Source organism: Salvia miltiorrhiza, chromosome 5 (genome assembly GCF_028751815.1).
Source record: "Salvia miltiorrhiza cultivar Shanhuang (shh) chromosome 5, IMPLAD_Smil_shh, whole genome shotgun sequence".
In the NCBI taxonomy this organism is placed as follows: Eukaryota; Viridiplantae; Streptophyta; class Magnoliopsida; order Lamiales; family Lamiaceae; genus Salvia; species Salvia miltiorrhiza.
In genome coordinates, this window is record NC_080391.1 from 36,641,447 (window position 1) to 36,713,535 (window position 72,089).

The 72,089-nt window shown below is 39.9% G+C and overlaps 2 protein-coding genes across 2 annotated transcripts; one reads left to right on the forward strand and one right to left on the reverse strand.

Annotated features, from left to right (window-relative positions):
* Positions 1-5,271: 5,271 nt before the first annotated feature.
* LOC130987026 (cyclic nucleotide-gated ion channel 4-like) lies at positions 5,272-17,825 on the forward strand. The gene is made up of 4 exons (XM_057910586.1): positions 5,272-5,866; positions 14,358-14,573; positions 16,369-16,682; positions 16,765-17,825. The coding sequence occupies exons 1-4, from the start codon at positions 5,273-5,275 to the stop codon at positions 17,711-17,713; spliced, it is 2,073 nt and encodes a 690-aa protein (XP_057766569.1). The 5' UTR covers position 5,272; the 3' UTR covers positions 17,714-17,825.
* Positions 17,826-35,782: 17,957 nt separating this feature from the next.
* Positions 35,783-37,014, reverse strand: LOC130987037 (uncharacterized). Its single transcript, XM_057910605.1, has 3 exons — positions 36,604-37,014; positions 36,385-36,525; positions 35,783-36,281 (listed from the first exon to the last, which is right to left on the reverse strand). Exons 1-3 carry the CDS (start codon positions 36,907-36,909, stop codon positions 36,075-36,077), a joined length of 654 nt encoding a protein of 217 aa, XP_057766588.1. The 5' UTR covers positions 36,910-37,014; the 3' UTR covers positions 35,783-36,074.
* Between the last annotated feature and the right edge of the window lie 35,075 nt (positions 37,015-72,089).

The following is a 72,089-nucleotide window of genomic DNA, read 5'->3' on the forward strand; positions in this document are numbered from 1 at the left end:
AGCTTATACAAAAAAATAAAATAAGAGATGCAATTAGTTTTGTTAATTAAAACTTTAAATTATTTTATTTTTGATAAAAAAAAAAGAATACAATTCAATTTCGATAAAACAGAGGGAGCAATATAAAATAATTTTTCGGTCGAAATTTGAAGCCTTACAAAGTAGTACGGACGTAAATGTACACGACCATATGTATTAATTTTGAGGGGAATAATTAAACAATTAATCTATGTATACATATTATGTATATACATAATACCCCTATAAATTAAACCGGTTTGGTCCGATTTTATATACCCCGGTTCGATTTTTTATATTATAATAATAATGCATTCCTTCTATGCCCTTATTCAAATTTATGGTAACTTAATATTTCCATCCAAAATCAAATTCTATATCCACATTTTCGAGGCATCTATACTATATTAAAAAGGGAGTTTCCAATTTGAAATCAATTTCAAATTGATTTCAATGACAATTTTGTAATTTATTGAAAAAATAATGGCTTATTGTATATATTCAAAAATTAAGTAAACTAACTTAATTAAAATTACGTGTCCCACGTGGGGCACCAAAAAAACTGCTTTAATTCATGCAATAGATTGATAAATTGCATTTGGATTTAAGAAAGTGGAAATATAACATAATTTTGTGCATAAAAAATTGTTTTTTATTTATTTTCTTTAATTTCATTATTTTTAAAAATCCCCGTTCAAGAAATTATATGCAATATGGATCTTGAATTAAAGATCATGATACAAGCTTTAATTTGATATATGATATTTAAAAAATGAATTTAAAATAAACACATTATAATCATTTAAAATTCCATAATGAATTATATGTTTATATGTTTATATATATATGTGTGTACACAATTTATAGGCATTCGTTGTAAATAATTTACAAATTTATATTTGCATAATACTAATTTATAATATATTAAGAAGGTAATTTTTAATTTCAAATTAATAAATGACAATTTTGTAGTTATAATAAAATTGAAGGTTTATTTGTCAAGTATAATTTTTATTTATTCATTTTTCTTTATGTTCTTATTTTTTTATTTTATTTCTTTCTAAAATTGTGAAATTCAACTATTTATAAAATATTTAATATGCATATCAAATCTAATATCACAATAAGAGCTTTAATTTAATATGTTTTATGTTAATATTTGATTTAAAATGTAAGAGTTACATTTATTTAAAGATTAATTTTTTAAAAAAATTCTCTCTCATCTCTCCTCTTTTTGTAAAAAAATCTTTTTTTTTTGTTTTGTTCTTTTTACTCATGTTATAACTTTTCATAAAATTATTTTTTTGTTATATTTATAAGTATAAAAATTAAGTTGATATCAATTTTATATAAATATAAAAATATAAAAATATTTTCCGTGCATTGCACGGGGTGCAAATGCTAGTTCACATTAAATCATAAATGGCGAGTCTTCTCCAAAACTGTAGACTTTCCTCTTCTCTTCTCCAAAATTGTAGACTTTCAGAGAGAAGATGGGTTATCTGAAACTCGCAAGAACTACGATTCTTCAAGAAAATTTGTGGCGATTCCGATCAATTTCTACAAGGAAAAGAAATTCTGGGAAAAAAAAAGTTTCATCAACAAGCATCAATGAAAATACAAAGTAAAAAAGAGAAGATAGGTGGTAAATATGAACTTTTCAAATGAGCAGTATAGGATTCGAACTTGGGTGAAAGACTATAGGTATAATAAACTTTGCCACCTTGTCCGGTAATGGCATCCGCAACAATCTATCGTTGGAAAATTTCATCGTTTTTGTTATTATTTTTTTGTGGAACATTTCATCGAGCATTTGGCAGGTGCTTGTTTTCAGTATTATTTTTTCGTTTTTTTTTTCTTCTTCGCTTAGTATCAATATTGTATTGCTAATTAGATATATTCGTTGATACAAACTTATCTTTTCTCCCTCAAACTTATCGTTAATTAGACAAAAAACAAAAACAAAAATGTACATTTATAATGTATTGCTATACCCAAATATAAATTGTATTGCTTTTTTTTTTGGGTTTCAAAAGCAAAGCTTAAAACTTTATCTTTATATTTATATATATTTTTAAATCATTATATAATAATTTTTAGGACTTAATTATCATATATTTTAAAAAAATATATATATCACTATATGGATAAGTTACAATGTCACTAATTAGGGGTGTTCACAATTTGGTTTAAACCGTAGATCAAATTAAATCAAACGGTTTTTGTGCGGTTTGGTTTGGTTTATAATTTAAAAAAAAATATGATTTACGGTTTAGATTTGGCTACCGTAAACCATTTATTATTATTATTATTATTATTATTATTATTATTATTATTATTATTATTATTATTATTATTATTATTTGTTGCACACTTATATATGTAGTTATGTTTTTCTATGTTAAAAATGAAAGATGCAAGGAATGGTGTACATAACTAGATATTACTCATTATATGCTATTAATTATTGTCATATTTTTTGTTCATACAATGTTCATGTTGGATTTTGGATTCTATCACATAAGTTGAAGATGTGAAGTTTATACAACTTCTTGATTTTTTGCAAAAGGTGTTATTTTATTCTAATTCTTAAAATACACATAAAGTCATTTCATTTATGTATTAGAATAGTTTCTAGTAGGGGTGAGCATCGGTCGGTTTGGCCGGCCGACCGACTAGTATTTATCAAACCGACCGACCGATCGGTTCAAAAGAAAATGAACCGATCCGACCGATAATTAGATTTCAAACCGGCCGAAAACCGAACCGATAAAATTTTGGTTTACGACCGACCGAACCAACCCGACCGAATATGTGGAGACGAGACGAAATCAGTCCACCAAATCCCTCACCATGCAACACCAATTCCCTCACGAAATCAGTCCAACACCAAATCCCTCACCTTCCAACACTAAATCCCTCACGAAATCAGCCCCAACACGAAATTCCTCACCTTCCTCTACCTCTTCGAAGAAGGAATCGAAAGGGTGGCGTGGCGAAAGGAGTGGCTGCGGGCTGGCGCGGCGGAAGGAGCGGCTGTGGGCTGGTGCGGTCTGGAGTCGTCGCTATGGGCTGCAGCGCGGCGGAAGGGTGGCGTCAGCGGCAGACTTTGATGGGAGGGAGTGGCGACTCTGGACTGGTCTCGCGACTGGGAGGGAGCGGCAGACTGGGTGGGTGGGTGTGGGGGGGACCGGGGGAGGCTGTCTGGACTGGTGTCGCCGGAGAAATTGGAGTTAGGGGTGGCCGCCGACGAGAGAGGATTCAGAGGAGAGAAATGCGATGTGGCGTGAGCGTGAGAGAAATGAGAAAAAAAAATAGAATAGAGAGATGACTGTAGCCTTTAGGTTAGGGTTAGGAAAATAAAAAATAATATACATATACATTATCGGTCGGTTCGGTTTTCGACCGACCAGATTTGGGAAAACCGAACCGACCGACAAAACCGATTTTTCTAATAAAAATGGGCCGAACCGACCGACCAGATAAAAAAACCGACCGATAACCGATCGGTTCGGCTTATTTTCGGTCGATTTTTTTGGTCGGCTCGGTTTTTGCACACCCCTAGTTTCTAGTGTGTTTGGGCTATATATTCAATAGTATTTTATTTTTATTATTTTTGAAGGTTATTTGATTACTTTGAAACAAGAAAGTAAAAAAATATAAAACAAATTGAAGACCAAATCACATTAATACAGTTTGGTCTGAAATTGTTTTGATACTAATATAGTTTGGTTTGAATTAAAAAAAAAATATCAAACCTTATTTTACGGTTTGGTTTGGTTTCGATGTCAACCCGCACCAAACCAAATCGCGAACACCCATGTTCCTAATATTTTATAATTTAATTTTTTTTATAGTTATATTTTTTTCTTTTCAACTATAATTTTGTATTTTGTATCTCTACGATTAGAATAATGTTATTATTATTATTATTATTATTATTATTATTATTATTATTATTATTTTTATTATTATTATTATTATTATTATTATTATTATTATTATTATTTTTAATTGATAAATTAATAAATTTATGAAAATTTTTAAATAATACTCCCTCCGTCCCTGAAATAAGTTCCTCTTTGGAGACGGCACGAGTTTTAAAGAAAAGTGGTAAAGTGTATTGATAGTGGAGAAAAATGTGTTATAATTAGTATTGAGAGTTGTGAAAAGGTGAAAAAGTGTTATAATTAGTATTGAGAGTGGTGAAAAAGTGAAAAGTAAGAATAAATAAAGTATTATTAGTGGTGGTGTAGTTGTCCAAAAATGAAAAGAAAGAAATAGGAACTTATTTGGGGGACGTCCCAAAAAGAAAAAAGATGAACTTATTTCAGGGACGGAGGTAGTATTAAAAATCTTGAATTAAAAATAGTTAAATATAGATGATAATGACATTAAGTAAGTTTTTATTAATAATTCGAACATAATATGTCTTACATAAAATTATATATTTTATATGAATAAACTATTATTTATAGGTGAAAAAAATAAATAAATCAAGATTATTGATTAAATTGTTGGAAACATTTATAATGAAATCTTTTGATTTATTATTTAAGATAAAAAATATATCAAAATTATTTTGGCTTTAGGACCAAAACCAACATAGAAGCTCGTAGAAGAAGAAAATAGATTAATCATATACGATTAAATTAGTTTAATTTTTTTTCCAACACTGTCATTACTTTATTTTTTTCCTTAACTTTTAACTTTAGTCATTTATTGTGGTTTTTGCCAGGTTTTATCTTTCTTTTATTTTTATTCATTTTTTAATCAAATAAATGTAACTAAAAAATTGAAATAATCAAAATAAGTAAAATTAATTTTCTGATCGAAATCTTTCAATCAAAAGGAAAAAATGAAACTGAAATAATTAGTAAAACATAATTTAACTTTGTGAGTTAGTTAATTAATTAGTACAGTATATTTATGGTAAAAAGTTCTTTAATTATTGTGTAAAGATACAACTTTGACTTTACTCATTTTTACCTAAACTATCGATTAGGGTATATATGTAAAACACTATATCAGGTAATTAGCATTAATTAAGTAAAGAAAATGACTAAAATGTCCTATTATGTATGAATAGCACTACTCATAATTAAAATAGAAAATTCTCAACCATAAAATAATAGCTGGAACATGTAAAAGGCAGGAGCAAATAAATCCAAAGAGGCCGTGAATTGACGTGTAACTGCAGGGGCATTAAAGTAATTACACATCCCCATCTTCTCCATTCCATATATGCAATCAAATGAGTTCAGACACAACGCACTTTGTCTCACCACTCACCAACCAGCCTAGTATTAATTCCTTTTCCCTAATCCCAACAGATTCAATTAACGAAATTCTCCCAAGGAGAAAATCAATTATCATGCCGAATTGCGAGCAAGAAGGCCTCCGCTACAACTACAGCAATGACGACAGTGATTCCGACGAGGCGGAGGGGGAGGAGGAGGTAACTAATCCGGCGAGGTCCGAGGGCGGTTGCGGATTCCGGCGGCGCTGGTGGCGGCTCTGGGGTAAGGTTTTGGACCCTAGAGCGACGTGGGTGCAGGAATGGAACAGATTGTTCCTCTTAGTTTGCGCGGTGGGGCTGTTTGTGGACCCCTTGTTCTTCTACACCCTGTCGATAAGCGAGAGCTGCATGTGCCTCTTCGTGGACGGGTGGTTCGCCGTCACCGTCACGGTGCTCCGCTGCATGATCGACGCCTTGCACCTCTGGAACGTATGGCTGCAGTTGAAGATGAACCGCCGAATGCATGACGCCGCCACCGTCGCCTTCAAATACTTCAAATCGCGCAAGGGCTTCACTTTTGATCTCTTCGTCATCCTGCCCTTGCCTCAGGTACTTAATTATCCATCCTTTTAATCATCCTTCATTAATACACTAATTAATTACTTCATTCAAATTATATATATATATATATATATATATATATATATCTATCTGCCTCAAATTCTTTTGGTCAAATATGCACCAATTAATCTTTAGTGGTCACGAGAAAAACGATACATACATCTGTTGGTATATAGAATATGGTATGCTACCAAACTTTGCAAGGGTTTTGTTTTGGAATTATCGAAGGTGTAGTTTGATGAAGCAATGGGACAAAATAGGATGTGTAAAATCATGTTGGTGCTTATGCGGTAATGACTGATGGGTTAGCCTCACATCGCTTGCTTCTTACAAGCACATGTGAGCGTGTGTGTCCTTACATGGCTGATGGGTCACAGGACCGCCCCGCCTCCTTAAATTACCCACACACACTTTTCAATAAGTTACTCTACGTATCTATAATTTATCTTACTTTACTAATAATATATTATACTCAGCATATTAATTCATCTTCACCTTCCGTGCTCCATATATATATATATATATATATATATATATATATATATATATATATATATATTTATCCTGATTAATTCACTTATTACAACTTTAACTGAAGAATTTTAAATACAAAAGATTTTTTTATATGTTATTTCTCTTGTATACCAAACCTATGTAACTTAATAACTAAACTATTCTTTTTTTTTTGAGGAGAATAACTAAACTATTCTTAAAAATTAAAATAAATAAAGATACAAAAGGTAAATATAATATATATATATCATATTTTACTACCATTGCCCTTAAATTTAATATATAATGTTGGGTTGCGGGCTAGCATCCGTGTTTGTAAGAGACATACTCGAACTCGTGACGCTATATGGTTAATTATGAGTAACTTAATAGCTAGTAATTACTTTAAGTAGTGCAATAGTAAGCGCTTGATGTCCAACGTTAAAAAGTAGTATCAGAGTATGTGAGGAGTTCGGTCCACGATTAAGGTATGTTGTTGTTGATACTAAGGGTCTATATGGTCAAGAGTAGCTCTAACATTATTATCTTTTGATATAGCAACAAGAGGTTGAGATCTAACATATAATATATGGACATATTATAAGTAAATCAAAATTTATTCAATAAGAGTCTTTATAATATAGTAGAGAGAATTATGAATATGTAAGATAATCCTCATGAGTTTAAAGTTTTACGGTATAATTAAACTGAACAGAAAATTAAAGGGGGAAAGTGTATTCATGCTTCACTAAATTTCTTCACATGAACTTCGGTAGCTAAAACAAACAAGTAAAAAGAAGAAGAATAAGAATGTAAACTGTTTCCATGTAGATAACTACAATCACCACATTATGAATTTTTGATATATTAATTAGGAGTTGCTATCCGCTATATATGCTGTTTTTTGGTCTCATTTCTTTTCAACTTTCAATATTTTTACTTTTTCTTCAAATTTCAATTTCTTCCGTTTGAGTTAAAAACAATTATTTATTGATTACGCGCGGCTGATTGTACCCCAATTATAGTCAATACCATGTGCAATGCACAAGTTCGCTCAAAAAAAGAAAAAAGAAGATTTTTAAAATTTTAATTTATATATAAAATATAAATAGTTTCAGAATTTATGATTTTTAACAAAAAGTTAATAAAGTAATATTGATTTAGTTATTAAAATATTATTTTAATTGTCCTCATATATATGAACCAATATACTAGTACTATAAATTTATCATTTTTAACTTGATAAAATATTATTTTAGAACTACTTCATCAACTTTATATAAAACGAATGGGATTTAAATTTATATTCCTTAAATGGTAAAAATATTGTTAAAAATAATAATTATTTCATTGCAAGAAGAACACACAAAAATGTAATATGATTCCAAGTTTAACAACATACATAAATAATTTCCTATCCCCCCCCCCCAACTCGAGTCTAAACCATGTATATCGATGTATTTTTGTGTGCAAACTTATGCATGACAAATATCATCTTCAAAAATTTAAAAGAAAAAAAAAATAAAAAAAAATTTATAACTAATGTCCAAAAAATTTATTCTGATTTTACCTTTATGTGTATTTTGCCTTATAAATGCATCCGAAGCTCTCTTCTAAGTGTCGTGTTCTTAGCGCCATATGTATAAAATGTGTGGTTTAGATTTGATACGACACACTACCTAAGGACATGACCCAACCTATCTCTGTGTGTGTGTGTGTGTGTTGGATAGGTTGAAAATACACTGTATTTTAATAAATGAGATGACTTATAGATCCTAAGATAGTTATATCTACAATCTAGATCTAAGATCTACGAAAAAATATATGTAAAGAATATAGTTAATAAAATTTATGAATAAACCAATAAAAAATTATAAATAAATTAATTATAATGCAGGAACAACCGTATTAAATTAATGTGGTAAAATTTCACCCCGTCCATGATTTGAATCCATGATCAAGTGTTGTTTATGTGTATTATTAACTTGTTCATTAATTAATCTCAATTCATATGGATTAATCTCAATCGTACGATTTAAAATGTCTGACATTTCAAATTTATTCTCATTTCTCATTCTAAGGAACACTCTCATTTGATCCATTCTCCATTTCTCTCTCTCTCTCTCTCTCTCTCTCTCTCTCTCCCTCTCTCTCTCTCTCATATAAGGCAATATATAGAATTGAATAGCTATATTAAAAAAATTAGTAAAATTTTCGCTCCTTCCAAGAATCGAACTCAGGTAAAAAAATTCTCCCTGAAGATAAATATCAGTCATAGGATACATTAAATCAACACCTACAAAACAATCTAAGATCCCATTATTTATGAGAGATCTCATTGGACCATTCCCTATATATATATATGGGCTACCATGAAAACACTTTTAAGTGTATAAAATAGGAACAAATCATGTCCATTAGATCATAGTGAATTAATAGCCCAGAACAAATTATATGGAGATTCTGAATTCGTAATTGTTTCCCTTGCAATTCATACGTTTTTCTTATTATGGATTGAAAGTACTTTTGCTACGAATTATATATATGATGGCTAAGCTAAAAACAACTCTTAGAGAATAAAAATATGAATAGATTTACGCCCCATAATCTAACGGTTGAGATTTAATCTTAGAGAAATTGTACATAAATGTATGAATTCTCTATGTAAATGTTTGAATTGTGAAAATTAAAATTTTGGCTACATATGAAATTCGAACTCAGGATCATGAATTCATCAAATAAAGTGACGAATCAACCGTAGATCTTGATGATCTAAAGACTAAAAAATGGTTCCTATTTTATATTTTAAAGTGTGTTATTTTGTAGCGTCTCTCTCTCTCTCTCTCTCTCTCTCTCTCTATATATATATATATATATATATATATATATAGGGGTTGACTAAAATAAAAATATATTTTAAAATATAAAATATGAACTATTTTTAGTCTTTAGATCATCAAGATCTACGGTTAATTCATCACCTTGTTGGATGAATTCATGGTCTCGAGTTCGAATTTCAAAGATAACAAAAAAAATTCATTTTGTAATTTATACATTTACACAGCAAATTCATACGTGTTCTACTTAAAATTCATACATTTTAGCTAGTTCGTATTTTATATGTTAAGAAGTATTTATACCGTAAACCTTCCACACACACACACACACACACACACACACACATATATATATATATATATATATATATATATATAGGGTGTGGTTCTAGAGAGAACTACATTATTTGTGAGAACGAGAGAACCATCAAATCTAATGCATTCACTGTAAAAATTAATGCATTTGCTGTTAAAATTAATGCACTCAAAAAAATAAAAAAAAATTGCTCCCTTCAGGATTCGAACCCAGGATCTGCATTCATCCAACAAGATGATGCATCCACCGTAGATCTTGATGATCGAATGGCTGAAAATGGTTCTCCGTTCTTTTTTTATTTATGGTTCTTTCCTGAACCTCTCCCTATATATATATATATATATATATATATATATATATATATGGTTGAGTTCCAATACAAACCTATTTAACATAAAAATTTAAAAACCTTGCATTTAAGCTATAAAGTTACTGCACTTAACATATAAAGTATCTGGATTTCCGTGGTAATAAATTGCACAATAATTTTGATCCCTTTGGGATTCGAACCCCAAACCACTAAAATGCAGATACTTTATAAATGAAGTGCAATTATTTTACTATAAACTAAGTGCAAGTGGTTTGTAGTTTGTACGTTAAGAGAAGTTTTTATTTGATCTAATCCCTACATATATATGTAGGGTGTGGTTCTAGAGAGAACTACATTATTTGTGAGAACGGGAGAACCATCAAATCTAATGCATTCACTGTAAAAATTAATGCATTCGCTGTTAAAATTAATGCACTAAAAAAATTTAAAAAAAATGCTCTCTTCAGGATTCGAACCCAGATTCTATATTCATCCAACAAGATAATGCATCCACCGTAGATCTTGATGATCGAATGGCTGAAAATAGTTCTCCGTTCTTTTTTTATTTATGGTTCTTTCTTGAACCTCTCCCTATATATGTATATATATATATATATATATATATATATATATATATATATGAATAAGAGGGCTAAAATAAATACACTTCTTAATATATAAAATAAGAATCATTTTCAGCCCTTAGATCATCAAGATCTACGGTTGATTCATCGTCCTGTTGGATAAATTCATGGTCCTGAGTTTGAATCTCGAAGGTAGCAAAAATTTATTTTTCGCAATTCATACCTTTATACAGCGAATTCATAGTGTTCTACATAAAATTCATACGTTTTTCCTAATTTTTATTTCTTATTTTAAGAGGTGCTCTCACGGTAGCCCTCCCCTATATATATACATACATACATACATACATACATACATACATATATATATATATATATAGTGGTGGGCTAAAATAAAAACACCTCTTACAATATAAAATATGAACTATTTTCAGCCCTTATATCATCAAGATCTACGATTGATTCATCACCTTATTTGATAAATTCATGGTCCCGGGTTCAAAGCTCATAGATAGCAAAAAATTTAGTTTTCGCAATTGATACATTTATAAAACGAATTCATACGTGTTTATATATATATATATATATATATATATAGGTAAAGGATTATGTGAGAACCATATCTTTTCGTGAGAACTGTCAATCATGAACAAACACATTAAATACATGTTCAACAAATGGTCAGATCGTGAACAATTAAATACAACACATATACATAATCTGACCATCGCTTGTTCATTTTTATGTGAACAATATGACTAAATATTATAACTCACGAATAGCCACATATAGTTAATATGGTGAAAATATCGCCTTATCCAAAATTTAAACCCAGACTAGAATGCCTATTATGGGTTATATATATTGATTTATTCATAGAAATTATTGGCTTATTTGGGTGTGTCCGCACGAATTCTCAATTCTAAATACATTTAGCATTCTCAATATAACTTTTCTATAATATATATATATATATATATATATATATATACTCACACACACACACACACACATACATATATATATATATATATATATATATATATATATATATATATATATATGGAGTGGTTAGGTTGTAAACCACTATTAAAGTAAAAAAATATAAACAAATTTACACCATTAATTTACCCGTTATCTAACGATTGAGATTTCTGAATCCCATGTAGAATACATCTGAATTTGGTGTGTAAATATCTGAATTTTGAAAATTAAATTTTTGACCCCCATGTGATTCGAACCTATTACGGTAGTACCTTGAATTCATCCAACCAAGTGAAGAATCAGTCATAGATCTTGATGATCTAGGGGCTAAGGGTGAAAATGGTTCTTATTTTATATTTTAAAAAAGAGTTTTTATTTTAGCACATATATATATACACACAACATGTATATATATATATATAGAGAGAGAGAGAGAGAGAGAAAGGTTAATAGAGTATTGTTTCCAAATTTCGCCTCCTACTTAGGAAAAACTCTTCCTAATTTTCCTTTTTAGTCTATTCACAAAAAAAAAATTCTACTCTACTTTTGGAAATAATCTCACTAACTTTATCACCCTTAAAATTCTTACATATTTACACATATTTTCATTAATGGACCCACATAAACCTAAAACTATCACCATTTTTCTAATTTATGGGACAATTTTCCACTTATCAAATACACAATTAAATTTCTTGGACGTAGGAAGTACACTATTAATAGGTTTGCATGAAGTTATAATATGAAATGAATTTTATGAACGGAGAATGTACATTAATTATTAATAGAATACATTATAAGATTAATAGAATACATTATAAGATTATATTATGAACGGAGTATAGTTTTAATTTTTGAATTAACATAGTTTATACTTCCCTCGTCCACGAAATTTGTAGTCTTTTACTATTTTCATCCGTCTATAAAAATTGTAGACTTTCCTTTTTTGAAAACTATCTCTTATATTTTAAACCTTGTTTACATTCAATATTTACAAAAACTAACCATTTAACACATTAAATTTGATGGGTCTCTTTCTCTACTCAATATTGGTGGATCACTGTCTTTATTTTATCCATATCTCCCAATCATTGATTAAAGGGGTTATGGCAAAAAAATACACGAACTTTGAAAAAAATTACAATTTTCACCTGAACTTTCAATTAAGCCAAAATATACATGAATTTATATTTTTGTTGCAATTTTCACCCAAGTTTGACTTTCAATGAAATTAGAGCTTAATTGACAATCGAAACTTCACCTGATTTTGGTCTAATTTATGATGATGATGAGTATTTAGAAGCTCGGAGTCTAAGAAAATAAAATTTAATATATTTGACTTGATTTCGACTGTCAATTAAGCTTCAATTTTGTTGAAAGTCAAGCTTAGGTGAAAATTGCAACAAAAATATAAATTCATGTGTTTTTTGGCTTAATTGAAAGTTCAGGTGAAAATTGCAACTTTTTTTAAAGTTCATGTAGTTTTTTGCCATAACCCCTTGATTAAAACTCGTGCTCTACAAACTACATTATAATTTTAGTGGGCGAGGGGAGTAACTCAAGATATATTTAGTGTTAGTTATGAAAATAAAATGTTTATAATTAAGTCTATAAAAATCACAATAACACATGCATATATTAAAGTATGTTTGTAGCCTTTAGTAATACTCTCTTTATTATATAAGAGTGCATTTTTTTATCTTTTTGATATGTTTCATAAAAGTGTGCATTTTTTATTTTTGGACAATAGTCCACTATAAACCCCTTATTTTTTTTATCCTCACCTATCAACTTATTCACAATTTTACTATATATAATTCACCATAAACTCTTTATTTTTATTTTTTTTATCTTATTATTATAATACTATAATAAAAGTGGATCTCTCCCTCAAAAGGTAGGCTATTCTAACATTTATTAACATTCGTACCACTAAAAGTAATCCAAACTCTTAGATGAGAGAAAGTAATTAATTCGTATGATTCGAAGCGCAATTCAGCCTGATCTACTTAAAGTGGGCCGTTCTTGGCTTCGAGTGGGCAATCACAAGCTTGGGCTAGGTTGGGCTGGCCCAACCTACTTGACATATCAGATCCATTATTTTATTATTTGTTTTATCTCTTGTCTCACTTTTAAAATTTACGCGGGTTTAGTAAGCTAAAATTTTGTCCTAGTATGGTGGATTAATAGTAAGTAATCGTGGTATGAATGACAATTATTTATCCTCCAACTCAAAAAATAAAAATTAAAACATCTAAGCTAATTTCAAGAAAAGAAAAAAAGAAATTCTTAGCTAAAAGTTTGGATCCTAGCATATATGTAGACTCACACGGCCGTATTAAATACTCCTTTCGTCTATGAAGATTGTATATTTATTATTATTTTCGTCTGTCAATAAAAATGGTATGTTTTCTCTAAAATCTCTACGTGAATAGATGAGAACTCTCAAAATCTTCTTTCATTGAATTAAATGATGAGGTCTATTTTGACAAAAGAAACCAAAATGAGATATATTTAACAAATTAATTAATACCCTAAAACGACCTATAATTAAAATGGGAAGGAGTAATAATTAGAGTTAATTATATAATAAAGTTTTTTATTTTTATGAAATTAACATAAATAAGGGTGGGCCGAGTTAAACGGTGGGACATAGGATTAAATTTGAAAAGTACAAAGAAAATGCAGTTTCATACATGTGTACGTTTTGGAACGATCCAAAGAATAAGTGTTTGCTAACTATGTTGCGTTTTTTTTTCCCTCTCTCTCTCTCATTTTGATTATAATGTTGAGGATTTATTCATAAGATCATATTTTGTCAGCAGTTATGGCCATTTAGCACTACTTATATACAAATAATAAATTTGAAATGTCCCTCTTAAGCAATCGTTACTATCGGATTAAAATATTAAAAGTAAAATCGTGATTAATTAATAGATACATGTAATTTGTGCAGATTGTAATTTGGGTTATAATCCCAAGGCTTCTTGAAAGAGGATGGACGACGGTGGTGATGACGGTGTTGTTGGTAATGTTCGTGTTTCAATACTTGCCCAAAATTTACCATTCAGTATGTCTGCTCCGCCGTATGCAAAATTTCTCTGGTTACATTTTTGGCACTGTTTGGTGGGGCATTGCTCTCAACATGATCGCCTACTTTGTCGCATCTCACGTAAGTACTCTAACAACACAACAACATTCATTCTTTAAAAAATTACGACTTAAGTGTAGTAAATGCTTTGGTTATATATAATTTAAAATCTAGATACTTCTCTTTATAATAAACGACACCTTGCAATTAATGGAATGTTCGTTCGAAATCGAATAATGTAGATCTTAATTGGAGAGGCGAGAGGCATTTGATTTGAGATAAAGTGTTCTAAATTTTTAATTTTTAAAATTCATTTTAATTTTTTTCTTTAAATTTTAATTTTCTGAAGTTTAATTTTATACTTATTATTTAGAGTTATTATACTCAATTAGAATATATATAATTAATTTCAATATATATTTATATATATATAATTAATATTTTGTAATTAATTTCAATTTTATTAGTTAATAATTAATTTTTAGGGTTGATAAATAGGGTATAGAAGTTTTAAAAGTTTCAATCTTTTTGTTATAAATGTTACTTATGATCCATTATAGCATAATAAATTTATTTCTAAAATAATTAATTTGATAGAGTGACAGAGTGAAATAAAAAATTTTGAGATGCTAGATCTGAACCAAGAGAGAGGCCAAAGGTATATAACATGTTCTCTATATATTACTCTCTCCGTCCCATTAAAGTTGGCCACATTTCCATTTTGGTTTGTCCCACTAAAGTTTTCTAATTAAACCTAAACCCTTAGACACACACAGACACGTCGCCGCCCTCCTTCCTCTGCGTAACCCTCCGGCGACCACAGCACTACCATGGCCGCCGCCGTCCCAGACCTTAACCACCGATCCCAGCCCCCAAGGTTTCCCCCGATCTGCAGCCGACAAAGAGTTGCTGGAGCCCTAACCATCGGTCGCAATTGGGGGTGGCGAGCCCTAAATCTGAGGGTGGCGCGAGGCAGATAGTCGCCGGGCGACAAAGAGTTGCTGGAGAAACCGGTGCCGTCCGCCGAAGGGGAGGGAGAGAGACGGTAGAGAGTAGAGAGAGAGAACGCAAAAAAAAACCCTTGGCCCCAATTTCTATCTCTATCAGTGGCGCTGCTTGAAAACCCTTGGCCCCAATTTTCAAAAATCGTCCCAGGAATCAGAAATCGTCATATCTTCAGATCTCCACCACCATTGTTATCACCGGCATACTGGTGCACGGCGTGGCTGCAAAGCACGAGAACCGCCGAGGAGAAGAGTGGTGGTCGGCGGAGAAATAAGTTTCTGGGTTTCGATTTTGGGTTCGATTTCTGGTGGCGTAGCATAGGGAAGAAGAAGAGTGATTTTTGGGTCGTCGATGTCGCTGGCGGCGTCGAACTCGCCGGAGAAGAAGGTGAGAAGAAGAAGAAGAAGTGCCCAAAGCAGTGAGAAGAAAGCACCCGATTTCTTACTTTTTTTTTCATTAATTAACTCTTTAGTTTTGGTGGGCCACACTCAATTAAAACATAACACTCAATTTCTTAATCTCATTGCCAAAAAGAATGTGGCCAACAATATTTGGACGGAGGTAGTACACAATACCTTTAAGTCGTCTAATATGAACCCAAAGTTAAAAGTATAAACTAGTTCCTAAAACAATATATATATATATATATATATATATATATATATATATAGATAAATATATAATGACACGGATATTAATTATAAATTGATTTTAAATAAAAAATTTCAAATTATATTGTTATATACTTGAACCTTTTATTTTTATTTATTTTACTGCTAATTATTTTTAGCGAGTTATATATTAATGTGTCCATTCAGTTTCATTATCTAAACTAAAGAAAATATGTGTTAATCAATAAAATATTTGACAGGCCGTAGGAGCATGCTGGTACTTGCTAGGCATCCAACGGGCTGCAAGATGCTTAAAGGAACAATGCATGGCGACCAAGAGTTGCGACATAACAATGATGGCGTGCCAAGATTCCATTTACTATGGAACTAAAGATCTCATCAGTGATAGAACAAGATTCATTTGGGGTGAGAACAGACATGCAAGGTCTTCTTGCCTACAAAATTACGACAATTTCGACTATGGTGCTTATAAGTGGACTGTTCAGCTCATTACCAATAACAATCGTCTCGAGAAAGTATTGTTTCCCATATTTTGGGGACTCATGACTCTAAGGTAACGCACCATTTTTTTTATTGATGAAATTGTGATATATATGGAAATGATGAATTAATTTGTGAATGGAAACAATTAACAGTACTTTCGGGAACCTAGAGAGCACAACTGACTGGTTAGAAGTGGTGTTTATCATTATTGTCCTTACCACTGGACTCCTGCTGGTCACAATGTTGATTGGTAACATCAAGGTTTTCTTGCATGCAACTACGTCGAAGAAGCAAGCAATGCAGTTGAAGATGAGGAACATAGAGTGGTGGATGCGAAAGAGGCGGCTGCCGCAGGCGTTCAGGCAGAGGGTGCGCAACTATGAGCGGCAACGGTGGGCTGCAATGCGCGGAGTTGATGAATGTGAGATGACTCGCAATCTTCCTGAAGGGCTTAGGAGAGATATCAAATATCATCTCTGTTTGGATTTGGTGAGGCAGGTGCCGTTGTTCCAGCACATGGACAATCTCGTGCTCGAGAACATATGCGACCGTGTCAAATCCCTCATTTTTACAAAGGGAGAAACCATAACGAGAGAAGGTGATCCTGTGCAGAGGATGTTGTTCATCGTCAGAGGGCATCTCCAGAGCAGCCAGGTGTTGCGTGACGGGGTGAAGAGCTGCTGCATGCTCGGCCCTGGGAACTTCAGCGGAGATGAGCTGCTGTCGTGGTGTCTCAGAAGACCTTTCGTCGAGAGGCTTCCACCGTCTTCCTCCTCACTTATCACTCTCGAAACCACAGAGGCTTTCGGGCTTGAAGCAGAGGATGTCAAGTATGTCACACAACACTTCCGCTACACATTTGTGAGTGAGAAGGTGAAGAGGAGCGCACGTTACTACTCGCCAGGATGGCGAACGTGGGCGGCTGTTGCCATTCAGCTTGCGTGGAGGAGGTATCGGCACCGTCTCACGCTCACTTCCCTCTCTTTTATAAGGCCGAGGAGGCCATTGTCGAGGTGCTCTTCGCTTGGAGAAGACAGACTTAGGCTTTACACAGCTTTGCTCACCTCCCCCAAGCCTAATCACGATGATTTTGATTTCTGATCATCTTATCAAATTTACATTCATTCTGCTTTTATATGTTTCTTCTATGGATTGTTTCATTACATCATTATTCTTCAACTCATTCGCAACAAATTGTGGTTGTTTACTTAAAGTTTGTATATTCTAGTGAATAAGAGGTAACTACAACTTCCTTTACGAACTTAAAGACAATAAGAATACAGTGAAACAAAATACAACTCTTGGATCCGAGTTAAGATCCATGGTTAAGATTGAGAATATTTAACTTAGAGTACTTTGGACAAAAGGTAATATCACGATAGAGAGAGGTTCACAACTACAAATTTATGCATACATAACAAGCATTTTTAAAAGTGTGAATATATGAATCTAGCCTATTTCATATTGTAAACTTAAAATTTAGCCTATAGGATTAAAATTTAAAATTTTAGCCAGTTTTTGCGTGAAATGTCCGAAATGCCCTTGTATAAATAGTGAATTCTGCCATTTGCCATGTTGCAGCGTGAATTCTTCTTATCTCCTTCAATCCTCTCTCTCTCTCTCTCTCTCTCTCTCTCTCTCTCCATTCGGCTCCCCCTCTCCCTCTCGCTACCCGTCCGCCGCCCGTCCGCAGCGCCGCGCGGCCACTCAATCTCCGGCAGCACCGCACAACCACCACCACCGCGACGCACAACACCTCTTTCTTATCTCCTCCGGCGACCACAACTCCTGCTACAGCCACCGCCCTCAACAACTCTCCATCTCTGCTCGAGCTCCGGCGCCTGAGCCCTAGCTCCCCCAAATCCAGTCGCCCTCACCCCTACCCTTATCTCTCTCTGGCGAAGAGAAGCCAGATCCGCCGGCCATCCAGATTCAGGCAGATCTCTCTCGATCTCTCTCTCAATTCGACAGATCTCTCTCGATTTCTCTCTCCCTCAACAGATTCTTTATAATTTTCTAGTTTCTTTCTGTGTTGGTGGAGGTTTTGGAGCTGGTGGAGGTTTTGGTGGTGGAGGATGACTCATCCAAAAACACCTAACGGATGGACTCGAATTTATACGAGGTCGTCCTAGGGTGGTAAGGTGACTCAAGTCGTCTCACAAGGAAGACTTAGCAGGGCTCTAATCGTATTGCTCACAAGAAACTTAAAAGAAATCTAAACACTCTAATCGGGTAATTGGGTCTGACACTTTCTCTCCGATTAACTAATGCGTAATTAAAATAAAGCATATAAAGTTAACTAGGCAAAAGATAGGAAGCCAATAAGAACGCAAGAAGGAAAACAAAGCTAAGGTTCTAAACTAGCAATCTAGAAAGCAATCATCAATTCAACACCATAAACAACGATTATCTAGGCGAAATAACATATTAACATTTAATCAAATGAATGTTAAGCAAACACACACAATCCAAGAGAATTCCGCAAGCAACTCAACGACGAGCTAACTAGAACATGGTATTTGAACATTAACGAAATCAACAAGAGTTTCCAACTCCAACACTAAACCAAACGATCATAAACTTGTAAACATCAAAGATTAATAACTACCTAGGCAAGAAACTAAATCAAGCATAAGATTCGAATGCAAAGAAAATCTTAATCTCCATAAAAAGAAATCTCTAAACTTTCACCAGCAAGAAGGGAAAAACGTAAGCAATAGCAACGAACTACGAATCACGTAGATTATCTAAACTCAACAACAATCATCTCTAATCATTACATCCATCAAAAGTATAAAACAAAGATTCAATTAACCAAAGAATTCATATAATCAAGATTATCTAAACTCAACAATAATAATCTCCAATCATCCATTCATCAAAGCATAAAACACAAAACTTAATTAACCAAAAGATTCATATAACCAAGAAAATATAGCATCAACAACAATGATCTTCAATCATCATATTCATCAAAGACAAGAAACAAAAACTCAAATAATCAAGGGATTCATAAACAAAGAGAATCAAAGGGAGTTCTTACAAAACATAGCAATCCAAGGAAAACCAATCCGATGAAGTGTTAATTGACATCCAAAGCAATCCAATGAATCCACAATCGAAAGTAATTGATTTGAAACTCTAAAAACCCAAGGAAAAATGTGGAAATCGCCCTTGGAGGCTGCTGGGTTCGAGAGTGATAAAGTGAAACCCTAGAAAGGGGTTTTTAAACGAAAAAGTGTACTGTCGGATCTGCACAGAGGCGGCGGCGCCGTGAGACGGCGGCGCCGTGGACGGCGGCCGCCGTGACACGGCGGCGCCGTGAGCGCCATTCGCAGTTTCCTCCAAAATCAAGCACGGCCCGCGCCGTAGAGCCGCGGCCGCCGTCTCTGCGGCGGCCGCCGTGGCACGGCGGCGGCCGTGGGGTTGTCTTCGAAAATTGCTCCGATCGATGCTAAAAACACTTGACAACTCTCGATTCCTGCACACGACAGTAATATATCCAAAAAGATCATCGAGCACGTGAAATATAAGGCAAAAAGTCATGAATCATGCTCAAATGCACAACAGAAATATACGCAAAAACTGCCCAAATACGAGGTAAACAACCCCCCCACACTTAAATCCTTGCTTGTCCTCAAGCAACATACACAAAATCGAAGGAAAACCCACAAGCGATTCTTCTCACCAAGCAAACACAAATCAATCCAAGTCCTTCAAGAAATCAATGTCCCCCAATCAAGTGTTCAAAGTTAAGATTTTAAAAGTGCAACAACAAGGTGATACAACTCAATCCGATCAGACCCAATTCTCCGCTAAGGGTGAATTTCCTAATGCAATTTCCTTTACAATCATGTCTCATTCCTTTTTCAAATTCTTTCACTTTTTGCATTACACTTGGCATCAAGTTATTTTCGATCTTAATAGATGGGCCAAAATTCACGAGATTGCACTTTTGGAGGTGATCCAAAATGTTCTCGTGTGGTTTCCCATGCTCATAATGAAATCATTAGAGGAGCAGAGACCCAGACTATCAGAACTCAACAACCACACAGACAATTCAAAACAGAGACAGATATTAGGAAATTGCACTGAAAACACTCCCCTTAGTATCTACCGGACAAATCACGTCAAGAGTTGCTCATCAGGGTGTTGCACCAAAATCTTAAACTAATTACACTTCATTGGGAACAAATCAATCAGGAAAAACAAGGACAACAAACCAACAGACACAATCCAGAATCGCCAGTGAATCACCATCAATCATGTGATGAACTTAAGACAGGCAAGAAAACAAGAGAAGGGAACCATTTGCCCCAAGACAAGTAAAATAGGGCACCACACCCAAGCATGCAACGCAAAGATAAGGTATCATTAAAAACTGCATGCGGCACAACCAACAACGCAACTAAGGCAGAACCATAAAACCCCCAAAACTCCCCCAAAACTTAAATCGCGCCCCTCCCCCACCGAGAAAAACATGCACTGTCCTCAGGGCACAAAAAAAGAGAGAGTTTAAGAACATCCCTGGATAGGAGTGCAGCCAACACGGCGACGGCGGTAGAGAGGGCGGCGACCACAACCTGTAAAACGAGCAACCAGAAAAACCCACAAAAGAAGACAGCATAAAACAAGAAAGAAAAGAAAACAAAATAAAAGGAAATAAAACAAAATGTACAAAGGTGGGTAAAAGGAATGCTCAGTTGGGGCCCCGAGGGGGGCCCGGGGGAGGGTGCCAGAACTGGTCCTGGTTCTGCAACGAGAAGGTGGCCCATTGCCTCTCAAGGTCAGCGATGTAGTAGTTGGTGTCCGTGAGTACCTCGTTGGCGTCGGTGAGGCCCTGGTTGTACTGGGCAAACCGAGCATCATATGATGACACCTGTTCACGCAAGCGCGAGACCTCTCCGCCAATGGTGTTGACATGGCCATAGATGTCGCCCAACTGTTGCTGCATGGGCGTCACTTGGCCTCCCAGATGGTCCAGATGACCATAGATGTCGTCGATCCTTGCGTAGATGCCTCCCACCGAGTCCTCCACTGAATCAAAACGGGAGGAGACCTCCTGGCGGAACTGGCCAAAGGACTCGTCAAAGTGGGCCTGAAACTGCTGAAAGGCATTGGAGGGGCCGGCCTCAGGATCATAAACGAAAGGAGGTGGTGGCACAGGTTCCTCGTACTGCTCCTCATCATCGTCCTCATCATTGTCCTCATCATTGTCATCTAAGACATGGCGCGCCGAGGATGACGTGCCCTCGCCCCTATTCAATTGTTGCAAAATGGAACGAACATTGGGGCGTTTGGCCTGTGGAATGATGGTGAAGTCTTTGGCCACAAATGTCTTGAGCTCAGATCGATCAATCAGCCTTGTCTCAGAGGCACGCAGGTATTCGGGGACCTGGGTCGGCATGAAGAGGCCGAAATGGAGGGCTAGGGCGGTAGAGATGGGGCTCAGGGAAGGCTTGAAACCCCCATACCGGGCCATGTTGTGAAGCTGGTTCCAAATGATGGTTGTGGCGTCAATCTTCTTCTGTCGCTTTGCACACCATAGCATATAGAGTTCGGTCTCATTGACTTTGTTTGCCTGCTCCTTGCCCAGAATGCAGAAAGACAGGAATTTGTGGAGCACGCCAATGTCGGCGTCAATGAGTTGGTTGCTCGGGGCACCCTGACCGGTCCAAGTGGACAATCCAGTCAATTCTTTCCAAGCATTAGCCGGCACCCACGTATCCGGGATTCCCTTCAATCGCTTCGGGTGAAACCCAAAGACTTCACTCATGATCCTGTAGGTGACGACGCATGGCGTATTGAGCATGCGGCAATGTAGCTGGGACTTGTCCGCGGTCATGTTGAGGGTGCAAAGGAACTCCAAGTGCAATGGAAGCAACCCCGGCGGCGTGGTTTGTGTAAACTTGAAAAGTTTCAAATTCTGCAAATGTGTCGTGATATCTTGGTCAAGTTTCACCCTTCGGAGCAGTGGCCAATCGAGACAGCGAGGCTGGGTAACCTTCTTCCCTTTAAGGGCCGTCCATCGAGTGCCCTCCCAGTCCTCAAAGATAGCAAAAGGAGCATTATAGACGTGCCGGATGTCCTTCGGTGGCGAGGGAGGGCGGGGGATAGGCGAGGCCGGCTGGCTGCTAGAAGAGGCCGGCTGGCGGCTGGAAGATGCCGGCTGGCGGCTAGAAGAGGCCGGCGGGTTTGGTGGGGACTCGTCCTCGTCTTCGTTGACTATGAGGCGGCGAAGGCGCTTGTAGGTTTTGAGGGGTGCCATGGAATGAAGTAGATGGAAGCAGTTGGTTGCGGCTGTGCTAACGGCGGGGCGGTTCAGACGGCGGCGGCCGTGAAGGAGACGGCGGATGTGAAGCACGGTGGCGGCCGTGTATACGTCGGCGGATGTGAAGCACGGCGGCGGACGTGTATACGTCGGCGGATGTGAAACAGCGGGAAGAGACAGCGGTGGCAGTGGGACACGGCGGCAGGCGTGTATACGGCGGCGGCCGTGTATAGAGGGAGATGACGGTTGTGAGCGGCTCTGCGCCGCCGGCTGGTTGCAGAGATGGCGGTGGCTGCAAGAGTGGTGAGGACGGAGGTTGACGGGCGACGGTGGGTAGTGGTGGTCGGAATTGCGTTGAAGAGAGAGAGAGAGAGAGATGGTGCGGCTGGTGGCATTGGTAGGGGATGGCGGTGGTGGAGGTGGACGGCGGTGGAAAGTGGACGGCGGTGTGGGAGGTGGACGGTGGTGGAAGTGGACGGCGGTGGGCTTGGGAGGGAAAGGGAAGGTTGTGCGGCGCGGGTGGGCTGATGGGGGGGGGAGAAATAGGGTTTAGTTGTTTTTAAAGGGGGAAGGGCGGGCTGGGCTTGCTGTCGGGCTGGGCGGGCTGGGATGGGGGTGACGGCGGCCGCCGTGGCACGGCGCCGCCGTGCACCCCCTACGGGGTTTTGCTTGAATTTGGGAGTTGGGTGGAAACAAATGGGGGGACGGCGCCCGCCGTGATACGGCGGCGCCGTGGACGGCGGCCGCCGTGAGGCGGCGCCGCCGTGACCCTCTTTCGGCTAATGGTGATTTTGGGTTGCGGAGAACATATGGCCGCCGTCGTGGGGCGGCGGCGGGTGTCCCGGGGCGTCCAGCGGCCCCTTATCGCTGTCTTCGAACTCGAAGAGAGTCCGATAAACTGAAAGCCTGCAAAACCATAAAAATACACAAGTGAAAACCCAACTTAAACCGGCAACGAGAGGATAAAACACCTCGAGAACTCACTCTACACAAAACAAAAAGGAAAAGAGAAACGAAAGAAACGTGGGTTGCCTCCCACGAAGCGCTCTAGTTAAGGTCGAGAGCTCGACTATAATAAGCTTGTCAAAACAATGGGTCGTGGAGTGCTTGGGACTCCACTACGGCAGCAACCACTTCATGCTCCAAGTAAGGCTTCACCCTATGCCCATTGACGGTAAACGACTCTTCGTTGTTCTCCTTGCTTAAGACCACGGCGCCATGAGGGAGAATCTCCTTAAGAATGAAAGGGCCACTCCAATGAGACTTGAGTTTGCCCGGGAAGAGTTTCAACCTTGAGTTGAACAAAAGCACCTTCATTCCGGGTTGGAGATTCTTGGGCACAATACGGCTATCGTGCAACCGCTTGACTTTGTCTTTGTAGATCCTTGCATTCTCGTACGCCTCGTTGCGCAATTCATCAAGTTCTTCCATTTGCAAGGCTCTATGCTTCCCTGCAGTTGTAAGGTCGCAATTTGTGGCCTTGATTGCCCAATAAGCTCGGTGCTCAACCTCTACCGGTAAGTGGCATGATTTCCCGTAGACAAGACGGTAGGGACTCATTCCCAGGACTCCTTTGAAAGCGGTGCGATATGCCCACAAGGCATCATTAAGCTTAAGTGACCAATCCTTACGGGAGGGTTGGACCGTCTTTTCCAAGATGCCCTTGATTTGCCGATTACTTGTTTCGGCTTGCCCCGAAGTCTGAGGATGGTAGGGTGTGGCCACCTTGTGAGTGATGCCGTTTTTCCTCATAAGCTTCTCAAAAAGCTTGTTGCAGAAGTGTTTGCCTCCATCACTGATTATGGCCTTGGGAAATCCAAATCTACATAATATGTTCTCCTGCACAAACTTCAAGACGACATTAGCATCACATGTCCTTGTGGGGATGGCTTCAACCCACTTGGACACATAGTCTACAGCAAGCAAGATATACTCAAAACCGTAAGACAAAGGGAAGGGGCCCATGAAATCGATCCCCCACACATCAAAAATCTTAACCACAAGAATGCTCGTGAGAGGCATTTCATTCCTGCGCCCAATGTTACCAACTCTTTGGCACTTATCACAAGCAAGATAAAAAGAATGAGCATCTTTGAAAAGATTTGGCCAAAACAAACCAGATTGGAGGACCTTATGAGCTGTCTTTTGTCCACCAAAATGCCCACCACAATGGGCTTCATGGCAAAGCCTCAACACTTGTTGTTGCTCCACATCCGGGATGCATCTTCGAATCACCTCGTCCTTTCCCAACTTGAAAAGGTAAGGATCTTCCCAATAATATTGCCTGCAAGTAGCCAAAAACCTTTTCCTCTCTTGGGATGTTAGATCGGGTCTTAATTCCCCACAAGCAAGGTAATTGACGATATCAGCAAACCAAGGCACAGAGGCAATTTCATAAGTATGTTCAAATGGAAAGGACTCATGTATGGCATCTTTACTCGACTCAACCACATCATGCTCAAGTCTAGATAAGTGATCGGCAACGGAGTTTTCACTCCCCTTCCTATCCTTAATCTCAAGATCAAACTCTTGCAATAATAAAATCCAACGGATAAGGCGTGGCTTAGCTTGGGACTTAGTCAACAAATACCTTAGTGCCGCATGATCACTATGGACAATTACTTTAGACCCAATAATATAAGCACGAAACTTATCTAAAGCAAAAACCACAGCAAGCAACTCTTTTTCAGTGGTGGTGTAATTCACTTGTGCACTGTTCAAAGTCAAGCTAGCATAGTAAATCACACGCAACATTTTGTCAACACGTTGACCAAGAACGGCCCCTACAGCGGAGTTTGAAGCATCACACATAATCTCAAAAGGTAAAGACCAATTGGGTGCAACAACAACAGGTGCAGTGCTTAATTTGAGCTTCAGCAATTCAAAAGCATGCATACAGGTTTCATTAAAATCAAATTCCACATCTTGAGCAAGTAGACGACATAAAGGTTGGGTAATTTTAGAGAAATCCTTAATGAAACGCCGGTAAAACCCGGCATGACCTAGGAAACTCCGTATACCTTTCACATCAATTGGTGGGGGTAATTTTTCAATCACCTCCACCTTAGCCCTATCAACCTCTATACCATCTTTTGACACCACGTGGCCAAGAACGATGCCACTAGTCACCATGAAGTGACTCTTTTCCCAACTAAGAGTTAGCCCACTCTCTATACACCTTTTCAAAACCAAATTAATTTTACCCAAGCAATCACTAAACGAATTTCCAAACACGGAAAAGTCATCCATGAAAATTTCAACAAAATCACCTATCATTTCCGCGAAGATCGACATCATGCACCGTTGGAAAGTTCCCGGTGCATTACACAGCCCAAATGGCATCCTCTTCCACGCAAAGGTACCAAATGGGGTGGTGAACGCCGTCTTATCCTGGTCCTCCGGTGCGATTGCTATTTGGTAATATCCTGACAAACCATCAAGGAAACAGTAAAAATCATGACCAGATAAACGATCCAACATTTGATCAATAAAAGGGAGAGGAAAATGATCCTTTTTTGCTACGGCATTTAATTTCCTGTAGTCAATACACATACGCCAACCCGTAACCGGACGGGTCGGCACCAACTCCTTGTTGTCATTGAGGATAACTGTAATTCCTCCCTTCTTGGGCACCACATGCACCGGGCTTACCCACTCACTATCGGCGATAGGGTAAATGATTCCTTCGGCTAATAGTTTGAGTATCTCCTTACGTACTACCTCCATAAGGACGGGGTTTAATCGTCGTTGACCATCTCTCTTAGGTGTTGCTCCATCCTCGAGGTAAATCCGATGCATGCACGTAGCGGGGCTAATGCCACAAATGTCGGCAAGACCCCAACCAAATGCTAACTTGTTGCTCCTTAGCACTTCCATCAACGCCATTTCTTGCTCATGCGTGAGCTCGGCGGATATTATCACGGGCTTCTCCTCCCTTTCTTCCAAGTACACATATTTTAGGTGTTTGGGGAGATCCTTGAGTTCCAACTTGGGCTTTTTGCACTTCGTGATATCTTCAAGCACCACAGGCTCATCAATGGGGAGTTTGTCTCTTCGTTCTCTCTCTCTTTCCTCGGCTTCCCGATCAAACTCCTCCATATCCGCCGATCCTGCAAAGACGTCCACTATCTCTTGTTCCTGCATATAAACCATCTCGGCGAGGCTATCAATAGCATCTATATAAGAGCATTCATTATTAAATAAAGATGATGGCAAAGCACCACTATGATGCACAGAAAAAGACACAGACTCTCCTAACACTGTCATTTTTATTGTTCCATTTTTCACATCAATCAACGTGTTAGTGGTAGCCATGAATGGTCTTCCTAGCAGTAAAGTATGCTCCTTGCCATTCTCATGAACTTCTCCTATCTCAAGCACAACAAAATCGACAGGTACTATCAAACCACCCACTCTAACTAGAATATCCTCAATGACCCCGCGAGGATACCTAACTGATCTATCTGCCAATTGCAAGCACATTCGAGTGGGTTTTAAATCGCCTAACTCTAGTTGTTTAAAAATAGAGTACGGCATCAAATTAATCCCTGCCCCTAAATCAAGCATACCCGAGGCCTCCTTACCATTCCCCAACGCAATATTGATAACAAAACTACCTGGATCTCGTTGCTTGGGTGGCAAGGGCTGTTGCATGATGGAATTGGCAACCTCGGATACAAGAATCTTCTCGTTGTCAACAAACTTTCTCTTCTTGAATGCCAGCTCTTTAAAGAACTTCACATAGGCCGGGACGTTTCTTATCACGTCCAGAAGTGGCAAGTTGACATTTACCTTTGCCAACATGTTGTAGAAATCGGTGAATTGTTGGTCTTGCTTCTCATTCCTCAACCGACCTGGGTACGGAATCGGTGGTCTGTATGGCTTTGTGGCCTTGTGAAGCGTCACTGATGGCTCTTCTTGCTGCTCTTCTTCTCTCGGTGGAGGTAATTCTTTCACCATCTCCTCCTCACGAGTTTCTTTAGGGAGCTCGTCAGTGGGGATCTCTACTTTGTTGTCCACCTTCTTCCCACTTCGTAAGACTGTGACAGCTTGAGCTTGATGAGGTTGCAATCCTTGTCCATGGAGTTTCCCTGGCTGTTGCTGCTGTTGCATCTGGTTCAAAGTCCCTGAGAGTTGTCCAACGGTTGTCTCAAGACGCTTGATTGTAGCAGACTGTGACTCCATGTTCTGTTTGGTCATCTCCATAAAGGATTGCATGGTGTCCTCGAGAGACGACTTCTGCGGTTGAGCTGGCTTCTGAAATTGCTGGGGCGCATTCTGGTATTGCTGCTGCTGCTGAAAATTCCCTTGCTGCATAGGGAACTGTTGATACTGCTGATACTGCGGTGGCTACTGCTGCTGCTGCTGCTGATAAGCTTGCGGGTAGTTCTGCTGCTGAGGAAAGGGAAACTGCTGTTGAGGTGGGTAAAATTGCTGTTGGTTCTGATACCCATATTGCTGAGGAGGACGGCGGAATTGATTTCCCTGATTTGATCCCGACCCTTGGCCAGGAGCTTGATTCCTCCATCCAGAATTCTGCTGAGCTCTCCAACCAGAGTTGGAATTCTGTTGCCCTTGATTAAACATGGGCCTATGCTCAAACTGAGGCCTCCCTGGGTATCCCTGAGCAGCATAGACCTCTGCCTCCCCTTCGGGTGTAAACTCCCCCATTCGATGGCACTCGTTGGTTCCGTGGCCAAAATCGCCACATATTCCACATCCTTCTGATGGCGGTGACTGCGCTAGGGGTGCTTGAGCTGGCGGTGCTTGAACGGATTGAGGCTCCACCTGGTTCATTCTTAAATGCTGAACTTGCCTCATCAGGTCCGCTACTTGCTTCTGCAGTTCATTATTTGGGACTACAGCATTGGCTTCGACCCTCCTTCCTCTGACTGATTTATGTTGAGAACTCGCGGCAAGAGTGTTGAAGATCTCTTTGAGCTCATCCGCTGTCTTTCGGGCAATGTTACCCCCAGCGGTACTGTCCACCATAAACTGTGCTGTGTGAATCAATCCGTCATAGAAGAACTGCATCAACATAACAGGTGCTAACTGGTGCTGTGGACACTGGCGAAGAAGCTCTTGGAATCTCTCCCAAGCCTCGTGGAGAGGCTCGTCAGCTCCTTGCATGAAGTTCATTATTTGTGTCCTAATCTCCTGCGTCTTGTGATTAGGGTAGTATTTGAGCATGAACTTCTCACTCGCCTCTGCCCATGTGGTAATGGAGTTTGGCGGCAACGACAGTAACCACGTTCTAGCTCGGTCCTTGAGTGCATAAGGTAAGCACTTGAGTCTCAATTGATCCTCGGTGAGTTCCAGTAGTGGGAAGGTCTGCACTTGAGTGCAGAAGTCGCGAATGAATTGTAAGGCATCCTCACTCGGCATCCCATAAAAGAGCGGCAGCAGGTTTGAATCGTTGGGCTTCAGATTGTAATTTCGAACCGCCGTGGGAAGCACTATAGCTGACGTGCTAGTGGTCCCAATAACTGGCCTGGAAAAATCTCCCATGTACTGAACATTCTGCTCCGCCATTGCTTCTTGGTCAGGATTGGGCCAAGCTTCTTCTTCTTTTTCAGAATGCACTGAAAGTGTCTCCTTAAAAGCTTCTAGAATGGGATTGGAAGCAATTCTCTCTTCACAATTTTTCTCTCGAAACTGTGATTCCACAAAACTTCTCGAACTGGACTCGGACTCCTTCTCCAGGCTTGAAAGAACCTCCCGAGGTCGATGAATGTTGTCGTAGTTAGGTGCAAGCTTTCTCTTCAAGCTTCTACGTCCTTGCATACACAACACGAACAAACAAATCAAACGCACCGGAGGGAAAAAATAACCGAGTCAAAAGAAATAAACAAAAGAAAACACGGAAAACAATGCAACACAATCAAATGCCTAAAGCCTTCCCCGGCAACGGCGCCAAAATTTGACTCATCCAAAAACACCTAACGGATGGACTCGAATTTATACGAGGTCGTCCTAGGGTGGTAAGGTGACTCAAGTCGTCTCACAAGGAAGACTTAGCAGGGCTCTAATCGTATTGCTCACAAGAAACTTAAAAGAAATCTAAACACTCTAATCGGGTAATTGGGTCTGACACTTTCTCTCCGATTAACTAATGCGTAATTAAAATAAAGCATATAAAGTTAACTAGGCAAAAGATAGGAAGCCAATAAGAACGCAAGAAGGAAAACAAAGCTAAGGTTCTAAACTAGCAATCTAGAAAGCAATCATCAATTCAACACCATAAACAACGATTATCTAGGCGAAATAACATATTAACATTTAATCAAATGAATGTTAAGCAAACACACACAATCCAAGAGAATTCCGCAAGCAACTCAACGACGAGCTAACTAGAACATGGTATTTGAACATTAACGAAATCAACAAGAGTTTCCAACTCCAACACTAAACCAAACGATCATAAACTTGTAAACATCAAAGATTAATAACTACCTAGGCAAGAAACTAAATCAAGCATAAGATTCGAATGCAAAGAAAATCTTAATCTCCATAAAAAGAAATCTCTAAACTTTCACCAGCAAGAAGGGAAAAACGTAAGCAATAGCAACGAACTACGAATCACGTAGATTATCTAAACTCAACAACAATCATCTCTAATCATTACATCCATCAAAAGTATAAAACAAAGATTCAATTAACCAAAGAATTCATATAATCAAGATTATCTAAACTCAACAATAATAATCTCCAATCATCCATTCATCAAAGCATAAAACACAAAACTTAATTAACCAAAAGATTCATATAACCAAGAAAATATAGCATCAACAACAATGATCTTCAATCATCATATTCATCAAAGACAAGAAACAAAAACTCAAATAATCAAGGGATTCATAAACAAAGAGAATCAAAGGGAGTTCTTACAAAACATAGCAATCCAAGGAAAACCAATCCGATGAAGTGTTAATTGACATCCAAAGCAATCCAATGAATCCACAATCGAAAGTAATTGATTTGAAACTCTAAAAACCCAAGGAAAAATGTGGAAATCGCCCTTGGAGGCTGCTGGGTTCGATAGTGATAAAGTGAAACCCTAGAAAGGGGTTTTTAAACGAAAAAGTGTACTGTCGGATCTGCACAGAGGCGGCGGCGCCGTGAGACGGCGGCGCCGTGGACGGCGGCCGCCGTGACACGGCGGCGCCGTGAGCGCCATTCGCAGTTTCCTCCAAAATCAAGCACGGCCCGCGCCGTAGAGCCGCGGCCGCCGTGGGGTTGTCTTCGAAAATTGCTCCGATCGATGCTAAAAACACTTGACAACTCTCGATTCCTGCACACGACAGTAATATATCCAAAAAGATCATCGAGCACGTGAAATATAAGGCAAAAAGTCATGAATCATGCTCGAATGCACAACAGAAATATACGCAAAAACTGCCCAAATACGAGGTAAACAGAGGAGGCAGGTTGGGATCTGTTGCCTCTTCTGCAGATCTGTTGGGGGACGACGATCCCTCCGCCGCGGGATGGATGATACCGGCAATGAGATCCGACTGCAGGGGGACCATCGCCGAGTGCCTGTCCGGCGGAGACGATGAGTTTGAGCTCGAAAGGCGCAGTGCAGCAGCGAGCGGAGGAGCGGCGAGCGCGCGGAAAGGCGCAGTGCAGCGGCGCCGCTCAGAGGCGACGCGTTTTCCCAGGCAAAAAAACCCTAGTTCCATATCTGAATAATTTTGGGGATTTTTGTCTTAATTCCCTGAAAAAAAAACTTTAGATCTGAGACGTATGTGAATGATTTTCATTCTCAGATCTGTTGAGATTGTTGATTCAGAGATTGAATGCTGAGATTGTCGATTCGAAGGAATTGTTGTATTTTGATCGTAGATTGAATTGATTCAGATAATATTTTGTTGTATTTTGATTGTTGATTTAGAGGAATTGATGTATTTTGATGGTAGATTGAATTGTTGTATTTTGGTGTTGTACACAGTTTGATTGAGCTGTATAATTATTTTTTTTAATGTTCTTAAATTCACAACCAAATTTATGAATTCACAGCTTAATGTTTTTGAATTCACGACCAAATCTATGAATTCACAACTTAATATTCTTGAATTCACAACCTGATCTATTAATTCAAAACTAAAACTCGAATTCACAATCAAAATAAATTCTAGTTTTAGTTGTGAATTCAAACTTTAAAAACTCAAATTCACAACTACTTGAATTCACAACCAAAATAAATCCTAGTTGTGAATTAAATTCAGGTTGTGAATTCGACTGATTGTGAATTCACAACCAACATAAATCTGGTTGTGAATTAAATTTTGGTTGTGAATTCGTTTGTTGTGAATTCACAACCAAAAAATTCTAGTTGTGAATTAATTTTTGGTTGTGAATTCGACTGGTTGTGAATTAAATTTTGGCTGTGAATTCGACTAGTTGTGAATTCACAAACAAAAAATTCTGGTTGAGAATTCGACTGGTTCTCAATTCACAACCAGTGTGAATTCACAACCAAAAATTTTTGGTTGTGAATTCTCACTGGTTGTGAATTGCGGGATTTTTTAAAGGGGTGATGTAAAGTGGCCATTTTTTTAATTTTTAATGTGGAAGGGTATTTTGGTAACAGTGGCCATTTTTTTATGTTTTTATTTTAGTGGACAATTTTTAAGTTTACTATTTCAAAGTGGCCATTTTAAAAATCCAGTCTTTTTAAAATGCATTATGTATGAGCGCATTTTCATAAAGATAACATGCATTTATAAAATATTTGGTACGTATGTAATGTTATTTATATACATGTATAACAATGTCAAGTCATATATATAACGGTATAATGCAACTGTTAAGCCATACATTATGTATGAGTACATTTATATTAATTAATTAATAATAATAATAATAATAATAATATAAAAATTGTACTAGCCATAGGATTACACAATACCATGGGAATACACATATTATTATTATTATTATTATTATTATTATTATTATTATTATTATTATTATTATTATTATTATTATTTTATCACATTTAATAATTTAATATTAATAATAATAATAATAGTAAAAATAATATAATAAAATTAATAAATAATAATAATAATGGTAAAGTAATTTAATATTATTAATATGATAAATAATACTCCCTCCATCCCACTTAAATTGGAACACTTGCCTTTTTTGTTTGTCCAACTTAAATTGGCATTTTCCTAAAATAGTATGTGGTCTCTACTTTCTCTACACACATAAAATAAGTGGATCTTACCTACTTTACACTCTTAACCCTTTATTCTTAATCTCCGTGCCCAATTCAAAAGTGTCAATTTAAGTGGGACGGAGGGAGTAATTAATAATAATAATAATAATAATAATAATAATAATAATAATTATTATTATTATTATTATTATTATTATTGTTATTGTTATTTATCATTATTTTATTATTATTATTATTATTATTATTATTATTATTATTATTATTATTATTATTATTATTATTATTATTATTATTATTATTATTATTATTATGTTAATTTTATTTCATTCTTATCGATCCATTCATTCTTTAGCTGTCCTCGGTTGCTGTTGACAGGCGTGGTCGTACTGGCTGCTTCCAGCTGCTAATTGGGTCAACTTCTACCTTCTTCTGGATTCTTCACTTGCCATATTCTGCTGTAATCTTCCAGGGAATCTCCTCCACGCGGGTTTCCTTATTTAGCTTCATCTTCAGGCTGCTGTTGACAGGCGTGGTATTACTGGCTGCTTCTCTCGCTTGGCCTCACACCAGGTGGTATACATCTGAGACCCTCGCTGCTTAGAGGTGTTCTGAGTGGTATGCCACCGAATTCTCTTGCTGGTGGTTTTGTTATTATGCAGCTAGGCTGATTTGTCTTTGGTAATGCCCATTCCGATCATCTTTTGTGCATATGCCCTAGACTAGACCTTATTTCTTTTGAATATCTGTTTTCTCCCCAATATGACCAATACGGACACAAAGAAGAGAAAAAATAGGGCAAAATATCCCAAAAGTCGAAGACGTATCACACCTATACACTTAAACCATACTTGCCCTCAAGTATGCAGGTGGATTCACAGAAGACACCGACGAAAAGAGATGAAAGAAAAGAAATAAAAACTCAAGACACGAAACTGCACAGTCATTGGTTCAGATCATACATGCATGCATTACCCATAAGATCATTCCACAAACCATTGAGCAATGAAATCACAGATAGCATACACTTGAGTGTGTGAGGAAAACTGCTATCTCTATGTGTTGATATGTAAGATATTCAAGAGGCTGTTGTGCGCTCGGTTGAGTCTAGTGATTCCGAAAGGATCTAAGCAGATATCGTGTACAGTTCGGGCCAAGCGGGTGATCGCCACCCGGTAAGGGATGTACCGCGCCAAGCAAAGGTCAGAGCATACCAGGCAGTAAATGTCCAGTATACCCATGACTGAGTAGCTGAGCAACATCACTCAAGGTGAGGAGCAAGGCCACAACAGACGAGGATGCACGTCGTCGCTAGCGTTGGACTTGAATGTGCCAGTGGATGAGAACGAGGATGTCGAACATGTATCTCTTACCATTTATGCTATATGTGAAGTTCAGTCATTTTATATTTGTTAAATTAAATACAAAATTTATGTATACAATTATTTTAATACTACTAGAAGAAAGAACGTACGTTGTACGTATAATTAATGTTATTTTAATTGGTAATCTATTATTTAAAAATCTATTAATTCATTACTTTTATTTGATAATGTATTGGATGGATATATTTATTTATAAGCCTTATCAATAGCTATAGATTTGAGTGACAAATAAATGTATATCAAAATAGATTTATATTTTATCAATATAACATTAAATATATAACATGGGTAAAATAGACAATCCACAAGTTGTACTTTTTCTACGAGTATAGATGATTTATATAGACGAAACGCATACTTTCATTTTCATTATTCGTGCAATATTGCAATTTGATCTTTAAAGAAAAATAGATATGGAACATCTATATATATATGAAAAGTAGTTTAGGCTATGCACAGAAGACAGTTGAAGGGCCAATAAGAAAATAGGCTAAAAAGAGCCTTTCTCTCACAGCTTTATTGGTTTTACTCAGAGTCTTGTGTACAAATCTATACTCATTACACAACTTGTACTTCATGCTGCAGCAGCCTTTGGCCGTACCCTTCCCTCACCTCTCTCTTCTCACACTATAACTACTTGCTCACTCTCTCTCTCTCTATCACGCACACCTTCCCCTTTAAGGGGTTTGTTTGTTTACTTCCAGTTAGAGAAAGTTATCAGAGATAATCCCTGTGTTTCAGCACTTACGATGCAGAAATAAACTGCGCTGAGGCAATGCCTCTCTTAAATTGGTTCTGACAAAACAACTTCTAGGGTTTCGGTACCTATATATATTAATGTTGAAATCAATACTTCGTGCATTAAGAAATTAAGGAGAGATCCAAGTTATTAATGTTTTAATTAATTTCATAAGTATTGTCATGATCAGCATAGGTAAAGTTGAGTTTTGTTTTGTTTGAAATTATCTCTAGTCTTGGAAAGTAAGACAAACTTTAGAGACGACACAAAATATTAATTTCCGCAAATCAATTGATATATATATTCCACTTTGGTCTTCCAGAAAGTTGTATTTCAAGAATGGACAATACTATAATCAAAATTTTACACATGTTCCCTTTTAGAGGGAAAAGCCAGTATCATTATTTAGCTATATGTAATATGAGAAGAAAGCCCTATTTAGATATATAGACATGCATATATAGTCATATCCTAAAGTAGCGACTTTAGATATTGCAGCAACATATCCTAAAAAGAGTGGTGAAAAGAGCTCTCACCTCACACGCATATATATGTATAATAAATTAATTAAATAGGAGTATAATAAATTAATGAACCATCTTAGCGAAGACTAAATTAATGCATGGCTCACAATAGAATCTTCATTGCTAGTAAAACAAGAGATCCCAGTGAAAGCTACCAGTAAGATCACAGTAATAATTAGAGAGAGAGAGAGAGTGTGAGAGAGAGGGACGGTGGAGCCTAAAATATCAGAAAATGTATTGCCCGTTGTGGAGATGAAAGTAGTTTAACAACCAAAAAAATAAAGAAAATGCTGTGTTTTGGAGGTGCAGACAAATGCATTCCACATAAAAGGTTTATGAGAAGAAAGGCATGTATTTTTCCTAGTAAGAGAGCTTGAGAGACAGATCAACACAACTGGAGGCATCAAATCCAGGCATTGAAGAATTCCCCAAAACCCCAACCAATTCGCCCTCCTCATTTGATTTCACCGACGGCGGAAAGAACTCATACTCCATTACCACACCGTTGTTCCCACCATCCCAATTGCTAGATGATCCTATTTTCCTGTGAACTGCCACTACCTCCACCTACAAGAATATATATATTTATTTATTTCCTTTAAGTTTGGAAGATAAATATATATATCATCTCATAAATGTTCCAAGTAAGAGGAAAAAACAGAAGAAAAACCTTGTGGCCATAATTCCCAAGAGGCTGCGGTGGTTTTGCCCCTCGATGATCTTGATTTAAGACATTCTGAGTGTCGCCGAAATCTAGCCCCAGAAAGCGGCGATACATCGGTGGTCTGGCGCCACCATTAATCTTCTTTTTCTGCACGAAATCAAACAGAAATTTGTAGATGGGCTAAGGTTTGAGATGGATGAATTGAAATGGGGGTTTATTTAATACCTTGTGACAAGCATTACAGTTTAGAGAGTAGCACTTGAGGACATTCCCATCAGGATTCTTAAGAAGAAAAGGCGAGTCCTGCGGACTGAGGCCGTAGAAAGCGAGGGGGCTCCAGGCAGAAGAAGCATTCATCTCCAGAAATGGTGGATCGATCTCACCCTGCTCCCTCAGCCGCTCCAGCTTCGCCACTCCCATTCCTCTCCGCGGCTGCTTGTTCTTCTTCTCGTCGCCGCCGCCCTTGGCCTTTCTTCTCCCGGAACTACGTCGTATTGGCTGCTGCTCAACGTTGCTGGTTTCATGCTCCATGAGTGTTGAAGAGTAATGGAACAGTCACTGGCGGTGTACTACTTATGTGAAAACTGAAATCGGAGAGAGAGAGAGAGAGACAAGTACAAGTACAGCTAGGAAATGCGAAATGTGTCCATATGAGCACACACGAAGATTTATGTAGAGTTTTTTGGAATTTGTCTTTACTCATTTCCAGGTTTTTTTCTTTAACCTATATTTTTCTTGGGGTCTTCTTTCAATGGCTGAGATTAATTTCACTCCTACGTGGGAATTATCTAGAAATGGTTTAAGCGAATGTTGTTGCCGATTGCCACTTTGATTTATATGACCAGTACTCGAAAAAACAGAAAATAGGATTTATTTAAAAATTTAATTTTTGAAACCCTAATTATAACCAAAAGAAGTATATTAGCTTTTCCAGAATTTTAACTTTAGGTAATTGTGTAAATATTTCAGTTTAAACATGATTTTACCAACTTATTGTAATAATTTTGTCCATTTTGTGAAGTAGCTTGTTAAGTCCCCATAATATCTAATGTATCCTATTTTACCCACCTGAACAAAACTCTAATTTACACTTGATTAACAAAAGATATCTAATTTGTTACGGCATTTACAATGGGGCTCGTTGCGCGGGATTGAGCAGCGTGCCAATGAGCTTCTCCCTAATGCTGAGTCGACGAGCTCGAGGGCAAGCGCGAGGGGCGAGGCAGGCTCAGGGAAGGAAATGTCGGGCGCGTTCCCAACCTTCGCCTTTTTAAAACAAAAAAATAAGAGTGAATTTTTAAAATGGCCACTTCATATTGTAAAAATAAAAAATGTCCACTAAAATAAAAAAACTTAAAAAATGTCCACTGTTACCAAAATACCCTTCACATTAAAAATTAAAAAAATGTCCACTTTACATCATCCCTATAAAAAATCCCGCAATTCACAACCAATCGAATTCACAACCAGAATTTTTTGTTTGTGAATTCACAACCAGTCGAATTCACAATCAAAATTTAATTCACAACCAGATTTTTTTGGTTGTGAATTCACAACCTAAATTTAATTCACAATAAGAATTTTTTGGTTGTGAATTCAAAACCAGTCAAATTCACAACGAAAATTTAATTCACAACCGTATACCCTAAATCCTAAACCCTAAACTCACTCTAAATCATAAACCCTAAACCCTGAACCTTAAACAGTCGAACTCACAACAAGAATTTTTTGATTGTGAATTCATAAGCCTAAGCCCACTCTAAATTCTAAACTCTAAACCCTAAACCCTAAACCGTAAACTCACTCTAAATCCTAAACCCTAAAACCTAAACCCTAAATCCTAAACCCTATCTAAACCCTAAACCCTAAACTCACTCTAAATCATAAACCCTAAACCCTGAACCTTAAACAGTCGAACTCACAACAAGAATTTTTTGATTGTGAATTCACAACTGAACTGAAACACTAAACCCTAAACCTAAACCCTAGTTGTGAATTATTACGATTGTGAATTCACAACTGAACTGAACTGAAACCCTAAACCCTAGTTGTGAATTATTACGATTGTGAATTCACAACTGAACTGAAACAGTAAATTCACAACTGAACTGAACTGAAACCCTAAACCCTAGTTGTGAATTATTACGATTGTGAATTCACAAATCACAACTGAACTGAAATAGTAAATTCACAACTGAACTGAACTGAAACCCTAAAGCCTAGTTGTGAATTATTACGATTGTGAATTCACAACTGAACTGAAACAATAAATTCACAACTGAACTGAACTGAAACCCTAAACCCTAGTTGTGAATTATTACGATTGTGAATTCACAACTGAACTGAAACAGTAAATTCACAACTGAACTGAATTTGAGTTTTTAAAGTTTGAATTCAGAACTAAAACTAGAATTTATTTTTGATTGTGAATTCGAGTTTTAATTGCGAATTCATAGATCTGGTTGTGAATTCATGAATATTATGTTGTGAATTTATTGAGTTGGTTGTGAATTCAAGAACATTAAGTTGTGAATTCATAGATTTGATTGTGAATTCAAAAATATTAAGTTATGAATTCATCGAGCTAGTTGTGAATTCAAGAACATTAAGTTGTGAATTCATAGATTTGATTGTGAATTCAAGAATATTAAGTTGTGAATTCGTCGAGCTAGTTGTGAATTCAAGAACAATAAGTTGTGAATTCATAGATCTGGTTGTGAATTCGAGAATTTTAAGTTGTGAATTCATCGAGCTAGTTGTGATTTTAAGAACATTAAGTTGTGAATTCAACGAGTTAGTTGTGAATTTAAAAATATTAAGTAGTAAATTCATAAATCTGATTGTGAATTTAAAAAAAATAAGTTGTGAATTATTGTGAATTCAAGATAATTAATCAATTATCCAAAATCTATTTTTCTCTTTCAATCAATTAAAATAAAATTCGTAAATCATCCACTTAATTGCTTTCTACATAATGGAATCAACTCTGATAATCAATTATCCTTAATTGCTTTCTACACCGTGAAAGAAGCTTCTGTTGTGCCTTCGCATATTTCAATTTGGTTGACAACAAATCTGGATAGGCTTTGTCCAAATTGGCAACCAGATTAAGGATTAAAATTTGAGATTTCATGAATATAATATATACACTTGGTGTGCATTATTTTTTAGCACTGCTTTATGTAGACCCATATTACTGTGGCGTTGATTTTCTTCATATGAAATGAAGTATCATTTGATTTCAAAATAGATAGTAGCAACAATCTCAATGAATTTCTACAATTGAAAAGACAGCAGCAACAACTAGACTCAGAAAATCACGAAACCATACTCCTAGGGATGGCAGTGGATCTTGGACCCGGTCCAGATCCGTGGATCCAGATCCGTTTTTATGGATCTGGATCTCAATTTTTTGGACCCGACGGATCTGGATCTGGATCTCAGTTTTGAAAACGGATCTGGATCTGGATCTTGAAATTTTAGATCCGGATCCGGCCCAGATCCGACCCGTGGATCCGTTTTATTTTATATATATTTTTTATATTTTATATTTAGTTTACTAATAATATTAACTAAATTAAAAATAATAAATAAATTACATTTAAAAGAATAAAAACTAAAAGTAATTAGATAAAAGTATTTTGTGTTATATTTTTCATGATGGAAATTAGATGTTGTTGATTTTGTGAATTTTTTTTAATTTAATTTAAAAATAGTAGATCCATGGATCTGGACCCGTGGACCCGCGGATCTAACGGATCTGGATCCAAAATTTTCAGATCCACGGATCTGGATCTGGATCTGGATCTAGTATATGAAAACGGATCTGGATCTGGTATTGGCCAGACCCGGTCCAGATCCGGCCCGTTGCCATCCCTACATACTCCCATATCACAACTCACAATTGACAATACTGAAGAGCAAAATCTCATATCATAACTCTCAATTGACAATAGGGAAGTGCAAAATCTCCAATCAGTTATGCAAAGTGCCCAATATATCTTCATCTTTGTACCCGCTCCGCCAGAAAAATGAGAATTAATCCAGAAAATCAAATATTAAAATCCTCAATCCAGGATCTGCATCATACCCGCTCCGCCAACATTCTGCCTCTGAATCGCGCTCCGTCTTTGCGGCGCTCATCCAGGAGCTGCTACCGATGATGAAGTTCTCTGATTTGGTAGCGGGGGCTGGAGAAATCTGCAATTTGCTTGGACGAATTCCACGACGAGGATAAGATCCGACAACTGGCGAATTGTCGGCACATATTCTACTGGAGCTACCTTAGGGCTGACGGAGGGCTGGAGCCGACATACAGCGAGGAATTTGCGGGGAGAATGGCGGAGTGAGCGCCGCAGGAGGAGATGCTAGGGCACACCGCGCCGGCGTGCTTCACAACACACTGCAGGGAAGAAGATCAACGGTTGGGGGAGATCGACAGCGGAGTTCTGGCTGGAATGAGCGGCGGCCATAGCGAAGACAGATCGACGACAGAGAGAGGGGATCGATCTATTTTTCATCAGAGAGAGAGAGAGAGAGGGGGAAGGGAATGTACTGTGAGGGAGAAGAGAGAGAAAGAGAGTGGAGAGAGAGAGAGAGAGTACATATTTTTAAAGGAGGGTATTTCTGTCTTTTCAATCAAAAAGTGGACAGTTTTTATTATTTTTATCTAAGTGGACAATTTTTATCTTTACAATATGAAAGTGGATAGTTTTATATATTAACTCAAAAAATAAATCATTTTTTGATTAAATTTCGATCTTTTGGTTGCTATTTTCTTTTTTAAAAATTAATAGAAACAATCGTTAGAATATTTTTTTTTTATTTTATTTTATTTTTTATCTTTTTTTAAACCTTACATCTCTTTATAAATATCCACTCATTTCATTAATTTTTCACACCAAATTCATTCTATCATCTTCTCCTAGACCATATTTCTTAAAAATACGTCATCTTCTTTTAACTTTTCTACTTATGAAGCTCCGGACATTGATTCCGACGAATAAATATTCGAGCTTATGAGCACGTCTACGTTGGTCGTGAGTCATTTAATATTGGAGAGTCCATAAAGAAAAAAAGCGAAGAAGAGAACATATAGTCATCGCGATCGTGACGCTGCAGGAGAACACCTTTTCGTATGAGAAGATACTTATTTTTGCGTGTCATGAATGCACTGGAGTCGAACACTTACTTCCAACAACGAGGAGACGCTCTTGGGAGAGCCTGGTGCACCCCGTTGTAGAAATGTACGTTGCAATTCGACAACTTGCCAATGAGGGGTGTCGCAATAAATACGACGAGTACCTGTGTGTTGCCGAGTCAACGAGCTTAGAGGCGATGAAGAATTTTTTTTAGATGCGTCATTCGCTTATCTGAGGCCAACTAGTGCCCACTGCCGAAGGTTGCTAGTTGTGCACGAGGTAAAACATGGCTTTCCCGGAATGCTAGAGCCTCGATTACATGCACTGAAATTGGAAGAATTGTTCGACGATGTGGAAATGAGCTTAAACCCGAGGTGGTCACGGTGACCTGACAATTATCCACGAGGCGGTGACGAAGCCGTCATTTGAGCTTCGCGCAAATAAAATATCCTGTGCCCACAACTAGACTAGCTAGTGGTAAGTCCAGAGTCGAATCCACAGGGAAGTGAGCAGTAACTCCTCCTGCAAGGGTGTCACTAAAAAGGGATTGTATTCTGCAGTGTTCTGCCCACAACGAGCTTATGGGCAGAACGGGGTTTCCAACTTAAACTGAAATAACAAAGGTAAATAAATCAAATAACAAAACAATTCTGACTTGGGTTCGAATCACTAAACATGAATTAACACTCGATCATTGGTGCAAAGATTAATCACTATATTTGCATACCAGTGGTTATAGGCAAAAGAATTGTTGTGCCCCTATTGTCACTTGTCACGCACACAAAAACCCCTTGCCCAATCTATCCTTTCAGTTTATGATCCCTTAGAAGGGTCAGCTAATGGAAATCAACTACCCCGGGCAACATCTACGCTCTCTGCGATGGTCTATCGCTAGTTGTGCTTTGCCCAGAATGCTTTAAGATCTAGATAGACCCACTTGACTCTTACGCTGATATTTCACAGCAGTCACGGCTCCAACACCAGTTGTACTATTTTGGAGGTCGATGGCAACTCGCCTTATGCCCAAAGTATTACTTGTGGTCAGAACTCCCTAGTTAACTAGTGACCAATTAATTAACCAAGTTGTTTCAACCTTTTTGGAATCAAACCTAGTGTATCGGGAATATGCTCATACAGTTATTATGCCCAAATTAGACCTCTCGAGTTTATTCATTCATGCTTAGATCATCTTCCCCAAATCAGAATATAAACTTAGCCAAACATAAAGTAAATAACACAAGCAAAAGATATAAAGGAAAACATAAAGTAAAAACTGAAATAGAAACTTACTGAAGACAGAAGGGTACTTACGGCCAAAAGTGCCGCAGAAAACATGAACAGAAAATTAAACAGCTATACCCATAAGGGGCGACTACTCCTACCTAACTATGGAAAGTAAAACTACAGCGACGGTCTCTCAAAATTCGTGCTCCCTCTCTCTTCTCTCCTGCGTGCTCCCGAATGGTTCACAGCTATGTGGTATTTATAGGCATGAGTTAGGGCTACTCAGGCTGGGCCCAAAAGGAGTGGGCTGGAATTAGGGCTCCTCCTGCACGAGATTGTATCCTGATCTGGAGGCTGATTTGTTCTTATCCAAACCTCAAGAGATAAGGTTTTGGATATCTTTTCTTATCTACATCCTCTGCACTCTTCTTCTCTGCCCTGTCTGTACCTTCTGCCCAGCTGATTCCGCTGCTCGGATGACTCCTCTGTTCGGAGGATCCCTCTGGTCGAAGCTGACTCCTCTGCCCTGGCACTTTGATTCCTCTGGCAGCTTGACTTCTCTGCCCTGGCAGACTCCTCTACCCTGGCACCTTGATTCCTCTGGCAGCTTGACTTCTCTGCCCTGGCAGACTCCTCTGCCCTGGCACCTTGATTCCTCTGGCAGCTTGACTTCTCTGCCCTGGCACCTTGATTCCTCTGGCAGCTTGACTTCTCTGCCCTGGCAGACTCCTCTGCCCTGGCACCTTGATTCCTCTGGCAGCTTGACTTCTCTGCCCTGGCCGACTCCTCTGCCTTGGCACCTTGATTCCTCTGGCAGCTTGACTTCTCTGCCCTGGCAGACTCCTCTGCCCTGGCACCTTGATTCCTCTGGCAGCTTGACTTCTCTGGCCAAGCCGACTCCTCTGGTCAAGCCGACTCCTCTGCCCAAGCCGACTCCTCTGCTCTGTCTGTACCTTCTGCCCAGAACCCTCTTCCGATGTAACTGGATCCCACGCGGTACTTATGGGCAAAAGGGTCGGTTTGCCCAACATCCTGCTTCTCGGACTTTTGGTCTCCAAAACAGGTTTCTGAGTGTCCCAAACTCCTCTGCTTCAAACTTATGCCTCTTTCGCGGAATGCAGCAGCATTATGCCTTGAAAGCACCTTCTGCCCAAAGAACGGGCCTGCCCTGGAACAACGCCCTCCCAGGCGACAAACTCTAGCAAAACAAAGAAAAAAGACTCTATCTAGACCTAAAACACACAAGAAAAATGAGCACAAACATGGGCTCATCACACGCACACACTTTAAACAAGATTGTCCTCAAGCGTGCACATGCAATTATGCCCAAAAGACAGACACAAACAAAACGGACAAGACTCGATACAAGGGTTAGCACAACCGAAACGTAATACAAAAATGCAAGAGAATATCTAAGCAAAAACATGCAAGCAATAAGAGACAAAAAAAAAATCATGCAGTGCCATCAATTGAGTCAAGAAGGGGTCTGTGGGCGTAAGGATGTTCCTCCCCATCACTCATTCTCTCAAGTGTTTTTGGGACGTGTGCACGCTCGTGACACCATGCTAGGTTTTGCCATAGGCTTGCCTATCTTCTATTGTTTCCCCCTTTAGTCAAAGTTCTAGGTGTATCTCATTAGGTCTTTCATGGGTTGTAATGTGGCTTAAGGCATAAGGTAGGAAATTTTGGTACGAGGCTAAGGTCATTCTGAACTTCATTCTGGGCAACAGACTTCCCAGATTTTTAAGATTCCTGCCTATTCTTGCGGGCATAAGCACATACTGACCAATACATTAACACCCTTTTTTTTTCATTTTCTTTTCTTTTCTTTCTCTTTCTATTCTGGACTTTTCTTTACTTTGGGATTAGATGTCCCATTTTGCAATTTTTGCACTAGTCCTGCCCATAGCATCCACTACACTATCTTCCCTTCTTTTGCCCTTAAGTTCAGTTTGACCAGGACGGCTCAAATTTGGGCAAATTTTATCAGTGAATTCAAATGAATTATTAAGCTCAAAAGGGTTCACAAGTGATAGATGTAGGGTTGGTCAGTTTGGCTTTGTGGGCTAAAGAAAGAATTGCCTAAATCATTTAACACACCTAGACTATGTACACAGGGTTCGACTAAGAATCAAGGCAAGTTCTAGCATTACCCTAGTCAAGATGTCAATTTTCACACAAGAAAGAAAAAGTTGTTATGGGCATAAGACAACGTATATCAAAGCTCAAAACCTCACAAGGTATGCCCACATCTCTATCCATCGTCCTCAACTACATACGACATGCATTGAAATTCAAATCTCAAACTACTTGCACAACAAACTCAGAATATAATCATGCATAATTGATTGCAAATCGAAAGGCTAACCACAGGACAAAGAAACGACGCTCGGCCAACCCCACACACACACTTTGCCTTGGGCAAAGTAGGTGTGTAGAGGGGGTCGAAAAACAGACTCAAAACGAAAACAAAAAGAAACTAAGACCAAGGGAGGGTTATGCCCAGAACAGAGTTCAGGTGGGCACCTGAATCCACTGCTCGCAAAGTAGGCAAAGAGTGCTTTTCTGATCTCTATCATCATGGCTTCTGTTATGCCCATACGGGTATCATTACTTGCTCTCAAAGGGGCAGGGCTCTCTGACTTTTCCTTGTTCTTACTTGCTGGGGCAGATGGCTGAAAGCTTGCTTGTGGGCGTAACCTCTTCAGGGGTGGTGAATCTAACTCTCTTGCCCTTGATGCGCACGTCCTTCGGGAGAACCATGCTGAAACACAAACAAAACACATAAAAAACAGGTATTCCTCCCCACTCACACACTTTGCCTTAGGCAAAGGGTGTTAGAAGGAGGAATACCAACAACAAATGAAAACAAAAAGGGTGACCCTCCCCACACACACACTTTGCTTTGGGCAAAGTGGGTGCGTAGAGGAGGTCGAAGAACAGACACTACGAAAATAAAAACAAAAACAAGAAAGAAGGTAGAGACGAAACGGACTCAAAACAAAACAAAACAAAACCATAGGAGGGTTATGTCCAAGAGGGGGTTTCAAGGGTCTCTTCATTACCACATCTTTCACGGCTGGATTGAGCTTTCGTTCACGAACTGGAGCGTCATCCTCCTCCATGAGAATATGATGCATGCACACAGTCTGGCTTATGCCCTTGATGTTCGCTAGGGTCCAACCGATTATCTCCTCATATGTGCCCAAAATCTCTCGGACTTGCTCCTCCCCTGTTGGGCTTAACTCCAAACTGATGATCTGGGGCAAAGTCTCATTCTCGCCCAGACAGATGTACTTCAGGTGCTTGGGCAGATTCTTCAATTCGAGCTTGGGTGCTTTCTCGGGTGATGACACCAACTTGTCCTTTGGTCCCATGGTGAGAATATTAAGGGCTTCTGTGTATCCCACTTCCTCTTTTAGGGTATCCATCATTCCAGCAGCTTCCTCCATATCCTCGTTCTGGGCATAGTCCTCTGTCAGGCTTTCTTGGGTCATAACATCCATTTGGTCGAGAAGTGCTTTCTGGGGCAGGATATCTTCCCCATCCATCAGCATCACAGCATTCACCTCTTTAACCTCCATCTGGGCAGGAAGCTTGCCCTGCTTCTTTTCCATCTGAGCGATCGTTTGGGCAAGATGGGATAATTGGGCATTGATATTCTGCATTCCTCCCCTTGTCTCCATCATGAACTTTTCGGTTTCTTGCTGGAATTTCATGCTTTCTTGTGCCATCGTGTGCACAAGTTCTGCCAAGGAAGCCCCTCTTGCCTGTGAAGGCTGTTGTGGGCACTGCTATCTGTAGGGCTCAAAGAGCTTCTGGCCATATCCTCCATTGTTGCTTCCCAGCTGTCCCAAAGCATAGACTTCTTCCACATCCTCAAAGAGTTGAGGGCATTCGTCCGTTGCATGGGTGTATGCCATACAAAGTTGGCATGCTTCAACCGGCTTCTTGGTCAAAGGAATTTGGTTGCTCATGAACTTCTCCCAGGCACTGCATAGCTTGTCAATCTTATCGTCTTGGGCAGACGATGGTTCTGGTGGTGGCATTCTCTCTATTGTGCCTTCTTCATCCCTTGAGTCCTCCGCCATATTAGCTATAAGTTCGAATGCCTCTGCCGCCGATTTGTTCAAAATGGATCCTCCACAAGCAGCATGCAGCCATTGCCTTTCTTGCCCTCGAAGTCCTCCCACAAAGTATCGAACAGATCGTGGGCTGGTATTTGATGTTGTGGGCATTTGGCTAGCATTCGTTTGAATCTTCCCCAGTAGTCATATAAGATCTCTCCATCCCCCATCTTGATGTTGCTTATTCTGGTCCTTAGGCTTTGGATCCGGCTGACTGGGAAGAACCTTTCGAGAAACTTCTGCTGCAACTGCTGCCAGGTCGTAATGCTGCTTTTGGGCAAAACGTACAACCAATCCCTCGCTCCCTCTTGAAGAGAGAATAGAAAAGTAAGGAGTCGGATGTACTCAGCAAGGGCAGGAGATGCGGTGCGGATGGTTCCACAAGCCATCTCGAAATCTTGCAAGTGCCGTATAGGGTCCTCTCCAGGCATATCACTGTATTTGGGCAATATCTGGATCAGGGTGTGCTTCAACTCCCAATTCCCAGTGATATTGGGCAACACTATGCCCATAGGTCGGAGGTTCAGATTGTTTGGGAACATCATCTCCCGAAGGGTCCTATCGGCTGGATTGTCTTCTCCGGCCATATCACCCTCTTGGTTCCTGTTCAGCTGTGTCTCTTGTTCTGCCCAACGTCGTTCTCCATTATTTCGGTGTGCGGTCCTTTCGATCTCGGGATCAAACAATAATAGCTCCTTGTGACCTGCACTCCTAGTACAACTCATACACAAACGTTAAGGCAAAACTCACACAAAATTTTGCAAAAGAAATTACTAGCGCACTCAGTTCCCCGGCAACGTCGCCAATTTGACGAAGCTGTCGTTTGAGCTTCGCGCAAATAAAATATCCTGTGCCCACAACTAGACTAGCTAGTGGTAAGTCCAGAGTCGAATCCACAGGGAAGTGAGCAGTAACTCCTCCTGCAAGGGTGTCACTAAAAAGGGTTTGTATTCTGCAGTGTTCTGCCCACAACGAGCTTATGGGCAGAACGGGGTTTCCAACTTAAACTGAAATAACAAAGGTAAATAAATCAAATAACAAAACAATTCTGACTTGGGTTCGAATCATTAAACATGAATTAACACTCGATCATTGGTGCAAAGATTAATCACTATATTTGCATACCAGTGGTTATAGGCAAAAGAATTGTTGTGCCCCTATTGTCACTTGTCACGCACACAAAAACCCCTTGCCCAATCTATCCTTTCAGTTTATGATCCCTTCAAAGGGTCAGCTAATGGAAATCAACTACCCCGGGCAACATCTACGCTCTCTGCGATGGTCTATCGCTAGTTGTGCTTTGCCCAGAATGCTTTAAGATCTAGATAGACCCACTTGACTCTTACACCGATATTTCACAGCAGTCACGGCTCCAACACCAGTTGTACTATTTTGGAGGTCGATGGCAACTTGCCTTATGCCCAAAGTATTACTTGTGGTCAAAACTCCCTAGTTAACTAGTGACCAATTAATTAACCAAGTTGTTTCAACCTTTTTGGAATCAAACCTAGTGTATCGGGAATATGCTCATACAGTTATTATGCCCAAATTAGACCTCTCGAGTTTATTCATTCATGCTTAGATCATCTTCCCCAAATCAGAATATAAACTTAGCCAAACATAAAGTAAATAACACAAGCAAAAGATATAAAGGAAAACATAAAGTAAAAACTGAAATAGAAACTTACTGAAGACAGAAGGGTACTTACGGCCAAAAGTGCCGCAGAAAACATGAACAGAAAATTAAACAGCTATACCCATAAGGGGCGACTACTCCTACCTAACTATGGAAAGTAAAACTACAGTGACGGTCTCTCAAAATTCGTGCTCCCTCTCTCTTCTCTCCTGCGCGCTCCCGAATGGTTCACAGCTATGTGGTATTTATAGGCATGAGTTAGGGCTACTCAGGCTGGGCCCAAAAGGAGTGGGCTGGAATTAGGGCTCCTCCTGCACGAGATTGTATCCTGATCTGGAGGCTGATTTGTTCTTATCCAAACCTCAAGAGATAAGGTTTTGGATATCTTTCCTTATCTACATCCTCTGCACTCTTCTTCTCTGCCCCGTCTGTACCTTCTGCCCAGCTGATTCCGCTGCTCGGATGACTCCTCTGTTCGGAGGATCCCTCTGGTCGAAGCTGACTCCTCTGCCCTGGCACTTTGATTCCTCTGGCAGCTTGACTTCTCTGCCCTGGCAGACTCCTCTGCCCTGGCACCTTGATTTCTCTGGCAGCTTGACTTCTCTGCCCTGGCACCTTGATTCCTCTGGCAGCTTGACTTCTCTGCCCTGGCACCTTGATTCCTCTGGCAGCTTGACTTCTCTGCCCTGGCACCTTGATTCCTCTGGCAGCTTGACTTCTCTGCCCTGGCCGACTCCTCTACCTTGGCACCTTGATTCCTCTGGCAGCTTGACTTCTCTGCCCTGGCACCTTGATTCCTCTGGCCAAGCCGACTCCTCTGGTCAAGCCGACTCCTCTGGCCAAGCAGACTCCTCTGCTCTGTCTGTACCTTCTGCCCAGAACCCTCTTTCGATGCAACTGGATCCCACGCGGTACTTATGGGCAAAAGGGTCGGTTTGCCCAACATCCTGCTTCTCGGACTTTTGGTCTCCAAAACAGGTTTCTGAGTGTCCCAAACTCCTCTGCTTCAAACTTATGCCTCTTTCGCGGAATGCAGCAGCATTATGCCTTGAAAGCACCTTCTGCCCAAAGAACGGGCCTGCCCTGGAACAACGCCCTCCCAGGCGACAAACTCTAGCAAAACAAAGAAAAAGGACTCTATCTAGACCTAAAACACACAAGACAAACGAGCACAAACATGGGCTCATCAGGCGGTAGCATCACAAGATATGTGGGTCAGACATGCTTATTTTAGGGTCCTCGGTTCAAACAACGATATCAATGTACTCAACCAGTCATCGTTGTTTAACAATGTTTTTGTTGGAAAGGCTTCGTCGGTGCAATTCGAGGCCAACAACTCTCACTACATAATGAGATATTCCCTCCGTCCCACTCTAAATGTCCCATTTTCTATTTTGGGTTGTCCCACTTCAAATGTCTCATTTCCTTTTTTGGCAATACACTATCTCTCTATACTTATTATTTAAATAATTTTTACCAACCCACTTTATCTACTTTATACCCACTTTATATGCTTTATACACATTTTCTTAATCTCCGTGCCCAAAAGAAAGGAGACATTTGGAGCGGGACAGAGGGAGTACTAATTAACTTATGGCATCTACCCAATTGACCAACATTCGTGAAGAGTCATCCATTCCTAATTGACAAGAAGAAAAAGAGGTTCAAAGTCATGGGCTTTTAGCGTTTTTCAATCACACAAGCTACTATCAAAGGTCCTGCTCGGCTGTAGACAAAGTAGCAACTCAATGATGTTATGTTTGCGTACATTATTTTGCACAACAGGATAATCGAGGGTGAAAGGGACAATGCTACAGTATCGGGAGATGAAGGAAACAACAAGGCATTGAGCAGCACTCATGAAATTACGCAAGGAGCTTAATCAAAATTTCAAGCATATTTGGCTTGAGATACAAGCATCTACAATAAATAAGTCCACCACCACCTCCAGCAAGATTTAATCGAGCATATTTGGGCACAATTCGGTCCTATCCATCAGTAATTTAAATTAGAATTTTTATTACTGTAAATTTAATTATTGTGATTTTTAAATTTAATTATTGTAATTTAGTATTTTAATTATTGTAAAAATCGATTTTTATTTTATTTAGAGTTCGACTTTTGTAAAATGGGAGAAAAATCTACAAGTCCCCCATTGTGGAGGGGGTGGCTTTATAGAGCTCCAAAGGAGCTCTCTTGCATTGTGATTGCTCTGACATGGTGTTATAGTCACTTATTTTTGTTTAGGTTCACAAACTAGCAAAAGTTGCATCTGGTTGTAAGAATTATTGTTAAAATGACTAAAATAGCAAATTGTCGTTAGTAAAGAGGCCATGTTTAGTATAAACCTATTATAGTGTACTTACAAGCTCACTATAAGAAAAGGTCGAATTCGCTAAAAAAAACTTATTTTAAAAACTACCCGACACAGGCCATTTCCTATTCTTTTAGATGGCGTTTACTTTGCATGATTGAGTATTTTTATCCTCAAGAGTAGGATTTCTCCAATCTCACTATTTCAATAGGATAAGAATCAAACAAACTAGCTTAAATGATAGAATTAACAAAGGGCCTTAGAATATCTCAAAGTTTTCCGTCCATCTAAGTAAAGAAGGGATTAGCCTTATTATTTTCATCTATCAAGGCTAATCCTTTAAATTAAATAACCCGTTAGGGATTTTGTTATCCTTTCTTGGTTCTGTGTCACTCTTGTGAGTTTGTCCTCTATAATTTCTAGGCCCTCTTCATCACTTATATCGACAACGTTGTTTTGTCCTCTTCTTTTCTCTATTTCATTTGTTACTTTCTTCGCCATCTTCCTCTAGTTCTGGGTGTGTTAGGGATATCTTATTTTTGTACTCTTGTACAAATATTGTTTTGTGGTTCTAGCTTTCTTTTATTTGGTTGTTATAAGTTGTTTCATAGGCATAGATCGCAGATGGGTTCATGAGTTATTTAGTAGGCTTACCACATTTAGCCCACCCCTATATATATATAAGAAAACTTCCATAGCCTTCATGAGTCATTTAGTAGGCTTGCCATTTTTAGATTATTAAGATTACTTACATATTTTTAATAATTTTACATGTATCATAACTTTAGTGTATTTTATTATTTTATGATCATTATCTTATTTGGTATATATATCCATATATAGAATTTATATTAGGACTTGTTTTCTATGCATGATAAGGGGAGATTTATACATTTAACATCCTAATATGTTGTTTGCTTAAAAAATTAAAACGCTTTATATATTAATGGCATGTTAACTACTACCCATATTTTTTTGATTCTGTATCACATCTGAGAGGTGTGATAGTCTAATACCCTTTTTATATATCTTACTGAACATAATATTGCTGAATTGAAAATTTTATTAAAAAAGAAGGAGAAAACAAAAATACAGAAGACACGAGCTGAGCCTCATTAAAACCTCCTAAAGGAAACCAACCTTAGGGAGGAAAAAGAGTACTCGCCCAAGACCAAAAGAGTGAAACGATGGAGAGAGAGCTGAGTTGAGGCGACTTCAGGAGCTCCGGCCAAACCATCGCCCCCAAGTCATCCCGACCCTCATCCACCATCTGAAGACAGACCGAGCAATGAAACCGAAGAACACAAAAAGCAGCAGCAAAAAGGCCCAGCAAGAGAGAAACACTTTCTTGCTAAAACAGGAGAAGTGAAGAACAAGCAAAAACCAACGGAGCCCGACCGGATTGAGGTCAGATTCCAGCGCACCGGAGCTCTTAAAAACCCCAACCTGACGCTCCAGAACCCATGACCAAGAAAGAAGCGAGCAAACCAGCATAAACATGGTCTAATGCAAAACAACACTAACCCACCTAACGAACCACACGCACAAAAGATGGAGTATGAACATACTAAAAAACAAGCTAAGATATCTCGGGAATAAAATGAAGCCAGAAACCCTCCCAAGACAAATTAGAGGCAAGGTAATCAAACACCCTATTGCCTTCCTGGTAAATATGCGAGCGACAAATATTGTAAAGCGCCATACCCTTGAGTGCAACGAGCCAACGGCTTCGAAAATGCCACGGAACCACTGCTGCCAACCTACTATTGACAGCATTAACCACAAAGGTGGAGTCTGACTCCACCCAAAGGTTGGACCAATGATTAACCGCAACCCTCTTAAGCATAACAATAAGCACAAATAACTCTGCCTCAAAGGCAAAACCGGCCCCAGCAGAGAAATGAAAACATGCAACAACAGTATTGAAAGCATTCCTAACCACACCGCCGACATGAATAAGCGCGGGCTCACCCCTCGGCGAACCATCAATGTTCGCCTTAAGCCAAAGCGGCGGAGGAAGAAACCACGAGACCTCCATTGTGACCGGGATAGGGCGAGGGTTTCCTGGAACCTCAAAACGATGGAGAACACAAAGTTCATGCACCTAGTTGGCCATACTGCTCATTTGGAAATTTCCCGCTGCCTCCGTGAAAGTGAGCTTGAGCAAACGAACCATAATATGAGAAGAAGCCGGGATGCTATTGAAAACCAATTGATTACGGGCAAACCAAATGCCCTAAAGAAGAGTAACAACCCCAAGTCTCCAAATACATGATGATGCAGCTCAAAGCAGAGCTCAGGATGCAGAGCAGAGCCGAGTTTCAGAGGCTGCACAGAGTGAAGATCCGGTACACGTGCCAGTTGGTCCGGTGACGAGAGCTAGAGCTAAGACGTTCAAAGCTAATTTAATGACGTTGGTGGAAGAAATCTGGAGGCAAGAGCTGAAAAGACCAATTGGAGAAGGACCGCCAGATCAGAGCTCAAAAGTAGTAAATCTTATTACTTACAAAGCAGAGCCCAACAGCAGAGCAGACGCACCAAGCAGAGCAGAGTGGAGCTGCAGAGCAGAGTGGAGCTACAGAGCAGAGCTAATCTGCAGAGCAGAGCTAACCTGCAGAGTACAACTAATCTATAGAGCAGAGCTAACCTGCAGAGCAGAGCAGATCTGCAGAGCAGAGCAGATCAGCAGAGCAGAGCTGAACGTCAGAGCTGAGCGTCAAAGCTGAGCGTCAGAGCTGGAGTTCAGAGCTAAACGTCAGAGCTGGAGTTCAGAGCTAAACGTTAGAGCTGAAATTCAGAGCTGAAGTTCAGAGTTGAAGTTTCAGAGCTGAAGACCAGAGCGCGCAACATTTTCAGAGCTGAAGCATGTCAGCTCTGCAGCTAGCAGAGCTAATTTTCTCGCTAGGGTTTCAGCTTGTAGAGCAAGTTTCGTATTTCCTTAGTTTTAGTTTGTTTCCTTCTTTGAACTAGGGTTTTTGTTACCTATATATATGAATGTTATGTGATGAACAACGGTTAGACGAATTTTGATAATAATATTGTGAGTTATTTCTCCTCAAGTTTCGAATTCTTCTTGAGTTTGTTAAACAATAATTCATCCTATCGGCGAATCGACGAGTTCATCATCCCTCATCGTGTGTCACTCAACGTCTCCGAGTTGCTGCATCGATCACATCGTTGGGGTCTAGAGATCCGTTCTCTAGGAATCTTCGTAGATTAGGTCAGGGGTTTTGGGACACAATTCCATACTTTCGCTTGTTCCGTTTGGGGTGTTATTGTTCCGGTGCGTGATCTGTTCAGTCCGGTGGAGTCCTATCAATTACCGGCACCGATCACATCATTTGGTATCAGTTTTTCCAGGTTTCGTAAGGGCTGCATTTTTAGGGTTTTGTTATCTTTGAAGTTTTTACGCTTCTTTTACCATATTCACATGTTTCATCCCTATCGCATATATCATTTTTTTTCCATCGTCCATAATACATCAATCCATCCCTTTTACCATTATTTGCTTTACGGAAATCTGTATTTCATAAGTCAAAAAAAAAAAAGAGAACAACAGTTCGAAAATAGAAGCAGTCAGCAGCCATAATTTTTTTTTTAGTTGTCTTCTTTCTGCAATTTTCTCGTTATTCCTTTGGAGTAACATAGTAGTTGGGACGCTTGCTTGTTCTGCGCAGCATTGACTTTGGGTTCCATTATGCGTCTAGGAGTCTTTCGTTTGTTGTCGAGTCATCTCAATTCTGTGTGGTTGCGGTGGTTCCTTGTGAGGCGTTTCATCGAGTGCTCTCGTCGAGTGCGCTTGTTGTCCTCGTTGTGCAGTTGATAGTTGGATTCAACGTAGTAGCTCGAGGGAGTTTGCTTCTTGAGACGAGAAATCGAGTGGAAAAAGGCAAGAGTGGTGAGATCAATAGAGGGTAAAAGCCGAGCTTTGTGTGATACACGAGCGTTGAGTGGTGATCTATCATTGTGCGATATACACGAGTGCTTGTGAGGCGGTGAGGTTTTAATTTTTTTTCCTTTTACTACTAACCTTTTATTTCAGGTTACAATGTCTAAGCACGATGAACAGGAGTCACCATAGGCGGAGCACCCTACCTTGGATCCGAACACAAAGTTTATCATGGAAGCATTACGTTCGGAGTTTGGCAGGATCATGTGATCTAAATTCGAAGGCATGCATGAACAGATGGACCAATTTGAGCAAGCTCATTCCAATCCCAATCGCGGTGAGTTTGGTGGACGTAGAGGCCAAGGAGGTGGCCGTGGTTCGGGAAGTTGGCGCATGCCAATTCGTAATGTGTACCATCGTGAAGAGCAAGCCGATGAGTCCAAATATGAGGAAGATGGAGAGGGGCGTTGGAGTCGAGTAAATGGCCCACACCACCAAGATGATAACATCAACAATATTAAGATGAATATCCCATCGTTCCAAGGGAAGAATGATCCAGAGCTGTACCTTGAATGGGAGAAGAAGGTGGAGTTCTTGTTCGATTGCCACAATTATTCAGAGATCAAAAAGGTCAAACTCGCAGCCATCGAATTTTCAGAGTACGCGCTCGTATGGTGGGATCAAACGGTGACTAGTCGGAGAAGGCATGGCGAGCCACCTATCTAGACTTGGCATGAGATGAAAGCAGTGATGAGAAAGCGGTTTGTACCAAACCATTATTACCGGGAGCTTTTCAACAAGTTACAAATGTTGAAGCAGGGAAGTAGGAGTGTCGACGAGTACTTCAAAGAGATGGAGATGGATATGATACGAGCTAATGTTGTGGAAGAGAGGGAGGCTACCATGGCTCGATTCTTGGCTGGATTGCAGTGGGATATTCGAGATAAAGTGGAACTCCAACACTATGTTGAGTTGGAAGACATGGTTCATATGGCGATCAAGATTTAGAATCAAATCAAGCGGAGAAGTAGTTATGGCGGTCGTCAGCGGAGTACCTTCAGCACTGGCAAGCAACAACGGGGTGCCTTCAGCCCTGGCGGAGGTCAGATCAGCAGTAGCAGCGCTGGCAGCCACCAGCGTAACAATTACAGCGCTGGCGGCAGCGCAGAGCAGAGCAGGCGTAGAGCAGAGCAGAGCCCGCGACAGAGCACCTTCACCTCTGGCGGTAGTCAGAGCCACGGTCAGCGCACTTTCATCTCTGCCACCCAGCCTTGATAGAGTCAGAATGGCGGAGGTCCGAGGGCCACAAATTCCAGCTCTGCCACCGCGTCCGAGGGAAGATACCGTGACAAGAAATCTTTCCGTTGTTAGAGATTCGGCCACATCATGAGCGAGTGTCCGAATCAGCGCATTATGATCCTCCGAGACAATGGAGAAGTTGTCACCGATGGAGAAGAAACAGACCCCGAGATGCCTAAATTGGAAGAACCCGATGAGGAGGAGGAGCTGGATGCACCCACGGGACACTTCCTCGTAGCCCGGCGAGCCTTGGCCATGCAACCGCAAACGGATGAACTGGAGCAGCGGGTAAACCTTTTTCACACGCGGTGTTTGGTCCGTGACAAGCTCTGCAGCATGATTATCGACGGCGAGAGTTGCACGAACGTGGCGAGTAAGCATATGGTTGAGAAACTAGGGTTGACCGCAGTGAAACATCCAAAACCATATCGCTTGCAATGGTTGAGTGACGCCGGCAATGTCAGAGTTACCAGACAAGTCCATGTGCCTATTCAACTTGGCAGGTATGAGGACAAAGTTTTGTGTGATGTGATTCCAATGCAGGCGTGCCACATCTTGTTGGGTCGCCCTTGGCAGTTTGATCGGCGTGTGATCCATGACAGCTTCACAAACAAGTATTCCTTCGAGTTTCAGCACAAGAGAATGTCCCTTGTTCCTCTCAGTCCCCAACAAGTGTACGAGGACCAAGTGCAATTACTCAAGAAAGCAGCCACGACCCAAAACAAAGCACAACAAGTGGAGGCCAAGCCGATGGGTGTGACACACAAATCTTTCCTTGCGAGACCGTGTGATATCAAGCTGTGTGTGAAGAAGAAACGACCGATGGTGTTGTTGAGGTTCCGAGAAACCTTGTTTACTACTAACGAGATCTCCTCCCTACTCCGTTCTATTCACTCGGTTTTGCAGGAATATGCAGATGTCTTTCTCGATGAGACACTGCATGGCCTACCACCACTCAGGGGGATTGAGCACCAGATTGACTTCATGCCCGGCGCTACGCTCCTGAACCGACCAGCCTATCGCACCAACCCGGAGGAGACAAAGGAGTTGGAACGGCAAATCGGTGAGCTTCTAGCTAAGGGATACGTGACGGAGAGCTTGAGCCCTTGTGCGGTACCTGTTCTGCTCGTACCAAAGAAGGACTCAACCATGAGGATGTGCTGCGATTGCCGAGCCATCAATAATATCACGGTAAAGTATCGCCATCCCATCCCTCGCTTAGATGACATGCTTGATGAATTACATGGTGCTTGTGTGTTTTCCAAAATTGATTTACGTAGTGGATATCATCAAATCCGAATTAAGGAAGGTGATGAATGGAAGACTGCGTTCAAAACAAAACTTGGTTTGTATGAGTGGTTAGTTATGCCTTTTGGCTTGACTAATGCTCCGAGTACGTTTATGCGTCTCATGAACCATGTTTTACGTGGTTTCATTGGTCGCTTTGTCGTAGTCTATTTTGATGATATCCTAATTTATAGCAAGCATCCTGACGACCATGTTGAGCACTTAAGATCTGTTATGGACGTACTTCGCAAAGAGAAGCTTTTTGCTAATCTTAAGAAGTGCACGTTCTGTACGGATCGAGTCGTGTTTCTGGGGTTTGTTGTTAGTGCGCAGGTTGTCCAGGTGGATGAAGAGAAGATTCGCGCCATTCAGGAGTGGCCGACTCCAATGAGCATTGGCGAGGTACGAAGTTTCCACGGGCTTGCTAGCTTCTATAGGCGGTTCATACCTCACTTTAGCAGCGTGGCTGCGCCACTCACCGAAGTGATCAAAAAGAACGTGGAGTTCACGTGGAGCAAAGCGCAAGAGAAGGCCTTCGCGCTGTTGAAGCACAAGCTCACTCAAGCCCCGGTATTATCTCTCCCTAACTTTTCAAAAACCTTTGAAATAGAATGTGATGCTTCGGGCCTTGGAATTGGTGCAGTGTTGATGCAAGAGAGGCGCCCCATCGCCTATTTCAGCGAGAAGTTGAGTGGAGCCACGTTGAACTACCCTACATATGACAAGGAGCTCTACGCGCTCGTGAGGGCCTTACAGACGTGGCAGCATTATTTGTGGCCCAATGAGTTCGTCATTCACACCGATCACGAGTAACTGAATAAGCGACATGCACGGTGGATGGAGTTCATTGAGATGTTTCCATACGTCATCAAGTACAAGCAAGGTAAGGAGAATGTGGTCGCCGATGCCCTTTCTCGCAGGTACACTCTAATCTCTACTCTAGATGCCAAGTTACTTGGATTTAAGTGTATCAAGAGTGTTTATGAGCACGATGAGGATTTCGGTGAGATCTATAGAGCTTGTGCACAGTCAGCTAGTGGTGAATACTTTCGACATGATGACTATCTTTTTCGAAAGAATAAGTTATGTGTCCCTAGGTGTTCTCTACGCAATCTGTTGTTACTTGAGTCGCATGGTGGGGGATTAATGGGACATTTTGGTATTGCTAAGACTTTGGCTGTGTTACAAGAGCATTTCTTTTGGCCTCATATGAAATGTGATGTCGAACGCATCTGTGGTCGATGCATTACGTGCAAACAAGCCAAGTCTCGAGTCCATTCTCATGGTTTGTACACACCCCTTCCTATCCCACACACACCTTGGGTAGATCTATCCATGGACTTTGTGCTAGGTTTGCCTAGAACCAAGCTTTGGCGAGATTTGATTTTTGTGGTCGTCGATCACTTTTCTAAAATGGCGCACTTTGTCCCATGTCATAAAACTGATGATGCATCACATGTAGCTAATTTGTTCTTTCGAGAAGTTGTTAGGTTGCATGGTATGCCGAGGACCATTGTTTCTGATAGGGACGCAAAGTTTTTGAGCTATTTTTGGAAGACCTTGTGGTGTAAGTTAGGCACGAAACTTTTATTCTCTACTACTTGTCACCCACAAACTGATGGTCAAACCGAAGTAGTAAATAGGACCTTATCTACGTTGCTTAGGGCCATCATTCAAAAGAATATCAGTCTTGGGAAGAGTGTCTTCCTCATGTTGAGTTTGCTTATAATCGTGCTGTTCACTCTGCCACTAAATACTCTCCTTTTGAAATTGTGTATGGCTTCAATCCCTTGACACCTCTGGACTTGGCACCTTTACCTGAGACCGAGCACGTCAACATGGATGGACAGTGCAGAGCAGACTTTGTGCGGCACATACATGAGAAGGCCAGAGCTATCATAGAGTGCCGCACACGGCAGTATGCAGAGCAGGCTAATCAAGGTCGCCGCAAGGTAGTGTTTGAGCCCGGAGATTGGGTGTCGCTTCACATGCGCAAGGAACGTTTTCCAGAGCAGAGGTGTTCCAAGTTGCTCCCTCAGGGAGATGGTCCATTTCAAGTATTGGAACGGATCAATGATAATGCCTACAAACTCGATTTACCCGGTGAGTATAATGTGAGTGCTACATTCAATGTTATTGATTTAAGTCCCTTTGATGTAGGCAATGCTGTGGATTTGAGGAAAAATCCTTTTCAAGAGAGGGGGAATGATGCAGCTCAGAGCAGAACTCAGGATGCAGAGCAGAGCCGAGTTTCAGAGGCTGCACAGAGTGAAGATCTGGTACACGTGCCAGTTGTTTCGGTGACGAGAGCTAAAGCCAAGATGTTCAAAGCTAATTTAATGACGTTAGTGGAAGAAATCTGGAGGCAAGAGCGGAAAAGACCAATTGGAGAAGGACCGACAGATCAGAGCTCAAAAGTAGTAAATTTTATTACTTACAGAGCAGACGCACCAACAGCAGAGCAGACGCACCAAGCAGAGCAGAGCTGTAGAGTAGAGTGGAGCTGTAGAGCAGAGTGGAGATGCAGAGTAGAGCTAATCTACAGAGCAGAGCTAATCTATAGAGCAGAGCTAACCTGCAGAGCAGAGCTAATCTACAGAGCAGAGCTAACCTGCAGAGCAGAGCAGATCTGCAGAGCAGAACTAACCCGCAGAGCAGAGCAGAGCTGAACGTCAGAGCTGAGCGTCAGAGCTGGAGTTCAGAGCTGAGCGTCAGAGCTGGAGTTCAGAGCTAAACGTCAGAGCTGGAGTTCAGAGCTAAACGTCAGAGCTGAAGTTCAGAGCTGAAGTTCAGAGCTGAAGTTCAGAGTTGAAGTTTCAGAGCTGAAGACCAGAGCGCGCAACATTTTCAGAGCTGAAGCATGTCAGCTCTGCAGCTAGCGGAGCTGATTTTCTCGCTAGGGTTTCAGCTTGTAGAGCAAGTTTCGTATTTCCTTAGTTTTAGTTTGTTTCCTTCTTTGAACTAGGGTTTTTGTTACCTATATATATGAATGTTATGTGATGAACAACGGTTAGACGAATTTTGATAATAATATTGTGAGTTATTTCTCCTCAAGTTTTGAATTCTTCTTTAGTTTGTTAAACAAGAATTCATCCTATCGGCGAATCGACGAGTTCATCATCCCTCGTCGTGTGTCACTCAACGTCTCCGAGTTGCTGCACCGATCACATCGTTGGGGTCTAGAGATCCGTTCTCTAGGAATCTTCGTAGATTAGGTCAGGGGTTTTGGGACACAATTCCATACTTTCGCTTGTTTCCGTTTGGGGTGTTATTATTTCGGTGCGTGATCTGTTCAGTCTAGTTGAGTCCTATCAATTACCGGCACCGATCACATCACATGACACTTGTGCGCTAGCGCTATGATGCATAGCAAAAAATGATCAAACTGCCAATATCATAAACCACCGAAACCTCCGTCCCAAACCAATCAAAGAAATATCTCCAAATATCCTTAGCAAAATCACACTCCCAGAAGACATGGTCAATGGATTCGGCTGCCATGTAGCAAAGAGAACAATAGTTCGGGCCAATGAAACCGCAACGTTGAAGAGCATCCAGAGTAGGAAGACGTCCTAAGATGATACGCCAACAAGTAATAGAAAGGTGAACGGGGATGAACGGAGTCCAAATCCACTTACTCCAATCAACAGTAGGAAAAGACGGAGCGTACCAAAACTAAATAGAATTCCCATTATCGATGATGCAAAACGTATCATTAACAATCTGCTGAATCGTCTCCCTCACCCTGAGCCAAATAGCAGAAGAAAACCAACGGAAGACCGGCCTTAACACCGGTGAAAGATAACGACGTTGGAAAAGCTCAAATCCCATGGACTTCTCTTTAAGAACCAGCCAACACAAACGGAACATAAAACTCTTATTAATATCCGAGAAACTCTTGACGCCGAGACCCCCACGTACCTTAGGCGCACAAACACGGCTCCAAGCCACCGAGAGAGCCTTAGAAGAAATACTACCGATCCAAATAAACGAGCGACACGCCTTATCAAGCTCATGAAGAAACTTAGCCGGCCATTTATACATAAGCATACTATACACAGCCGTACTCTGGATCACCGAGGCAACTAAACAAACCCTCCCTGCCATAGATAAATGCAACCCCTTCCAACGGGGATAATTTAGAGAGAATATAATCCCTGATCTTAGTAAGCTGCGAAGCAGAGGCACGCCCTGGGAAAATCGGCACCCCCAAATAAATGAAAGGGGGGGAGCCGATTGCAAACTGAAGAACTCAGTGAAGACGTCGCTGAACATAAGTAGCAACTCCTTTACCAAAGTATATGGTAGACTTAGCCGTGTTACAATGCTGACCCGAGACCTAAGCCTAGAGTTAATCATAATACACGATCTCTTAGACGTCTGGCAGAAAATAAGAACATCGTCCTCATACAGGAGATGTGAAGCAAAGCTCAGTTGTCGAGACATACGCATCGGAGAGATGAACCCATTAGTAGTCACGTGAAGCAACATCCTACTCAAAACATCCTCAGCCAAACCAAAAATAATAGGATAAAGAGGGTCGCCCTGCCCGACCACCCTACTACAAGAAAAATATCCATGGATCGTACTATTAAACATCGCCAAAATCCGTGCCGAAGAGAAAAATGTTTGAATCCAATTCTGGAAAACACTAGGGAAGTCGAAAGCTTGCAGCACCTCATCAACAAACACCCAATTAAAAGTATTAAAACCTTTCTTCATATCGACCTTTAGAGCCATATTATTACCATGAAGAGATTGGTTGATCACTATTTTTACTAGCGACAAAACTGCAACTAAACAGTGTAATTGTAGCACGAAAACAGCAAGCGGAGTATCGTATCCACAGGGACTATTATAACGAATCACTCTAAGTAATCCTAAGAAAACTCTAGTAACATTCAGGCAAAGCAAAAGATTAAAGGTTTTAATAAACACTAAACTTAGAACACAACAAATAAAATTCAGATAGAAAAATCAAATAATAAATCGACTGATCCTAGGGAAGTAAATTCATTAATCAAATTCACATAATGAATCTATTAATCATATTTACCAGTTTAATCCAATTATGATGGAAGATCACACATTTAATCAAATACTCTCGTCAGAGCAGCAAAGATCGTAGATTAATAAATTATCTATCTCCGACAGGTCTCAAGACAATCTACTAACTCCCAAAAGCGCCTAAGAATAGCTCCCTATGATTCGCCTATCTCCGTCAAGTCTCAAGGTTAAAATTGTATCATACATTCCTGAATCCGCTAAACAGTTATCTCCGTCAGGTCTCAAACCGAATAGCTACACATGCAAATTATTGGCCAGATAATCCACAATAAATCAAGCACCAGGAATTATGAATCATAAACTAGAAGGCAAATAGATATAAACAAATTAATCACATGAATTCAATTAACTATTTACAAACCCTAGAATCAGATGAAGAACTTAGCCAGACATAGCAAAAGAAAACATAAACATAATTAAAAAGATAGCAATTGAAAGAACTGAATTATATAAAACTGAAAGAATGATCTTGAATCTTCAATCCTTGCAGAAATCCAATCCAAACTCTAAAAAATGGAATGCAACAATAATCTAAAGCTATGAAACTGAAAAACTAAAGTTGGAAACCCTAAATAGGTCAAAAGAAGACCTATATATAGTGCCAGGGTAAAACAAAGAGTTTGAAACCCAGAAGAACTCTAAAAATCGGAAAAACTCGCAAAACCGCCCAACTCGGCGACCCGCCGAGTGGATCGCCATTTTTGTGCTAAAAAACCTCCAAAAAACGGCGCTCGCCGAATTTCACGAGCGAAGCATGAAAACGAGATAGAAAAATCGGCGACCAACTCCAGTAGGTCGCCGAATTTCACCTTCGAAACGTCGATTTCGGCGACCAACTCCAATGGGTCGCCGAGTTTGGACTGCTGCGTGCGATGTTTTTATTTTGTCCATATCTTCATCGTCCGAACTCTGATTTACAATCCGTTTATGCTCACAAACTCCTCTCGAGACTAGATATTTCCAAATTTGATCTCAGGATTCCTATAAAATCTATCAAAGTTCGAGCAAGAATCATGTTTCACAAGATAAAGCAATAGAAGCACAAAACAACTATCAAACACTCAATTTCCTATAAAATTAACATCATATGAACATTAAAAACTATGGAAACATGAGTATTATCATTGGTTCATACAATTCACTGCCTCAGAAGCCAGAAGAATAGCTTCTTGAATAGACCGCCCCGCCACAAACCCAAATTAATTCGACGAAACGATGATCGGGGCAATAACATTAAGCCTCATGGCCAAGACCTTGGTGATAATTTTAAAAAGAAAATTCCCAAGAACAATCGGCCTATAATCAGTAATCAACATCACATCTGCCTTCTTAGGGAGCATGGTCAAGATGTTGGAATTATGACCCGAAGGCAAATAATTCCGCGTGAAAAAATGCTGCACCGCAAGAATCACATCAGAACAAATAATCTCCCAAGAAACTTGAAAGAATTTCCCATTGAAACCATCCGGACCAGGGGCCCCATTACTATTCAAAGAGAAAACCGCCGCATGTATCTCATCAACCGAGGGACAACTAATCAGAGACTCGCCCTGATCCTGAGTAACCATAGCCGGAAAGAGATGACTGATCCAAAAACTATCAATAACCATGGGAGTATCAGTAAAGAGATCAACATAAAATTGAATCACGTGCCCAGCCATAACTGCGTGAGTATCAACCACGAAATTGTTAATAAGAAGTTGTTTAATCTTAAGATGATACCTTCTAAACTTCACCATTTTCTGATAAAACCTCGTGTTACGGTCCCCATCGGAGAGCCATTGTATGCGACTTTGTTGTTGAAGAAGAGAAGCTTGACGAAAAAACATGGTGCTGATCTTGACCAAACAAATCGTCAGAGTAGCCCAAAATCTCAATATTCTCCTAGAGCGGGACCAACTTCTCATATAAATTTGACAAGGCGATATTAAAATTGCCAAAGGTATCTCGATTCCAAATCTTAAGATCCTTACGGAGCCTCTTGAGCTTGCGCATCACACACACCATAGGACATCTCACATCCATCTCCAGAGCCAAGATTGCTTAATGAAATCCAAAAAATCTGGGTGAGAGCACCACATATTCAAAAAATGAAAATGCTTATGAGAATGAGCATTAGCATAATCAAAAGTGAAAAAGATGGGTGAATGATCAAAGCTCACACGAGTGAGAACTCTATAATTAACGTTATCCCAGCAGTCCAAAAACGAAGAAGAGATAAGCAACTGGTCTAAAACAGATTCCGTGGTACAAGGAAAACGATGCCTATCCATCCAAGTGAATAACGGATCAGAGGAATCTGGCTTGACAAGCGTGTTGCAATCAATAAACTCACGAAACTCCCGGCAAGCAATAGAACTGGGATTACGCCTACCCCGTCTCTCATGCGCCCCAAGGAGAGCATTGAAATCCCCAATAATAACAAGATTGCCCGAAGCATAAACCGCCGAATCCTCCCAAAGAATGCTGCGAGTAATAGAGGATTCAACCATTATGAATGGTATCCGTGGAGTTCTATCAGATATTGGGGAGAAGTCGCACTTAAGCAATTTGAGAAAAGCTGCTTTGGAAGATTTTTAAAGCTACCAGATTCAATTAACAAATGCAATCAAGCCATTCATCACGTCATATCACACCAAATAATATTTGGTGAGGAAGTAGATAAAACGGTGCTGTGGTTTAGGATAAACAACCAAAATTTGAGGTTCAATTGTTTTGAGTATGCTTTAGTGACGGGACTCCAATTTGGAGAAAGTGCTTTTTATCCCTATGTTGAGCATGAAATACATGAACACTCATTATATCATAGGGAGTTAGATGGAAGGCCAACTACTCCTATATTGTCGAGCATGAGTACATTGAGCATGTCGAGCATGTCTGTTTCGAGAATGTCGAGCATAAGTGTATTTTGCACTAATGCTCGACTTAATCGATATTATATTGTCGAGCATGAGTACATTTGTCGAGCATGTCGAGCATAAGTGCAAAATGCACTTATGCTCGACATGACATTGTCGAGCATGAGCATGAGCATGTCAAGCATGAGCATTAGTGCAAAATGCACTAATGCTCGACATGCTTGATATTATATTGTCGAGCATGAGTACATTGAGCATGTCGAGCGTGTCTGTTTTGAGCATGTCGAGCATAAGTGCATTTTGCACTAATGAGACATGAGACATTATATTGTCGACTAAATATGTCGACCATGTTAGCAAGTCAGAATGAATGTTTGAATATTAAACTCTTTCTATAATATTATTGTTTGTTTGATATTTGGATATATTTGCTAGAGTGGGAATGAAAATGTTGCAGGTGACAATGAAGATCAAAACTCCACTCCAACAGAGAATGCTTGGATTTCTCCTTGCCCAATGCCTTCACAGCTTTCGTCAAGATGGGGTACTCAGTATGAAAGTTATCCTTACTTTGCTCCTACTCAGTTCACACAAGGTGAGGTTAGCCAGAGTTCAATTCCCTCAAAATTAGACCGCTGGGAACCCAGCGTGTTCTGGCTTCCAGCGGCCGCTGGAGCTCCAATTCAGAATGCTCGAATTTTGGGGATTTTACTCAAATCCCAAACAAATACCCCTAATTCATGCTCAATTCCGTGGATTTCATCAAATCCCCAACTAATACGCCCCTAATTATATAATTCATGCTCAATAAAATCAACCAATATCCATTAAAAAAATCTATAAAAATAACGTCAACATCCATAAAACATTCAACATTGAAAAAAAAATATTAATTCAACCACATCCATCAAAACACCGCCTTAAGTATTATATTCGAATAGGTGTATGGGGGGGGGGGATACACCTATAGGCTATTTTCAAATTAATCAACCGACCTCAATCAGAGGGATCCCAGTCAGAGATCAAAACGAAACTTTTCATGCAAACAAAGACACCTGTTTTAATGAAATCGGTTTTGACCAAACAGGGTTGACGACTGATACTGAAAGCTCTTCGGTAAAGAGTTATCAGTTAAGTTGCTGGAACTTAACTGATGCAAGTAAGGGCTTCAGTCGTGTTTGCTAAAACAGAGATGATAACACTCTTCCTGACTATCGAAAGATAGATCAGTCAGACTGATATCATACGCAGCGGAAATTAAACTTAGTTTCGTAATAGCCTCGGTGGAGCAAGTTGTTGGTTAAGGTTTCTCTTTGCAGTTAGTCAGTATTCAGTTTTATCAATTGAAATAGCACAAGTAAGAATGTATAACTGAAAGCTGTAAACAATGCATAGACTTTTACGTGGTTCGGAAAAACCCTTTCCTACATCCACAGTTGGTTGATCAGACCAACAATCCACTCCGCAAGTGCTTAACAGGTGCACTGCAAACCGAACCGTGTGCTTTCCGGGTGCACACAACCGTACACTGAAGAAAACCCTTCTCCAGTACCCGCGCTTCACTCGCGTAGGATTTCCCTTGCTTAACACAACCCGTGCTAAGACTCTCAGAGTCAGAAAACCCTTCTGACCTCCGAATCATTCAAAACACTCTTATGGGGGGAGGTTTGAACGAGTGCCAACTATACTTACAAAGAACAAGTTCTTTGAAGCAAGTTTGACCTTTGGCTTCTGGGTAAATAGATATATGCCTAGGGTCTAAGAGAATGTATGTAATCAGCAGTGACTGATTTTGGCTTTGGAATTCTCTTCTTCGATTCAAGCTATGAGGAGTTTAAGCTTAAGGCTGAGTAGCAATTTCGGCAGAGCTTTAGCTTATGTTGTTGAATCGGTGAAGGTTGAAGTGATCCTCGAGCGCTATTTGTAGGAGAACTCTTGAATAGATCCGTTGGCGTAAATCGTCCTCAAGATTTCTTCCGTTGGAGAGCAATTCGAATTTGGGCTGAGGTTTCAATCTTCGAGGTTCCTTGTCTGGGTGGAAACGGCTCTCTTTGATGGACATGAGATGTGATGTCTCTGAAAAGTAACCACCAGATAGGAATGACCTCTGCAGAGATAAGATCCTGAGATCTCTGCATTTAATGCGGATGTACTTTGTGAGTACGTGGCTTCCTCTGATCGTTGCAAGATCAGTCCGAGGAGGAATATTCAACTGATACTTGTCTTTAGTATCAGTCCTTTGCGTGCATTAAGTAATCAGTCTTCAACTGATTCTTCAACTAATACTTCAGTTGGGATCTGCAGTCTTCAGTCTTCAGTCATTCGTTCTTCAGTCTTCAGTCTTCAGTCTTCGACACCGCAGACTAAACTAGAAACGAACTCTAACACTTGAGTTCTAAACAATTCTAGTCTATTACAATTAAGTCCTAATTTTTGGTATCATCAAAACAAGGGTTAGGATATTCAACAAGGTTCCCAACAATTTCCCCCTTTTTGATGATGCCAAAACCACACAGCAGTTCTAGACAGCAAAAAGATTGAACTCACAGTATACAAGTTCTAAACATGGGGTGAAAACAGTTCCCCCTTAACAATAGAACCTAAAAACTTGTACTTGGAGTTAAGAACGAAAGCAGTTCTAAAACAGAACAAGGAGAAGACAGAAAAACCATAATCAGAGCCTAGACAAAGAGTCATTGTCTTCAGGTTGAGATAAAAAAGAAGTTCTTTTCATTAATAAAGACTGATAAGCCATCAGTCTAAGTTACATCTTGAAAATGGAAAAGAACAATACAGAAGACATCCAAACGATTCACGATTTCTGATCGTAGAGATTGAAAACTGCTTCCCAGATCTGTCTGCCGTCCCTGGAGTCTGGATGAATATTCCAAATCTTGCATACGACTTTGACTTCTTTCTTGATCCTTTCTCTGTCGACTCCATTCTTGATCCTTGGTGGAGTCACAATTTTCTTCTGAGGGTCAGGAATCCTTTTTCCATATATTCTCTAAGCGTCTTGCATTTTAAGAACCTTTTCTCGTTCTTTCAGTTGCAACAGAAAATACTTCCAGGCTTCATTCCTGTATACCCATTCACCTTGGACGTTTGCAAAAACCATCCATTTGGTGTAGCATTCCTTGGTTTTCTCCCACCAGTCATTCAACTCTGACGGTATCCATTTGTCTGGTCGCTCAAACTTCTCCAAATATGATACAATCAGTCCATTCTTAAGGTAATGTTCAAGCTTCTGACCTTCCTTTAGAGTTGATATGAATTCGATTTTCTTCTTCTTCTGTTCTGGCTCATTTGAGGAGCTTTCTCTGCTTCTCTTTCTGTTAGCTTCGACTGAGGCAAAAGAAGGAGCAACCTTTGCTATGATATCTTCAGCCCTGTTTTCAACCCTATTAAAGACAGAGGGGATCATTTCCTCTTTCCTTCGGATGCGCTTTAGTATATCCTCTTCCCCCTTTTTGGCATCATCGGGAGGAAGCCGGCTTTTCAGCTCTTGAAGATCATTGATCATTTTCTGAAGGAGGGCGGAGTCAGGGGACTCTCGAGGTCGTTGGATTTGCCTTTCCACCTGCGCTAGTCGTTGCAGAAAAGGTTCTACAGTCTTTGTGATGAGGAGGTTGACTTCTGTTCTTGGCATGAACGTCTTCAGGAAGTCAATTTCCATTTCCCGGATCTTCTCAGTCAGCTCAAGATATTGTGTCTTCCTTTGAATTTCTGATTCCAGGAAGAGTGTGAATAGTTCCTCGTGATCCTTCTTGATTTTGGGGAGACCTTGCTTTGGATCAAGCATCTCCAGCTTGTACGTGAGCAAAGCTTTTTCTTCTGTATCCATCCGCTGTTGGAGCTTACCTATCAATTCGGCATGATAGATCATGTCTTCAGTTGCCTATTTCTCGACTTCTTTAAGCTTCTTCACGAACTTTTCTCCGTAAATATTCTGTTGTTCGAGCTCGTGTTGGAGTAAGTCGATTTCAAGCCGTTGATCAGCAAGCTGCTCAAGCAGAACATCCATCGGTTTTCAGCATCATCAGAGATCCGTAGTAGATTCCTGTGTGGCCGATTGTGCTTCCAGACAGTAAGAAGCTCGTCAGTTTCGGAATCTGAATCAAATAGAACTGGTCCTTCTGCGCGAGGAAGCTCTACGTGTTCTATTGGGATGTCTGAGTCGGCAGGAGAATTCTGCACTTGCTGACGATCTTCATTGGCTTTGGATGTGGATGCCTCGGCTTGCCTGGTTGGAGCAGGACGTTCTGTTCTTCCTTCAGCAAAAGGCTGAGGAATTGATTGCTCTTGACTGATGTTCTGGCCTTCAGGTGGAGTAGGCTTATCAGTGTTCAAGAGTGGTGTCGTTGAAGGCGGAGGAGACTTGGGGATTTCTTCGACTCGTTCTTCAGACATTGGGCGATCAGCATTGTCAGCTGATCTCTGTTCTTCTTCTGGTAAAGTAGCAACAGCTTCAGGGATGCAAGTCCGGTCTGCTTCAGCAGGATTTGTAGGAGGCGTAAATGGCAAATCCGGTTGACTGATCGAATCAGTCATTGGTTGTTCAGCAGCAGCAGGATGAGCGATTGATTCTGCCGGTTGATCAGTGTCACCAACTGGAGAGCTGAGAGCATCAGTTACTTGTTCTAAGATGAGAGGCTCTTCAGGCGTTTTTGACGTTCCAGCTTCTTCGTTGAGTGACATGATACGTCTGAATTGTTCGGAAGAAAACAAGTAATTCATGGCAAATTTGTCAAAGTCATGAATTACATCCCAAACATTTTCAATTTGAAAGAGGCTAATTAGGGAAGCCTCTTCCATCTCGAACGAATCTTCGACTTCAGGGCGGTGAAGACTGCTGATTTTTGGGCATGGCGCCGTCTTCAGGAAGGTATACGTAAGAAGTCTATGAAGGTTCCGGTAGACTTTTGATGACGTATCAACATCACCAATTATACGTCGGAGGTGATTTGTAGCACTTTGTTGAGCTTCGGTCTGAAGTTCAACTACTTCCTGAGTCCCTTTTGAAAGAAAGATGGGGGTTGGTTCTGGGACAGTTTCCAAAACTGCTTTGTCTTTGGATTTTGGAGAAAGTTTCCAAGGCATCTCAGTAGGTCTTTTGGAGGGTCTTTTAGAGAGATTGGTACGAACACGGCGTAGCACATTTGTGTGAGCAGGAGAATTTGATGGAGGTAAATCAGGTGTATCATCAAAGTCAGATGATGGTGGAGATGAGATGTCAATTTCCTTCGTCTTCGGAGAAGGTTTGGGATCTCTTCTTGCCAGTTTGAAGAGACGAAGACTATCTGTGAATTCGATCATCTTTGGCCATCGCACAAACTTGTGCTTCTTTGTTCCTAAAATGATGATTTGTGAGACCCTGTTCCCTTGTCGAACCATCGTCGCCGGCCTCGTGTTGTGAGCTTCATTGAAGAGAAGCTTCAGATAAGCTTCTTCCCAGTTGTAGGATTCATTCTCCATGAGAGCTGCCATGACATTCTTCTGTGGTTGAGAAGCTTTGTCGGGAGTTCCGGTTGCACCTATCCAGCACTTCTGGATAATTTTGCCCAGCATGGCAAACTCCGGATGAAGATGGGAAAGAGTAACTTGACTCTCTGTCGATTCGGATTCGTCCTTCATTGCAGACTTGAGAGTTTGATTTGCGTCCTTATCAGTCAGTCTGGAGAGGAAAGATCCACTGTTCGGGAGATTGAACAGTTTTCTAACAATTTTGGAGACGTTGAGAGTTTCTTCGATGCAGTTTGGCCCGTCGATGATACTAACTTTTGAGATTAGTTCTTCGGAATTGTTGAATTCGAGATTCCTGTAGAATTCTCTGACAGCGTCGTCGTGTAGATACTTCAGTTCACTGGTGATGAACTTTGTCCAACCGTTCCGGTGAAGAATTTCTGAGACCTTTGCATATTTCGGCTTCTTTTCGAATGATTCTTTGTGCACCGTCTGCTCATATCTGACTTCTTTCTCTCTCGATGCCTCCTTCTTGTTGTCATCTTTCTTCATGTTTGTCTTGGCCATTTCGAAAAAGAAATCTGTGAAGAAAATTTTACAGGGTGGGATCTCACAGTATAGTGCTGTGGATTTTGAAAGTTAGAGAGAATGCAAGAGTGATGGAAGATTGAGAAGTGGTCGTAATGGAGAAAGTGTGATCGTGGGAGATGAACAGTTTCCTAGGGCAATCGAAAAGACGTGGGCGGTTTGAAATCTGCACGCCAAATTAGTTTTAATGAATTTTGACGTCCGTAATTAATGCCCGTCAGATGAGTGCCTTGAAATAAGAGATATAGAAACATATATGGATTATTTGGCATGATCTCTTACTGAAAATAGGCGGCGCACAAAGCGTGCTATGATTTGAAAAGATATGCATAAAAAGAGGTTTTCAGAATTTGAAAGTCCAATGCAAAACGCAATGTCGTCAGTTAATCATTATCACTTATAGGCCCTATTTTCTTTAAAAGACAAATCAAAAAGTGAATAAGAACAAGTTCCCAACAATCAGTCCGGACAACAGTCAAGTACTGAATAAGCTTAATCAGAGTTCCCCCTAAATTAGATAATCCATAATCAACACAAATAAATGTAGGCAAAGAAAACAAAGACTGAATAATCATAAATCCGCTTGAGATCAGTAATGGACAATGTATCAAAAGTTGTGTAGAAGAACATAACAAGGAAGAATTAACTAAGACAATCTAAGAACATCATATTCAAAATAAAGAGTTTCTGATAAGATGACATTCCTTGATCTTCCTTAGTCCTTAGTTGATGCGGAGCTGTTTGCTTGGCTTTCTTGGAGGACTTCCTTTTGGTTCTTCAGTCATCTTCTCTTTCCCTTTCTTGTCTTCTTCTCGTTT

Bases quoted from the DNA above. Each gene is read 5' to 3' on its own strand.
- LOC130987026 (XM_057910586.1), top strand. From the start codon at position 5,273: ATGAGTTCAGACACAACGCACTTTGTCTCACCACTCACCAACCAGCCT. The intron at 5,867-14,357 runs GTACTTAATTAT...TAATTTGTGCAG, and splicing joins TCATCCTGCCCTTGCCTCAG to ATTGTAATTTGGGTTATAAT. The intron at 16,683-16,764 runs GTAACGCACCAT...AACAATTAACAG, and splicing joins TGGGGACTCATGACTCTAAG to TACTTTCGGGAACCTAGAGA.
- LOC130987037 (XM_057910605.1), bottom strand. From the start codon at position 36,909: ATGGAGCATGAAACCAGCAACGTTGAGCAGCAGCCAATACGACGTAGT. The intron at 36,526-36,603 runs GTATTAAATAAA...GATTTCGTGCAG, and splicing joins ACTGTAATGCTTGTCACAAG to AAAAAGAAGATTAATGGTGG. The intron at 36,282-36,384 runs GTTTTTCTTCTG...ATATTCTTGTAG, and splicing joins TTGGGAATTATGGCCACAAG to GTGGAGGTAGTGGCAGTTCA.